The sequence below is a fragment of the Microcebus murinus genome, chromosome 11, assembly GCF_040939455.1.
Source record: "Microcebus murinus isolate Inina chromosome 11, M.murinus_Inina_mat1.0, whole genome shotgun sequence".
Taxonomy (NCBI): domain Eukaryota; kingdom Metazoa; phylum Chordata; class Mammalia; order Primates; family Cheirogaleidae; genus Microcebus; species Microcebus murinus.
Window position 1 is genome coordinate 84,101,153 of NC_134114.1, and position 72,089 is coordinate 84,173,241.

The following is a 72,089-nucleotide window of genomic DNA, read 5'->3' on the forward strand; positions in this document are numbered from 1 at the left end:
ACCTTTTTCAGAGAAGCTGATTATTACAAGGCAGATTTGGATAAGTGGTACACATGACATGCAGGGTGTCTCTGGAACACATAGGTATGGACAGAATTCAGCCCTGGAAGGCCAGTGAAAGTACCCTGGTTGGTTGGTGGACATGGTATCTCACTTGAAGAAAAATATTCATAGGAAGAATCCAAGAAAAGTGAGGAAAGAGGGAACAGGAGAATCACTGCCTCAGAGGTACCAGGAAAAACATCGCATTCAAGTCAACTGAAGAAATTGAGTGAAGGAGGAATATAGGGTGTAATTGGTTGTGTGAAGCCAGGGAGTAAAGAGAGGTGAGTCTTAAAAGGTAGCCAGGGTTCTAAGCATGACAGCTTAACTATAGTTAGAGTGTAGGACTTTATCTTGAAAGCACTGAGGAGCCAATGAAAGCTTTAAGCAGAAGAGTAACACTTTAGAAACTTACTTCTAATTGCAGTACGAACAACGAATTGGAAGACAGAAAGACTGAAGGCAGGAGGAAGAGTTAAACAGGCTTTGTAGTAACCAACAGCTTGTCAAATTCAAGGGTCTTTTCTGAATCATTACTATCCTTTTCATCTGCAGTAAAGGCTTCTAGTGGCCCCCTCATATCCATGCTTGCCTTATACTGTACAAAGTTGAAACTCATTTGGGCACATGGTTGCCCAGCTGAAATATACATTTCCCAGCTTCCTTTGCAGCTAGGTGTGACCATGGGATCTAAAGGGAAGGGATGTGCACAATTTCTGAGTCAGGCCCTCTCCCTTTCCCTTTTCTTCCTTCCTGCAGTCCTGAATAAACATGTATGCAGGAAGGAGGAGTTAACTCAGACCATGAGAAAGAAGCCCAGTGCTTGAGAAAGCCCAGACCATGAGAAAGAAGCCCAGACCATGAGAAAGAAGCCCAGGCAGAGCAATAGGCAGAAGGGGCCTGGAACTCTGATGAATGTGGAATAACCACACTAGCCCTGAACCACCTAACATTGCCATTTTGATTTCTCAGTTATAGAAGTTAAGCCAGTTATCCTAACTAACACACTTTCCTTACGTCATTTGACAGCTAGTCACTTTTTCCACAAACTGTCTACTATCTCTTGTTCATGACAAGTTCTCTATCTATCCACAGCTTGTCATCTACCATCTCTCTCTATCTCTGTTGCTATCTCTCCCTTTATCTATCTATCTCCCTATTGACCTCCCTGTCTTTCTCTCATCCTATTGACCTCCCTATCTTTCTCTCATCTATCTATCTTTGTCCTCTGTTGATTTGCTAGCTTTCTTGGATTCTCTTTGTCTTCCTCCCATTGCGGGTATGATTCAAGGCTCTGTTCTACACTTCCTCCTTTGGAGGACTCATGACTTTATTCAGTACAAAAGGCTTCCAATTTTATATTTTAGCCTGCTCTTTATCTGGACTCATATTTGCACATGCCTGCAGCATATTTCCATTTATGTCTCTAGCTATCATTTCCAAACCAACATGTCCCAAACTGAGCTTGTTGTTTTCTTCCCCTCACCCACATGATTCCATTTCCCAGGCCTGTCTCTTCTTTCCAACGCACTATCATTTTTTTTCCTTCTCTGTTAGTTCTGAAGCCTTATGGTTAACCTTACTTGCTCCCCCATCCTCTTCATCACTTATGTCCAACCAGTTCCTAAGTCTTGCTGCTTTGGTTTGTTTCAAATAACATTTATATTTGATCTTCCCAGTATTGATGCCACTATTCAGTTCAGCCTTTGTAGCTGGGCCCTCTACTTTCATTCTGTTCTTTTACTACCCTGTCTTAAATATGTTAACACTGTGAACAATTCTCTACATCATTACATTTCCTTTTTCTCTCTTGTATAACTGATAGAGGGTGTCTGGGCTTTATCACATCAGTTCTGTAAGAAATATTGTGATGCAGCAGAAAGAATGATGTTTTCAGAGTTTGACAGAACAGGGTTTGAATTACTAATCTATTCATCACTGTGTGTGTGACCTCGAACAAATTTCCTTACCACGTGAAGCTTAAATAGTCACATGTAAGAAATAGAGATGGGAAGGAGTCTTATCTGAAGGTTATTGTGAGGCTCCAGTGAGATAATTGGCCCTATTTGTGATCTTGGACACATGGAAGTTGTCAGTAAATGTCATTTCCCTTCTGAGTCACTACAGTCTACAGTGCTACTACACCTGCCATGTCCAAGTTCTAGTTTCTTCTGCATCACACTGACTGTGCTCAGTTCCACCTCTGCATCTCTGCCCACAGTGTTCTACCCATGAGATATGTATTTTCTTTCTTTTTTTTCTTAAACAAATATTTATTGAGAGCCTTCTATGTACCAGGGACTGTTCCAGCCACTTACTTAAATCCGGCTCATCTTTATGATGTAGTCAAGCTGCATGAAGCTTTCTGCAGATATTCTAGTATATCCAACAGAATTTTCTTCTCTTTGAACTGCCCTTGCCCTAACCCTAGAGTAGGGGTCCTCAAACTACAGCCCGCTGGCCGCATGTGGCCTGCCTAGGACATTTATCCGGCCTGCTGGGTATTTTTGCCGCCGCTGCCTGTCCTCCTTAGCAGCCCACTCGTCCAGGGCCCACAGTGCGCATGTGTGGAATGTGCGCCCCACTCTCCAATGGCCCTCCAACGGTCTGAGGGACAGTGAATTGGCCCCCTGTTTAAAAAGTTTAAGGACCCCTGCCCTAGAGCATCTGGTTGTTCACTAGCTGTTTGCTGGCTATTTTCTCATTTATATGCTAGTTGAAAGTTGCAGAATTTGTTAATTATACTCCTTCCTCTTTCCACGTTGATGTTCCTTTCCTGACAGTAGCCAATCCACAAACACTGTTACTTAATAAATTAATTTCAATTCCAATACCTATCACTTAAAAAGGAAACCTTTTTGATTATTTCAGCTCTGGTTTAGGAAAAGTTTAATTTGAAAGAAACAAAAGTCCCATCCATACTAATATGTTTTACAACAAGCCGTCATTATCTGCTTACATAAATATTGTCAGAGACTTTAGAACTTTTAGCCTTCCTTCCCTCACTAAATATTTATGATTAAAACTTAATGAGATCAACCTCTTTAGATTCCACATATAAGTGAGATCATGTGGTATTTGCCTGTCTGTCTGTGCCTGGCTTATATCACATAATGTCCTTCTAGGCTCATCTATATTGTCACAAATGACAGGATTTCATTCCTTTTTAAAGTTGAATACTATTCTGTGTGTGTGTGTGTGTGTGTGTGTGTGTGTGTGTGTGTGTTATACACACCACATATTCTTTATCCATTTGTCTGTTGACAGACACGTAGGTTGATTCTAGAGCTTGGCTGTTGTGTATAGGCTGCAGTGAACGTGAAAGTGTAGAGAGTAGAGTGGTGGTTGCCAGGGGTTTGGGAGGAGGTTGGAGATGTTGGTCAAAGGATGCAAAATTTCAGTTAGATAGGAAGAATAAGTTAAAGAGCTCTATTGTGCAACATGGTGACTATAGTTAATAACAATATATTGTATTCTTGAAAAATGCTAAGAGAGAAAATTTTTAGCGTTCTCACCAAAAAAAAATGATAATTAGGTGAAGTAATGTATATGTTAATTAGCTCAATTTAGCCGTTCCGCAATGGATATATATTTCAAAACATCATGTGTACAGGATAAATATATATACTTTTGTCAATGTAAAATAAAATAAAATGTTAAAGGAATAAATGACATCCTACAAGATATGAATATTGTCGTAGTTTGAAGGTGTGCCCCCTCCAAACTTCGTGGTGAAACTTAATCCCCGTTGTGGTGGTACTAAGAGGTTGGGCCTTTGGGGAAGAGATTAAGTCCTGAGTGCTCCACTCTCTTGAGTAGATTAGTGACTTATGAAAGGGCTAGCAGACACTAGCTTTGGCCCTTTTTGCTCTTCCACTTTCTGACATGGGAGGACAAAGCAAGAAGGCCCCCACCAGACACTGAACCTACAGCTGCCTTGATTTTGGACTTCCCAGCCTCTAGAACTATGAGAAATAAATTTCTGTTCTATATCAATTACCTAGTCTCAAGTGTTTTGTTATAGATGCACAAATGGACTAAGACAAATACCCTTCCTAAGAATTTCTTCTTCCATGGGGGACAGGCAATCTGCTAATGAGCTTTCCATCAGAAAAATGGGAGTTCTAGAGAAGGGAGGGAATCCCTTAGGGGATTTAGTATCAACCGTAACAATTTTTTTCCAAATGGTGGTAGAAGGTGAGGAAGAGCGAGAATAAAAGAGTGTTGTGTGATTATTCTACCTTCTCATGTTTCTTCTGCTTTTTTGTATCTCTTGCTACCTAGTCAAAGTCCCAAAGAGAGCCTTGGAGTTTATCACAATGTTATGTTACTGCCCCACATCTTCTAAGGTGTGTTGGGCTTTCTTCACATCCTGGCCAGGGGAGCAGTCTCCAAGGCTGGCATGGCCTCAAAGCCTGGAGATATGCAGCATCTTAGATCTGCTAGGATTTACAGTCACCCTGTTTGTCGTTGTTTCCTTTGAGAATTTAAATATACTTCATATGAACAGATATTTATGAAGTGCCTGCTAGGAGCAAAGCATGCTATTGAAGTTGTATTTTAAGTTGGGAGTCCTGGATTTTAGTTCCAGCCCATCAATGACTTTGGGACCTTTGGAAAGCTATTTCTGATTTTGGAGGCCATATGTATTTTACTAGAAAATTAGGAGGCAAGTCTTCTTTAGAGTACTGTGTTCTATGACTCAACGCTCTGTCATTATTTTTGGAGAGTACAAACGGGACATTAAGATGTTGCAAGCAGACATTAAGAACATGGGCTCTAGAATCAGATCACCAAAGTTCAAATCTTGGCACCACCATTTTAGTCACTGTGTGATCTTGAGCAAATCATTAAACCTCTCTGTGCCTAGATTCTTTGTTGTAAAGTAGATAGGAAGAGTGCCTTCCTCAGAGCTTTGCTGTAATGATTGAAAGTGTACATGAAGAACTTAACAGGAAAGGGCATGAGGGCATGGCTTGAGTGGTGGTGGTATTCCATATCTTGGTTGTGGTGGTCATGGTGGTAGTGGTGGTTATACTACTATATACACTTGTTAAAAGTCATAGAACTATATGCCTAAAGAGGGTTAAATACCTTAATAAACCTGATGTTAAAAATAAAAGTCCACTGCATGATTCCAACTATATGGCATTCTGGGACAGACAGACTATAGAGATAGTAGAAAGATCAGTGGTTGCCATGGGCTAGCAGGTGGGGAGGCAGGGATGAACATATGGAACACGGGGATTTTAGGGCAGTGAAACTACTTACAATACTTGTCATGTCATGACAACATTTGTCAAAACCCACAGAATAAACAACACAAAGAGTGAACACTAATGTAAACTATGGACTTACTTAATGATAATGTATCAGTATTGGCTCATGAGTTGTAACAAATGTATCACACCAATGCAAGACATGAATAATAGGGAAAATTTGGGAGACAGAAAGGCTTGTATATGAGAACTCTCTATGCTTTTCACTCAGTTTTTCTGTAAAACTAAAGCTGCCCTAAAAAATAAAGTCACTTACAAAAAATGACAATCCCCCCACCCCCCCCCGAAAAAAGTGTTAAACAGAAACTAGCACTAGGATGATTATACTATTCCTTCCTATAAAAACAAACAAAGCTTTTCTTAAAAACATGCCAAGATACCTGGGCTTGGATTGGATCCCAGCGGGAGATGAGTGTAAGAAAAAGCAAGGGGGTGCCTCGGCCCCATATAGACTTCTTAAATACTGATTTCTGTTTAAGGTTAATATAAGTCGCAACTGCATGTGGAAGCTGCTCTTTTCTCCTGAGCTGCTCTTGCTCACCATGATTCAGCCACAGATGCTCTTTCTCATTTCAGGATTGTGTCTGCTGTTTTACCAAGGAACTGAAGACATGGAAGAGCCAATTAAATAGCACATTTTCAGTGCCCTTGGGAAAGCCATACAGGAAACAGACTGTGTTTATATCTCACACCTCTGGGGAGGCTGCACAAGCTGAAAGCAATGTAGGATTTTTCCTTCTCTTTCTTCTCAAAGAAGAATTAAAAACAAAAATCCAAGCCACACAGCCACCCAAAACAAACAAGAAAAATGTAGTTTCAAATATAAAAACACTCTCCGTCATAATGAATATGCATGTGGGAGAATTGTGATATCTGTGAGAAATCTGGCCAAAGGCTGGCTGATTTGAGGGAAGAGTCAGCAACTCTTGGTGCTGAGGGTAAATATAGCTCGGGGACCAAGTGCCCCCAGCACGGGCCAACTTGCCCTTGGTCCTGTCAGGCAGCACCTTGCCTGTGGGACACTAACTGACAAGCTCATGGTGAGGGGTGTGAGCCTCTCGGGGAGTCAGAAGCCTTGTGGCCCAGGCTCCCTGGGATGAGGACTCTCCATGAGCCCGTGCACATGCTACATAACCTCCCTGAGCTGAGGTTTCTCCATTAGCGAAACATGCAAGTTAGATTAGAAAATCTCTGAGCTTCCTTCTAGCCCAACCATCCTGTGATTCCCAATTCCTACAGGGGTTTTTTTCAGAGCTGAAATCCTACATGAAAAATATTTTTAATCAGTTAGTTAATTGATACATCTATCTCTCAATTTCTATTTATTTTATTTGCATAAGTAAAGCATGAAAATGAATAATAAAATGTGAAAAATAATGAACACTTTACAGACAAGGCCAGACTCCCTCTGATTATTATCTCTTTTACCTCTTACCTACTCTTCTGTCCCTTCCCAGAAATAACCACTGCTATTCTGTATATATTCTTCCAGATCTGTTCACACCCATATAGATCCAGTGAAAATAAGCAGTATTGTATTGTTTTTGTTTTTTACGTAAATGGCATCATACCATTTGTTTCATTCTTTTTCAATTGCTATGTAATATTCCACAGTGTGAATAAACAGTTGTTTATTCATCTATATCCTTACCAATAGCTATTTAGGTGACTGCATTTTTCACTAATAAAAACAGCCGATAATTCACAGTGAATGAGTAGGTGCATTTCTCAAAGGTAGACACAAATAAGTGGAATTGCTGAGGGGGTCAATAAGTTTATTTTAATAGGCATTAGTAAACTGTTCCCAAATGTGTCTATGCCAAATTGCAAACCTATAGGGAGTACATTTTCACAGGGTCACGTGGAATAATGGTTAAAAACATAGGATCTGGAGACAGAGTACATACCAGCACATTAGTTCTAAAACTTGGTCAAGATATTTTCTCTGTGCCTCAGTTTCCACACATGCAAAATAGAAATAAAATGTTTCTACATGATAAGTTGTTCTAGGGTTTACTAGGACAGATGCTGGCACATAGTAACTAATCAATATTAGCTCTAATCATTATCTTTACCAGCTTTGGTTTGGGGAACTTCAAGGTTTTGAACCAAATGGGTCTCCCGTCCCACCTCCCAAATTACTCCTTGAGTCAGGATTTTTCCAGACCCAGAGGTTAAATGCCTGCTGGGCTTATTTAACTCACACTTCTTTGTCTTTCTGTGAAGTGGAGCCAGCAGGGCCCTGACTGACAGGCCGCCAGCGCCTGTTTGTACAACAATCTTTGCTAATGTAAACAGCTAAATGCAAACTGAAGCATCTAAGAACCTTCAGGGGATTTGAGGACATTCTTGGAAGAGGCTGATTTCATTAATATTTAAGAAGCAAAACACCTCGGACACAGGCCTCTCAGATCCCACGCGCGAGGCCGTCCCTAGGGGTTGCAGGACCAGGACAGACCACACAGGGCCAACCTTCTCAGTAATGCTTTCATGCAGGTGAAATCAGGTTAAAGTGAACACCAAGGACGGCTTGGAGGGAAAAAGAAAGATGAAAGAAAACTATTTGCAGCTGTAGGGGTGTTTGTAAAGACACAAAAGTCCTGTTTCATTCGCATTTCTCTGGTGTTATTGGAGAGGACCTGAGTGTGACCAGACCCTGTGGGCACGGCTTTGGTTAACTAGCTGAGCACTGGCTGGAGGGGCCTCTCCATCTTGTCCCTCCCTCCCTTGCTAGCTGCATCCTAGTACCCCTGCCACCGAGGTAGGAAGATGGAAGATCTAGGATGTTTCCACTTAGGATGCTGCCTGTCCACGTGGACAATCATCTCCAATGACTACCGAATCTAGCTGTTTTCAAGGGGATTATAATAATATGAAATTTTTTTTTTTAAGTAAATCTTTATAGAAAGGGATAGTGATGCCCAGAGAGGATAATGGTCATCCACATAGTGTCAGAGCAGAAAAGGATCCAAGTGTCTCATTTCACAGCCTAAAGCCTTTTCCACACATAACACTCACCCCTGAACATACATAATAAGCCAACAAAAGAAACCAACTCAGGTCCTTAGATTGAAGCTCCTAAGACATAAGTTCATTCTCAGACAGATGCTCTGGACTTCGGTCTTCTGTATAAAGGACAGTGCTTGAGGCAATGTGGTGGGGGACCAAGAGCAAAGGTTGGGAAGGTCACCAACCTCCGTGTGAATGCCAGAGCCCTCACTCTTAATGAGTTTGCACACTGCCTCTTCTAGAAGGAGTGCATTCACCCTTAGATCAACTCCCTCACCACCTGACAGTGCCTACTGGGACCTCAAATAATCACCACGTGGATTTGTGTCAGGGCATTCAAATTTGCCTATTTTACGACATTAAAACTTGACAAAGGGGGTTTGATGACTTGTTCCAGAGTCATCGAAAGAATGTTTAAACTAAAGTCTTTGTCCTCTTTTCAACCTCCCTTTGACAAAGAGAGAAGATAAGAAGTACCGATTGGATGACTAGCAGACTGATTATTCTACTTTCAACACGTAGAACTGTCTACTCCAGGCTAGATTGCTTTTGTAAGTTTGATACCAGCTTCAGCATGTCTTGATTGAAAGTTGCTTTTGTTTCTGTATGTTTCAATTTCATCTCTTTGTAATTTTACCTCGGATTTTTCTGTTTACAGAGGCCTGTTAGTTAAATCCTGCTGCACAATGACAAAACACAGCTGTAATAGGAAATTTCCGCAGAACGCAAAGCACATGTGCTCCATTTACAGATGGAAGCTGGCTTGCATGTTTCCCTGGAAAGCAGGGCTAGGACAGCCCAGAGGACGTGTGGGAGTCTTGGCCTAGGGTCTGTCACCCCTACGTTGTGGGCCAGAGAGTTCACTGCATCCAGAAGTTTATCTGAGCAGTAAGGATGCCAGGCACTGGGGCCACGTGGTGCTGTCTAGTATTGACTTTAGTGAGAGCCCGAGCTGTGCTCGTTACAGGCGAGAGAGCAGAATTCAAAAGCCAGATTGGTAGTTCTCCAGCCCACATGGTGCTTCTCCTGCCTCTGAACTACTGACCTTAAAATTAGTATCATATAACCTAGCACTTACTGAGAAATGGAACATTCTGCATAGATACTCCTGGAATCAGACTCTAGTAGCCGTAGGCCTCTTGAGTGTACGGATCATGTGTTATTCTTACCCTGGCCTCAGCTGTGTATCAGAGTGTTGGGTGTAGAGCAGGTAACCAAGTAAAACATATCTGAGTGATCACTAAATTGTCTTCCATAGGACAGCGGAATTGAGTTCTTTTCACTATGCTCTGGAATAGAAGCTCCACGAATAGACAGATTTTTCATTAGTCTTGTTCATCACTAGATTTTCAGCTTCTAGAAAAGTGATTATGACACAGGAAGAACTTAATAAATATTTTTTAAATGAAAAAATAAATGGATGCATATGCATATGCTATTTTCCATTGTCCTATGGATGGCAGCAGAGAAGAAACCAGCAGCTGTCCACCTTCCTATAAAAGCAATAGGAAGTGACAACTGCCACTGCCTGAAGTGTCAGTCCCTTCTTATACCAAGCCTGGAATCAGCTCTAAGGGAGATGAAAAATGGCCCATTCAATTTTCTACTGTTTGAGTCCACTTTCTAACTAAAATGCTCACCTTCAGGCTACAATACCTAAAAATGAGCAAATGACATAGAGCAACGGCTCTCAAAGTGAGGTCCCAGGAACCAGCATCACCGACATCACTGGGAACTCGATAGAAAAGCAAACTTCCACGCACTGTACTGGACCCACTGAATCTGAAACTCTGGAGGTAGGGTCAACAGTTTGTGTTTTAACAAGCCTCACAGGAGATGCAGATGCACCCTCAAGTCTGAGAACCACTGTGTTAGAGGTCTATGACCCTTGTTTCTAAACTCCCCTCCCTCTTCTGTAGTAAGTTTCCTTTTTACCTTTCTCTACCTGCAGGGTCTTGTTTTTCCACAGCCCAGGTCTCTCCTACCAAGTCCAGAGCAGCCAGATTGGTCTCCTCTCATCCTATATGTCCTGGGAGTATCTGTGCCCAACTGGGGCGAGTAGGGTAACTCTTGTGAAGGGACTTTAGGATTTCGGAGCTAGTAGGGGCTTTGGTCATCACGAGATCTGACTCATTTATTTTACATATGAGGAATATGAGTCTTAGACTAAATATCTTACCCAAAATCAAAGACAGTTAAAAGGCTAGAACTTGATCTGGTCACTCCTAGACAAGCTTCCCCCACCATTACTGTAAAATGCCCCACATGACCTTACATTCCACATAAGATGTATATTTGCAAAGCATCAACCGCCGAGAGTACATGGAACATTTCTGTGCTACAGTGATCCTCACATAAACCTCCAAATTCATTCCCATTTCCCACCAAGAAAGCTGAAGCAAAATGAAAGCTTATATGTGAATAACCAGTCAAAAAACTAGTCATGAAATATAAATGACTGAGTCAGGAAAAGACTACAGTCCTTTTCCTTCTACTCCATAGCTCTAGATGGGGGTAGATCCTGCTGTCCACATGCCTCTGATATCATTTACCATGAGTTGATTTATATCATGTGAATTGTTTGGATTGAAAATGATTGTTAAAGAGGCCATTCCCAATATTTCAAATCATAGCTTAGACAGCATGCTCCTTGTCTCTCACCCACTGAAGAGACATCATCTAAGAAGGAGTCATTCTAAGCAAAGATTTTTTTTTGTCTTTGGCTGCCAGATACTCAGGAAGGGACTTCACAGCATAAGGTAGACACCAGTACTAGATAACCAAAAAAAAAAAAAAAAGAAAAAAAAATCCCAGGCACAATTCAAATGTTGCAGCAAAATATTCATCTATAGAAAGGGAAATGATAAAAAGTTGAGAAAGGAGAAATTGCTTTCAGAACAAAAAAATAATTTTTGCCAAGGAAAAAAGTCAATATTTGAGTCAGAGATGAGCTTATGCCGGGGCAGGAATCCTACAGTACCTCCTCTTGTTGTTCAGTGTAAATTAGGAAACCAAGGCTGGAAGCTTGTTAGAGGCTTGCTTCACGGGAGATGAGGGTTGGGATGAGAGTTGGGGGACAGGTCTTAAAAGGGCAATGCTAATGGGCTCACAAATCTGTTGGGGATTTGGAGCCAGGCACAGCCTTGCTCCCTGCCAGCTCATTCCTCTGCTACTTCCACCATACCTGTAGGTATTTATTCTTCCAAAGGCTGAAAGAGGAGGTCAAGCCCGGCCATGCTGAAAACAGAATGGTTCCAGGAATCTTGCTGAGAAGTCCAAAAATATCTACCATCCCACAGGCAACTTTATCTGCCCAGTCTTTTTTAATCAGGTCATCCTCCTACTAACAGTGCCATGGCAATGTTGTTTCTCAGGGCAGTGAACATAAACCTAAACTAATTCAGGATCAACACACAGGTCACGTTGTACATTTTATTAGCATTCTTACTTCTCATCAATTTGTCTTTATTGGCTCGCCCAAATTTCTTTCAGATGTCAGGTCTTTGGGCTAATTTTCAGGGCAAGCAAATACTCTGGAGCCTTACTCCTATTACATGCATGTTGCACAATCATGTTGTAAGTGAAAAATGATGTTGTAATGAAATCCTTCTAGGACTTCCAGGAATAAGCTTTCTTGGATGGGGTCCAAGATGAAATCACCTTATACTGAATTCAAGGTTTATGGCAATTGTTTCAAGGCACCAGTGTGAGTGTGTGTGCAGCTGGGGAGTAGGAGTCACTCCTTTTGAGTTCTCTGTCCCCACAGATGCTGCCACTGTCTCCCTCAGACTACACTGAAAACCTTGGCATACCCTTTGATTGCCTCTTTCTAACACTCGTGGACAATGTTTCACCAAGACCTGCCATGAGTTTCTTGGGGATATTTCTTTCACTTATACCTCTTCTTCATTCTATTTGTGTCTTAATCCTGAGTCTCATCAGTTAGTACTTAGATTACTGCAGCAATTGCCTAGCTGGCCTCCTGGAGTCCAGCCTGTCACTCTTTCAATCTGTCCTGAACTCACCTTCCAATCAGTATCCAACAGAAAAATCTCTTTGCCTGTTTTTCGGGGCAATCCCTAACTAGGTGCATATTCCATATTTCCAACTTTATTTTATATTCATCACCAAACCTATAACAGACAACGTTTAAGAAGAGTGAAGTGAAAACTCGTTGTGTTAGGAAGGAATGGATAATTCATAAGAAAATGCTTTATGTATTCAGAGGCATTATACCAATGTAAAGAATTAAAGAAATAAGGCTTCCAGAAACACTTTGGAAACATTTGTATCATATCTTATGTATCATTTTATGGTTCACTGCTCATAAAAACTTTCAACAATGAATGCTCTGGAGACAGGATCAAGATGGTGCTCTGTCATTCCAGAAATTAGAGAAAAAAATCTTAATATCCTGAAAACAAAAAAAAAATTATGAGAATTCCTTGGAAGAAACAGATGGGAAAAGAATAATGGAGGAAACGACAGCCTGGAATGCATTTAGAAGTGAACTGCTCTAAAAGTAGGAAGCACTAAAGGCACCTTGAACTCAGATGCTCCAAGTACAAAAATCAGGAAGTGTTTCCTAGAGCAACTGCTATGGGGTGGGTTTGAAACAGCCAGGTATGTGGTGTTCCCTCCCTAATTTCTGTGTGTACCAAGCAGTAGGTCTTTGCTCCCAGATTAGCGCATGGAATGCTTGAATCTGAAAGGCATGGTAGTGACACTGGTAGCCACTGATACAAAAGGGGAGAGGGTTGCTAAGTACAAAGGGAAACTGATGCCGTGCACCTAGAAGACTCAATGCAGGCATCACCTTCTCAGTGAAGTTTTCCTTGATTTCCCCAGGGCTAGTTAGGCTCCGTTTTTCCCTGTGATCATTGTATCTTCTGCAGATCTCCCTTATATCAATTATCACTTTGTATTACATTTAATAGCAAAAGAATTGTAACAAACATAACCGTGTCATTTTGTGATTAGATTTCAGAACTATGAGAACACAGCAGCTGCTATATTGCTGCAGACAACAACTTGAAATGGTTTTCATTAGTCTTAGACTCTAGTCTGAGAAGCATTTTACTTTAGATGGAGGATCATGTCCAATAACAGCTGCTTGCATGTAGTAGATATGAAATAAATATAAATAAATATTGATTAATGATAATCCTAATCATTTTCCCAGTAAAATTCTAAATATCCTACAAAAAGCTTTATTAACAATTGGAAGTCAACCCAGAAAGTTATTATAGTTCTGGCATATGTAATATATAGTGTAAATGACATTACATCATTCAAATATCAAGTGAAAAATTTGATGGCTACACATGGTGGTTCATGCCTGTAATCCCAGCACTTTGGGAAGCTAAGGTGGGAGGATTGCTTGAGGCCAGGACCAGCCTGGGCAACATAGCACGACTCCATCTCTACAAAAAATAAAAAAAAGAATTAGCTGGGTGTTGTGACACATGCCTTTGCTCTTTAGTTCAAGGAGGATTACTTGAATCCAGGAGCTCAAGGCTGCAGTGAATTATGATTACCCCACTGTACTCCAGCCTGGGTGACAGAGCAAGACACTGTATCTTAATAAAAAAAAAATCAAGCACAAAATTGAAATGAATGAAATGATGCATAAACACAGGATGATTTTCTTATTTACACTTTTAACATAATGACTGTATTTTATATTCTAAATAGCTGTGAAAACTACTTATTTTTAGGAAATTATGGATAAATTTTGAGAGCATACATATTTTATCAATAGAAATGCATTAAGTGTCACACTATACAAGCAAATAATCATGTGCAATTCTTTGTGTACACCCCCACTGGGAATTAATTCACTTGAAAATTATAATTGGTGAGATGTCTATATTTTGGACAAGAATCAAAACTCCCTGAAGACAGTCACAATGGACTTAGATTCCAGCAATTATCCATGCAAAAAAGCATGTAAATTTCTTCAATAGTAGGTAGGTGGATAGGTGATGGGGCATGGCTGGTGCAGAAAACATATTGTCATTGAAATATTTCCAAGGACATAGGTCAGATAGCAGGGAATCCAGTTAAGTATATGCACCTACTTCACTATGTAAGAAAGGAAACTGTAGCTTTCACCAAGGAACACCAGAGAATATAGCAAGGCTCACAGGGCAGCTGCAGTCCTACTCTGGGTCTCTCACTCCAGGCAGCAATATTGGGAGAATGCATGATATATGACTGTTGCAAAACACTTGGCCATGTTCTTAAAAAATTGTCTACCTGGGCCGTGCTATATCTTTTCACACATTTATAAATCTTTCATCAATCATAGGCCAGGAGAAGATTACCTATTCATCTATTCATCAACTTTTATTATGTAACTGCTGTACCAGGCTCTGTGCTACGTTCTGGGAACAGAACATGACAGACAGGGCTTCCAATATAGACCTTGCAATCTACTGAAGACAGATAGAAAACTACCAATGGCATAATTATTTGTTTATAACTCGGAAAAGTATAACCGGGAAGACAGTCAGGTGGGGGCATTTCATGTTTACAAAACCTAGAGATAGCCAGTGGAGTTCATCTTATCCACGAAAGAGGAGGATGACACAACAGGAAGTTTGCTAAGGTAAACAGGATGCCAGACCAGTTAGGGCATTAGAAGACATGATAAATATCTTGATATTGCTTCTGAGAGCATGGTCATTAAAAACTTTTAATCAAAGGATGATAAGATCTCGTTTGCAATTTCAAGAGATCACTCTGACTTCAAGGTGGAAATAGATTTGGGAGAGGCAAGAATGGGCCCTGGGAACAGTTAGAAGGCTATGGTAGTACCCAGGTGAATTGGTGGTGGTTAGGTACACAATAATGCTGGTAGAGATAGATAAAAGTAAAAAACATAAGAAGAAATAAGAGTTAAAATAAAGATGACTTGGTAATAGATTGGACATGGAGAGTGAATAAGAGAAAGAATGATTTTCAGGTTTCTCTTTGGGTAGTGGGCCATTCACTGAAGTAGATTACATTGGGAAAAAAAGAGATTTGAATTCTCTTTTGTATGTGCTGATGTGAGCTACCCATAAAATATCCTAGTATAATAGGTTGAGGTAGACACTGGTTACACAGATTTGGAAATCAGAAATAGGTGTGTGCTGAAAATGTACATTTGGGAACTGTCTCTTTATAGATGGTTGAAGATATGGCATAGGTAAGTTTGCATTGAGAGAATATGTAAGTAAGAAAAAAGGAAATTTTAGGACCAAGACTTAAGGAACTCTAAAATTTAAAGTTTGGTGGCAAGAGAATAAAACAGTGATGAGTTTAAGAAATGGTAGCCAAAGAAATAAGAGAAAAACTATGAGAATGTAGTGTCATGGGATCAATGGAAAGTGAGTATTTCAAGAAGCAATCATAATTAATGCCAAATAGTGATGAGCAGTTGAATAACATAAAGATGTTATTGCAGCATTGCTTTCCCAGATGGCTTATATACATGCCCAGTAAGCGAGTGTTGGGGCTGTCACCTCGGATCCTCAGTTCTTCTCTGGGTGCACCACTCCATGGGGACTATTTGGACTTCTTCACACCTTGGCCACTAGACCGAATAGCAAGTATTCTAAGACACAAAGTCTCTCAATTTCTGGGCCCAGAAACCAGTACAGAAACATTACTGCTATATCCTTTTGGTCAAGTATGAGTCACACAGCTCATGAAGATTCAAGGAAATGAGACAATACTTCTTGATGAAGGACTTCCAAAGAAATCATTGCATCTTTAATCTACCACAATCTCAATACTGGACGATCCTATTTATTACAATATGTTTTATAAGCACAAAAGATTGGAATTAACCTAAACATCCATCACTGGGGTCCTGGATAGGTAAATTAATTTAAATCTAGAAAATGAAATACTATGTATCCATAAAAAGATGAGAATACTTTTAATGTAATGTTACAGAAATATTACAATGAGTTAAAAAAGCAGGCTGGGCGTGGTGGCTCACACCTGTAATCCTAGCACTCTGGGATGTGGATCATTTGAGCTTAGGAGTCGCAACTAGCCTGAGCAAGTATGAAACCCTGTCTCTACTAAAAATAGAAAGAAATTATATGGATAAATAAAAATATATATAGAAAAAAATAGCCGGGCATGGTGTTGCATGCTTGTAGTCCCAGCTACTTGGGAGGCTGAGGCAGCAGGATCGCTTGAGCCCAAGAGTTTGAGGTTGCTGTGAGCTAGGCTGACACCATGGCACTCTAGCCTGGGCAACAGAGTGAGACTCTGTCAAAAAAAAAAAAAAAACAAAAAAACCAATGTACTGCTCTGTTTTTTGCTTTTTAACTCAATAATCTCTAATGATAATGTATGTATGTGACAACATGTATTCTCAATAGGGAGATATCACCTCCCAAGAGGACAAAAATTAATTCTTGCTTGGGTGGAGAAAGTGTTAATCTTTTTGTATATAAAGCACAGACAAAAACAGATATACAATGATGTAAAATTGGTGGTGGGGGAGCAATCAGAAAAAAGGTCTTAAAAGTCTCCTTAGGGGAATAATAACAACAAAAAAAGATTGAGAAACACTGCTCTGGAGAAAACAAAAAATGATTCCAAATGGTTGCCTGAGTGGAAATGGATTACAAGGAAAAGGAAAAGATGAGAATGAGAATGTTCAATGTGTACTCTTTTATGTTACACATTTTTTGGTAATAGGTACATGAAAATATAATATCTATCAAAATTGAACTTAAAAGTAAAATTTAAAAAGAAGATTATCCATTTTATTTCATGATATGGTATTATTGAATAGGAACTCCTTTAGCATATATTACAGTACATATAAATCTCACACTTTTAAAAGCCTAGTATAGGCAAGGAACTGATAATTCTGCTCAGTTATCTTGACTTTTATAAAGGGAAGCTGGGGAAGCTAGTAAAGTGACATTTTATGTGAAATTTTCAAAGTCAATTATTTTTATTATATATTCAAGGAAAGCAGTTTTAAAAGACAAGTCAGTGTGGGTACCAGCCTCACTCTGAAGGGATGGAGAGCCTATTTCTCTCCCAGGGGTGTGATGGGCCCCTGAAGCTCTCTCAATGCCTTAGTGTTCCCTTCTTCACAACCTAGGGTAGGAAAAATAAGTATAAGATCTAGAGAGGCAGATGCAGTGTGAATAATAAAAGTCCTTAGCAACATCTGGATTTGCAAAAATTTTTCTTACATGTATCAATGGCGTAACTTACACTACAGAAGAGCAGGGCCATCATAAACACTTGGCAATCTTCCCCTAGTTGGACAAACCCATATGGAAAACCAGCCGAATAAACATGTCCTTTCTTTAATCTCTGCTCCTTAATGTTGGGCGTCCTCAGAAGGGTTGTAGCTCTTCGGCTGCTGAGGTCATCAGGGGGTGACCTGTGAATGTAACACTGAGCATGTAACACTGATAACTGGACTATATCCTAGTGAGAGAAGCGTCCTTGCCCAGTGCTGCAAGCAGTGGCCACATGGCACCATGCTGGCACCATGAATGATAGAAAACACCCTGAAAAGATAAGGAAGAGGCTTGGAAGCAATGAGGAGTTATGGCTTAGGCTAATACTGGCCTTGCAAAATGGTGGTTATTTTTTCATCAGTGTTCTTATCTTTCTCCAATGATCTCAATCCATATAGACAAAGCTGAATTTTAATTGCTTACAAATTCCGCGGATAGCACTATGAGGTAACAGATGGATAAAAAGCACTGAAAATAATTTTGAAAGTCCACTTAGACCATCCATCCTTTCCCAGACTTACTCACATCATGTGGAGCTCTGATCAAAACTGCATTTTGGAAAGGATGCAACTACATGTGACACGGAGTCCAAACCATAAGTTCCATTCAACAGTGCATAAAAACCGATGCTACGAAACACCATGGGAACACATAGCCACTCCCTGACAACTTTGGATGTCCTCCATTGCCTTGAAACACAGAACTCTCCTGTGGCTTTCTCTACGGACACTCAGGTAGGAGTTGTTAGAAAGAATGACTAATACTCAACTAACCTATTGTCTTAGCTTGGGCTGCCATAACAAAATACCATAGACTGGGTGGCTTAAATAACAGAAATCTATTTTCTCACAGATCTGGAGGCTGGAAATCTGAGATTAGGGTCCCAGCATCATTGGGTTCTAGTAAAGGTGCTCTTCTTGGCTCTGCAGACTTGTTCATCTCATTGTGTGCTCACATGGCCTTTTCTTGGTGCATGCAAGTGGAAAGCTTTCTCTCTCCCTCCATCCTCCTGTAAGACCACCAATCCTATTGGATTAAGACCGCACCATTATGCCCTCATTTAACCTGACTTACTCCTAAAAGCTCTGTCTCCAAATGCTGTGACATTGGGGGTTAGAGTTTCAATATATGAATTGGTGGAGGGGGCACAATTAGGTTTATAGCACCTAGAAACACAGCCCCTCTGAAGGTAAATATTCCTCTTGGCCCTATGGCAATGGTCTTTTTTGAAAACTTGAGGTAAAATTCACATTACATAAAATTCACTGTTTTAATCATTACAAAACGTATAATTCAGACTTTCAGTACTTTCAAAATGGTGTGCAATAATTACCACTAATTATGCATTTTTATCAATCCAGAAAGAATCCCTGTACCTGTTAAGCAGTCACTCCCCATTTCCCCTACCCCTAGTCCCAGTTGTTAGTCTTTTAAATTTCATGAAAGACAGTTAAGAAGGTGCTTTCATTCTTATTTTCACTGAAAAAAAATGGTGGTATTTTTAAAGCTACTGGAAACACCAACTCAAAGAGAATTTAACATTGAGTCTTTACCTCATTTCATCGTGGAAGGAACATCTTCTCGGGAACATAGAGTCAGATCACCCAGAGGATGTCAGTTTCCATTGTCTCCCCAAATGTATTCCTCTAAACTAAAAAAAAATAGCTCTCATGTCCTCATACACCTTTCTCAACAAGGAAACACACAAATCTTATGTTGAAATAAGTTTAGGCAATCCACAGTTAAAACGCCCTTAACAGATTTCTTTGTGAAGCAAAGAAAATGAATAGAACACCAGTAGGGAGGTTTTTGTTCTTTGTTTTAATTATCACTGCAGAATACTAGTTGCAAACTGGAGGTTTTTCATAACAAATGGACCAAAATCGCAGATGGATTTCATTTTTCAAAGAAATTATGCTGTAAATTTAATACTTGTAAATTTCACACAAAATGTATAGATTTCTAGCTTCACTTAAAATTACTGGGTTAAGTGGCAACTTATAGCTATTGGCAACACTTGGGTGGAAATGAGAGACGATTGCTGTTTTTAGAAAGGTCATGCATGTCCAAGTTCACTAGAGCGCTCAGCTGGTCCATTTCCCTCATGTGTCAGCTGCCTGATGGCACTTGAATTTGCTTCTTGTATTGTAAAACTGCCTCTGCAGAGAGATTTCAGAGGCGCATCATTTTAACCATATTTCAAGTACAAAGCCATCTAAGTGGCAGAGAAACTTGAAGCATCATCCAGTTTTTTACCACAATCGTGAATTTTTCATACTCAGAATAAATGATGGGTGCTAATGCTAAGGTTATAGCAACATGAGTGGAAAGTATAAGGTTTCTGAGTGCTGGATCAATGACTGAATCTGATTATCTTGAAAGGTACCCAGAGATTTCTACTTATGTGGCAGATGACTGTTGTATTTTGATACTCATCATAGTGACACACAAGCTCACTTAGAATGTCCAAAATACTTGGGACCAGAAGTTTGGATTTAGGATTTTTTTGAATGTTTAAATATTTGAGCTCTATTGTGGATAGAAGTCTAAACATAAGTCTAAACACAAAATGTATTTATGTCTTATATATACTTTATGCGACATGATCTGAAGGTCATTCTATATATTATCTTTAATAATTTTGTGCATGAAAGAAAGTTTGTATTGAATATTTGTGCGTTTTGGATTTCACATAATTTCAGATTTTGCATTTTCAGATTATGGATGCTTAATCTCTATCAACAGTTCCAAATTACCTCTTTTTTTACATTTAATTACATTTCAGAAATTGATTCAGTGTCCCTGTATTTGTAAATGGTATTAATATTCTGTGAAGTTATTGATAGTCTATGATATCATAATCTATGATATCATATCATTAGTATTAAAACTGGCTATTTAGATTTTTACTATTATTACTGTTTTATTGTCATCAAATATTTTTATTGTATTAGCACCTATGTACATACTAGAGTGAAGTAAGAAAATAAAAAATATATATGAGGTACAAATTTTCATATACATTTTGAATTGCATTCCTACTTGAAAACATTACAGTTCCTATTTCTTTGTTGTTTATGTTAACTTATGTTAAAAGTCAAATCTGATTCTTTTTTCTTTCAGCATATTATGGGTGTACAAATGTTTAGATTACATACATTGCATTTGCCCCACTCGAGGCAGGAACATTATATAGTAAAAAAAAAAATGATGCCAGATAGAAACTAAAATCTTTATAGAAAAAGAAATAATGTTGTTAAAGATAAGAACATAAATAAACATAAAATATATTTTCTTTTTGAAAAATAAAACTTTCTTCTTAACAAAAAAAAAAAGAAAAGAAATATGTAGGAGCCACAAGGTGGGAATCATTTGAGCAACAGCAATAGTTGACAAATGGGAGTCTATTTGCATGTGCATGTTCTCATGCAGATACAGATATAGTTATAGAGTCTCCATACTCATACTAGTTAAGGAGGAGAGACCATTTACTAACATCAGAGGAAGCCAGTGAAGCATTGAGGCTCACCCGGAATTGTCTGTCTGTTCAGTGGAAGGACAATACTCAGAATATCCTTAAATTCCATTTGTTGACAGCCTGCTTGAAACCATTCTACAGTTATTTCTAATATTCATATTTCTGACTAATCCATTTAAATAAAAAAGCAAGGACTTTTTGAAAATTATTTTTTTTACATTTAATGTCCCCTATAAAATCCAGTAATGTAGTTGCTCTTGAATAAATAGCTGGTAATGAAGTCTTACCTAAATATTCCTAGTCTTAGCAGTAGTTACATGATGTGCTGTACTTGATTTACACTTGTGCTGTTCTTGGTGTTAAATAGTGTAATACAGGTGATCCAGTACAATGTTGTGCTAAAAACTCAGGCTCTAAAGTCAGACAGACTTGGGTTAAAATGCTCACGCGCAGAGGAAGACCAAAAGGACTTGTTTGGAAGGGATATATTTTGAAAAGTGTTAGGCAGTAAAGAGTGACACCCTAAGAGCATGCTCAAAAACAACAGAAGCAGGCAGCAAGGAGAGGAGTTTGGTTTTTTCCTAATAAAAATGTAGGTAAAAAGAGAAGGAGCCAGCCTAAAGTTGATCAAGTGAAAGAAATGCTTTTCATGAGTGAATTTGTTAATGGAGAAATATGTATCTGCAACTGAGTCAAAGTAGAGCAAAAGACACAGTACCCATGTTACAGTGTCTGCAATTGACCTTGATGGACTTTGGCATAGACAGTGCGATATTGTGTATGCCCCTTTCAGTTTAAACTTCAACTCTAGAGGTAGGCTATTGACCTAATCATGCCCCCTGCAGGGGTGGTCAGCCAGCTTGTTATCTACAGCTGCTCTGTATCCCATGAACATCTGAGGCTTTTGAGCATAACAGTGACAATTAGCACATCAAATAGGCCTTCTTTGGTGAAAGCAATGATTAATTAGCATGTTAAATTTTGAAAAATTGATTTCATTGGTGAAATTAAAAGGTCCTCAACATATCTTGATTGGCTGAAATATTACATAAGTAAATATCAGAGACTGAATCATATCCCCCCCACCCCCAAAATATATCAAAGTCCTGACCCCCAGTAACTTATTTGGAATAGATGTAATTAGTTAGTCAAGGTAAGGTGGGCCATTTTCAAGAAGAGAAGAGAGAGACACAAAGAAAGAATGCCACTTGAAGATGGAGGCAGAGATTGGAGTTACGCAGCTGCAAAGCAAGGACTGCCCAGGATCGAAGGCTGCCACCACAGGCTAGGAAGAGGCATGGAAGGGATCTACCCAGAGTTTCACAGGAAGCACGGCCCTGCTGACACCTTGATCTCAGACTTCTAGTCTCTAGCACTATGACAGAATAAATTTTTGTCATTTTAAGACATCCAGTTTGAGGTGCTTTGTGACTTTGAAACTAATACAACAAGGTATAGAATTCTGGAAAGGATTATTGCCTGAACTCTTAGGGATGACATCTGTATTATTAGTAAGGGTTCTCCAGAGAACCAGAATGAATAGGATGTGTATGTGTGTGATTTTGTCCTTGTTCAAATATTATAGAGTGTACTTACACGGACCTGTGTGGTACAGCCTACTGCACACCTAGGCTATATGGTATGGCCTATTGCTCCTAGGCTACTCACCTGTGCAGCGTGTTACTATACTGAATACTGTGGGCAACTGTAACACAATGGTAAGTATTTGTGTATCTAAGCACATCTAAACATAGAAAAGGTACTGTAAAACTACAGTATAAAAGATAAAAAATGGTACACCTGTACAGGGCACTCACCGTGAATGGATCTTACAGAACTAGAAGTTGCTTTGGGTGAGTCAGTGAGTGAGTGGTGAGCCAATGTGAAGGCCTGAGACATTACTGTGCACGACTGTAGACTTTATAAACACTGTACACTTACGCTAAACTAATTTTTTTTTAAAAAATAATTTTCTTTCTTCAATAATAAACTGTAGCTCATTGTGACTTTTTTACTTTATAAACTTTTACTTTTTTTTAACTTTTTGCCTCTTGTAAACTTAAAACACAAATACTCTGTAAAGCTGTACAAAAATATCCTTTCTTTGTATCTTTATTCTATAAGCATTTTTCTATTAAGAGAATTCTCTTTTGCTTTTTAAACTTTTTGTTAAAAACTAAGGCAGAAACACACATCAGCCTAGGTCTACACAGGGTCAGCATCAAGACATCACTAGGCGATATGAATTTTTCATCTCATAATCTTATGGCATCACTGTCATATATTCAGTCTATCATTGATCAAAATGCTGTTATACAGTGCGGACTATATATATGTGCGTGTGTATATATAAATATATGAAAATCTCTTTATATATAGCATAACACTGCATAACGACATTCAGTCAGCAACCAAATATATATATGTGTGTGTGTGTGTGTGTGTGTGTTTGTGTGTATATGCACCCACACGCACACACACATTTGGTTCTGTTTCACAAATAAAATCTCTCTCTCTATATATATATCCTATTGGTTCTATTTCTCATATATAATTTTTTTCATATATAGCATATATTATATTCTATATTATAATGCTATATATATATATATATATATATATATCTGAGAGAGAGAGAAAGATTTATTATAAGGAATTGGCTCACAAGACAAGTGGCAAGTCTCAAGATCTGCAGGGTAAGTGGGCAGGCTGGAGACCCAGGAGAGCGGAAGGTGCAGTTCCAGTCCAAAGGCTAGCAGGGCAGGCCCAAGATCCAGGAAGGGAAAAATGTTTCAGTTCTAGTCCAAATGCAGGAAAAAAACAATGTCTCTGTTCAAATGCCATCAGGTAGGAAGAAGTCTCTCTTACTTGAAGGAGCGTCAATCTTTTGGTTCTATTCAGGCCTTCAATTGATTGGGCGAAGACCACCCACAATATGGAGGGCAATTTGCTTTACTCAGTCTACCAATTTAAATGTTAATCTCAGCCCAAAACACCCTCATGATAACACCCAGAATAACGTTTGACCAAATATCTTGATATATGTGGTCCAGTCCAGTTGACAGATAAAATTCACCATCACTCCATCCAAGCTTGAACTTTAAGAAGTCCTGTGTTTGGCCATTAGTTTAGGAGGATTGATGGCTGTCTGTGCCACCTCTAAGTCATGTCTGTGCCACTCATTAGTCATGTCTACTTAAGTGAACCTTTTGTACAAGGTATGGTTGGAGCACCTCACGGGATAAAATACTAGAACTTTCTAATTTATAGGATTATGAACTGTGTTGGTCCTCCATGCTAACAAATGCTTGTTTATTAAATGTTTGTATTTGTGGTATAATTTTAGGTGAGACTTGCTTTTAGTTATATCTTGATAGAAAGTTTTGATAGGAAGGAGTTAACCCTCACCCTTCTCAAACTTCTTCTGTGCTGTATTAGCTGCCAAAAGAGCATAAGTGTTGTACATGACAAAATTCCTGGAAAGGGCTTTGGATTTTCACAGGCTGGGAAACTGTCAGCATTCCAGCTATTTTTACTTGGGTCTCAGGGGTAAGGCATTCACAGTTGATATCTAGGTCATATCACTTATTTAATTATAATGTAACATCAAGCTATCAAGCCTTAGTTTGGACAAGTGTAAACTGGGGAAAATATAAGTACCTACCTGAATGGCTGTTGTGAAAATTAAATATAATAATGCAGGTAACAGATCTATTAATTAACAGATCTTGTACATTTTAAATGTTTATTAAAAGCTGCTATTATTTTCAATCGTAAATAACATTTGATAGGCCAGAGGAATAACTGAGGAGAGGTAAATGGGAGTAATCATCAGAAAAGAGAGAAGAGGGCTGCATTAGCTTTACATCACTGCGGTAACAGATTACCACAAACTCAGTGCCTAAAAACAACGCAAACTTATTATCTTACAGTTATGTAGTCCAGAAGTCCAGTGTGGGTCTCAGTGAGCTAAAATCAAGAAGTCCACAAGCTGTGTTCTTTTGTAAGGGATAATCCATTTTCTCCTCCTTCAAGTTGTTGGAATAACTTCACTTCAGGTGCAGGACTAAGGTTCCCAATTTCTATACTGAGGGATGTTTCCAGCTTCCAGAGGCCACCTGCATTCCTGGGGTCATGGCCCCTTCTTCCATTCTCAAAGCCAGCGATGACTGGTCAGATCCTGCTCACATCTCATCTCTCTCACCCACTCTTCTTGCTTCGTCTTGCATTTGTAATGAGTAATGTGACCAGAGTGGGCCTACCCAGATCATCCAAGATAATCTCCCCAACTCAGGGGAGATTGCACAACTAAGGTTGTACATCTGCACATCCATTTTTTCATGTAAAGTAACATGTTCACAGATTCCAGGGTTTATTATACAGACGTCTTTGTGGGGGGCATTATTTTGCCTACCACAATGGATGAGGTAGCGTGTGCAGATGGAATCCTACCAACTCCATCAGAACTTGCATCTTTTACTGGTCTAGATCTTCTCCCTACTCCCATCCCACTCACTCTGCCTTTTCCCTACAAACCCAAATAGTTAATGAGTGCCAGGTGGAGACAGAGACAAAACATCAGCTTAAAGATGGGACCATACAGTTTGGGTGGGCGATTGTTGTTCTGAGTGTTCTCAGAGACAGGGGGAAAAGATGTTGATGAGGAGAGTTGGATGCATAAGGAGAATCACCCACTTGCACCAGAGACAGTTCTCTGCAGGGTGTCTGAGGTGCCAGGAGGTCCCATAAGACATGTTCATTTCTACATATGTGGTAAAATACTCAGGTTATTAAACATGAAGTGTCCTATTTCCTTAAGTAGTAAGTTTGACAATTGATATCTTTGACATTTCGTTTTGACACTTCTTGTTTTATGTTCATTGTGAAGGTACATCCCCAGTCTTTCAAACACATATTTTGGTGTGTGATTATCTTTCAAAATTTTTTACAGTATATTTTTGTGAAACCATGGATAAGTAAAAAATTCATGTTATTTTTGAATATGAGGTCTGTCGTGGAATGAATGAAGTGTAGACAGCTCAAAATATCAACAAAGTGTTTGGGAAGGATGTGACTAATGAATGCACACCACCTCGATGGTTTGAGAGGTTCCATTCTGATGATTTTGATTTTAACAATGAGCCACATGGGTGACCTGAGATCACAGTGGATAATAATGAGCTGAAAGCCATAGCAGAAGTGAATCCAACTCAACCTATGCATGAATTACAGCGAGGTTTGAAGTTACTATTCCAACAATATTGGACCATTTGAAACCAATGGGCAAGGTAAAGAAGCTGGATAGATGAGTACTACATGAATTAAACGAGTGTAAGAAAAGAAATCCTCTCAAAGCTTGCTTTTCTTTGCTGTCATGAAATAAAGGGGAATCATATCTACACTTTATTGTTACATGTGATGAAAAACGGATCCTTTTTGATAAATTGCAAGCATTCAACACAATGGTTGGATAAAGATGAAGTGCCGAAACACAGTCCGAAACCGAATATTCATCAAAAAAACCCCCAAAAAACCCTAATGGTGTCTATTTGGTGGTCCAGTGCTGGTATTATCCACTACAGCTTCATGAAACCTGATCAGTTAATTACAGCAGATATGTACTACAAGCAACTAGATGAAATGATGAGGATGCTTGTGATTAAGCAGCTGAGATTGGCCAATAGAGACAGGCCAATCCTCTTGCAATACAATCCTTGACCACATGTCACAACAACGACGCTGCTCAAACTACAGCAGCTGGACTTGGAAACTCTCTGTCACCCACTGCATTCACCAGACCTTGCACCAACTGACTATCACATCTTCCAAGCTTTGGACCATTTCTTGCAAGGAGAATATTCAATTCTCAACAAGCTGTGGAAAACACTTTTTGTGATTTTATGGCCACTCGTTCTCCAGGCTTCTTCACTGCCGGCATAAATAAGCTATCCTTAAGATGGCAAAACTGTGTCAATAGTTTAGGCACATACTTTTTGATTAATTGTACTGCATCTTGTATGAGATATAATAAACTACACTTTTGATTCAAAATCGGACATTTCATATTTAACCCTTTGCACTTGCTTGCTTTTTTCTCAATTCCTTTATTCTACTCGGGATTTAATTTTTTGAATACCCCAGAATTTACAAAGCGTGGCAGTAGAATAAAAACCTGGAGTTTCTTTTTATATGAACTTATTTATTTGGATTTTTTTATATTTCAAATTATTGATACATTCAAAGAGTCATTTTAATCGCTATAATTTTTGCTAACCATGTCAAGTCACACTCGACATCCGAGTGCAAAGGGTTAATGACTTATATAAGCCATATATTTTAAAACTCTCCATATATTGTTCTCCTTATCAGTTCAGATACCAGAATAAATCTCTTGTATCAACACTACATATGTGCTCTATAGCAAGATTTAGAACTAAATCTTGAGGAAACTAAAAATCATCATTTCACAAGTCTAAGATGAAAAAGTACAAAATGTTTAATTTATTGAGATTGATATGCTTTGATTCCTAAATGATTTTTCCTCTACCCAATAATTTGACCATAAGAAGAGGGCTTTGCATTAGAGTTTGTTCTTCCTTTGTAGATTTCATAATAGGCCCAAGTGAGGGTGGACTTATTTAGGAAGACGTTTTGAGAGTTTAACAGGTTTTTTTCTAGGTTGGCTTATTTGGGGCTGGTATTAGAAGAATTAGGGTGAGGGGCCTAATTCTTTGATTGATAGGAATGACTTTTGGAAGAAACCTTTCAAGGATTGCTTGGGGCTGGGGCCTAGGTAAGAGAGACACTTCTCTCTAAGACCCCAGTGGCTTGTGAAGCAAGGACACCTGGTCCCTTCTAACCATTTTTAGGCCTGTCTCAGTGTTACCTTGCTTCTTGTCACACAGTGGGTTCCTCAAAGACTGCTCTCTTCCACACTCCCCACTAGTAAACAGGATAATTTGGAGGGACTTGAAACAGGAGAGGTAAAACAATAATGTCCTTCTACTCTTGAGTTGACGAGAATGTGTGAAATCACATTATCAAAGAGCAGTACTTTGGTCTCCAAACTCCGTTAAAATGCAAATATCACAGGTAAAAGGAAATAATTAACCTGTCCAAGTCACCCATCTCTTGAGCAAGAGAATTATTTCATTGGAACATTTCCAAATAGTAGATTTTTTATAAGAATAATCATGGAGAATGAGCAAAAGCTGGGGGTGGTCACTAAAATCAGAATAGAAAAGACAAGGTGCACCTACTTTAAAATTTTGCCAAGGAATAATTTTTTCCTTTGTTTTTTAACTTCGTTTGCTATAAAACTCCTTAGAATTTTATCTTCCTAAACTTTTCTTTACTCCATTTTAAAATAATACTTTTTCTAAAAACATCTTTTAATATTAGGCCTATGAGACAAATAGAAAAAGAAAAAGATAAATAGAAAACACTTTCCACCAGATCTAGAGCTGCCATTAAAAAAAAAAAAATACTCCTGATTGCATTTTTGCTGAGAGAATCACTTTTCAGAAATGTATCAGGAAAAAGATAAAATTTGGATAACACAAACAGATTACCGTGGGTTTCACCACTCAGAATATCACACAATTTATATAATGGCTTTAGGGCACAGAGCTCTGCCAGCTGAAATTTCTTAGACCACCAGAAATTTACTCCCAGTCTGTTTCCCACTATATCTCATTACATTACAGATAAAACAATATTATAATTTATAAACAGTATTCAGAAGCAATCAAGCTCATTCCTTCTGGAACATTAAGCTTTAACTCTCATTTCACTTTTTCTTTTATTTCAAAATAGTACAGGGGTACAAATGTTTTTGGTTACATATATCGATTTTGTTATGCTGGAGTCAGGGCTATAAGTGCGCCCATCACCCAGATAGTGTTGGTTGTACCTACCCGTTAGGTAGGTTTTCACCAATCCCCTCCTCCCCCCTGCTTAATTTCCATTGAGTTTTATTTCCCTTTGTGTATATGTGTGCTCATTGGTTAGTGCCAATTTAATAGCAAGTACATGTAGTGTTTGTTTTTCCATTCTTTAGATACTTCACTTAGGATAATGGTTTCCATTTCCATCCATGTTGTTGCAAAAGGCATAAATTCATCCTTATTCATGGCTGAGTAGTATTACATAGTATACATATACCACATTTTGTTAATCCACTCTTGAATTGATGAGTATTTGGATTGATTCCACATCTTTGAAATTGTGAATTGTGCTACAATAAACATTTGAGTGCATGTGTCTTTTTGATAAAAATGACTTCTTTTTCCTTTGGGTAAATACCCAATAGTGGGATTGCTGGATTGAATAGTAGGTTGACTCTTAGTTCTTTGAATAATCTCCATACTGTTTTTCATAGTGGTTGTACTCATTTGCAGTCCCAACAACAGTGTATAAGTGTTCCTTTCTTTCTGTATCCATGCTGACATCCATTGTTATTGGACTTTTTAATAAAAGTTATTCTAACTGCGGTAAGATGATATCTCACCGTGGTTTTAACTTGCATTTCCCTGATGATTAGCGATGTTGAGCATTTTTTCATATGTTTATTGACTATTTGTCTCTCTTTTTTTGAAAAGCTTCTGTTCTTGTCTTTTGTCCACATTTTAAGGGGATTGTTTGTTTTTTTCTTGCTGATTTGCTTGAGTTCTTTGTAGATTCTGGTTATTAGCCCTTTATCAAGTGTATAGCTTGCAAATATTTTCTCTCATTCTGTATGTTGTTGATTATTTCCTTAGCTGTGCAGAAGCTTTTTAATTTAATCAAGTCCCATTTATTTATTTTTGTTGTTGCTGTGATTGCTTTTGAGGTCTTCTTAATAAATTCTTTGCCTTGGCCAATATCTAGAAGCTTTTCCTACATTTTTTTCTAGAATTCTTATGGTTTCATGCCTTACATTTCAGTCTTTTATCCATTTTTAATTAATTTTTGTTAGTGCTGAGAGATATGGATCCTGTTTCATTCTTCTTCATGTGGCTACTCCCCTCACCCCTTGAGTCAGAGCTTCAAGCGTGTCCATTCCCCAAACGGTGTGCATCACACTCACTATGTATGTATATACCCATCCCCATCTCCCCCTCCCTTAGCACCAGTTATTGAATATGGCTATTAATAGGGTTATAAATAAGTGTATATTGTCTGCTTTGTCAAAGATCAGTTGGCTGCACAAAGATGGTTTTATATAATATCTGGGTTATCTGTCCTATTCTATTGGTCTTTGTCTCTATTTTTAAGCCAATACTATGCTGTTTTGGTTACTATAGTCTCATAGTATAGTTTGAAATCCAGTAATATGATGCCTCCATATTTGTTCTTTTTGCTTAAGATTGCTTTAGTTATTTGGGCTCTTTTCTGGTTCCAGACGAAGCATAGAATTAATTTTTCTAGATCTGTGAAATAGGAGGTTGATATTTTGATGGAGATTGCATTGAATCTGTAAATCACTTTGGGTAGTATGGACATTTTAACAATGTTGATTCCACTAATCCATAAGCATGATATGTTTTTCCATTTGTTTGTGTCATCTGTGATTTCTTTCCTTGGTGTTTCATAGTTCTCTTTGGACAGATTTTTCATCTCCTTGGTTAAGTATATTCCTAGGTATTTTATTTTCTTTTTAGCTATTGTGAATGGTATTGAGTCTTTGATTTCACTCTTAGCTTGACTGTTCTTGGTGTATAGGAATGTTTCTGATTTGTGCACATTGATTTTGTAACCTCAGACTTTGTTGAATTTATTAATCAATTCTAGGAGTCTCTTGGTGAAGTCTTTGGAGTTTTCCAGATATAAGAAAAAGCAAACAGCAACAGTTTGACCTCCTCTTTCCTGATTTGGATACCTTTTATTTCTTTCTCTTGCCTGGTTGCTCTGGATAGGACTTCCAGTACTATGTTGAAGAGAATGGTGACAGTGGGCCCCCTTGTCTTGTTCCAGTTCTTTGGGGAATGCTTTCAACATTCCACATTTAGTTTGATGTTGGCTGTGGGTTTGCCATACATGATTTTTATAAACTCAAGATATGTTCCTTCTATTCCTAATTTGTTGATGGTTTTATCATGAAAGGGTGCTGAATTTTGCTGAATGCTTTTTCTGCACTTTTTGAGATGGTTACTTGGTCTTTGTTTTTGTTTCTGTGTGGTGAATCACATTTATTGATTTATTTATGTTGAATCATCCTTGCATCCCTGGGATGAAGCCCAATTGGACATGGTGGATGTTTTATGCGCTATTTAATAATATTTGCTAGTATTTTGTGGAGGACTTTTGCAACTATATTCATAAGGGATATTGGTCTGTAATTTTCTTTTTTATTGTGTTTTACCCTGGGTTTGGTATCAACGTGATACTGGCTTCATAGAATGAGTTATGGAGTATTCCCTCTTTCTCAATGTTATGGAATAATTTCTGCAGTATGGGTACCAGCTCTTCTTTGTAAGTCTGATAAAATCTGACTGTGAATGTAGCAGGTCTGGGTCTATTTTTTTGGTTGGGAGATTTTTTTTTATTACTGCTTCAATCTCATTGCTTGTTACTGGTCTGTTCAGGAGTTCTAGTTCTTCATGATTGAGTCTTGGGAGATTGTGTGTTTCCAGGAATTTGTCCATTTCTTCCATGTTTTTGAATTTATGTGCATAGAGATTTTCATAATATTCACAGATGATATTTATATTTCTGTGGTATTAGTTGTAATATGTCCTTTTTCATTTCTGATTGAGCTTATTTAGGTCCTTTCTCTTTTATTCCTGGTTAATGTAGTAAGAGGTCTATCAATTTTGTTTATTTTTCCAAAGAATCAACTTTTTGTTTCATTGATCCTTTGTAAATATTTTTGCTTCTTTGTTTTCCATTTCATTTATTTCTTCTCTGACCTTAGTGCTTTCTTTTATTCTGCTGGCTTTGGGTTTAGTTTGCTCTTTCTTCTCTAGTTCCTTGAGATATGTCATTAGATTGTTAATTTGTGATCTTTCTGTCATTTGATGTAGGCATATAAGGTTATTAATTTACCCTTGGGACTGCTTTTGCTGAATCCTGTGGATTTTAGTAGCTTGTGTCCCCTTCGTTGTTCTGTGTGAGGAATCTTTTGATTTCCTTCTTAATTTCATTATATACCTAATAATCATTCAGCCAAAGGTTGTTTAATTTTCATGACTTTGTGTAGAACTGAGTGTTTCTCTTGCAGTTGATATCTAATTTTATTCCCCCAGTGGTCTGAGAAAATACATGGTATGATTTCTATTTTTTTAAATTTATGGAGACATGTTTTGTAGCCTAAGATATGATTAATCTTGGAGAATGTTTTATGTGATGAGAAGAATGTATATTCAATAGTTTTGGGGTGAATGGTTCTGTAAATGTCTATTAGTCCCACTTGTTCTAGATTCCTATTTAAGTCCAGTATTTCTTTACTTACTTTCTGCTTAGACGACCTGCCTTATTCTGTCAGTGAGGTATTGAAATCCCCAGCAATTGCAATGCTGCTGTTTATCTCCTTACTTAGCTTTAGTAGGGTTTACTTTATGAATCTGGGTGCTCCTGTGTTTGGTGCATACATAATTAGGATTGCTATGTTTTCTTGTTGAATTTCTCTGTCATTATATAATGACCATCATTGTCTTTTTTTAATACAGTTTAGATTAAGTCAATTTTATCTGGTGTGAGAATGGGCTACACCTGTTTTTGGTTTCCATTTGCATAAAATATTTTTTTCCATCTCTTCACCCTGAGTCTGTGTGAGTCCTTGTGGATTAGATGTGTTTCCTGGAGACAACAGATATTTAAGTCATAGTTTTTCATCCCTTCAGCCAGCCTGTGTCTCTTGAGTGTGCCATTCAGACCATTCACGTTGATTGATAGAATTGATATGTGGGTTGCTGTTCTGTTTATCCTGTTGAGAATACCTTATTGCTTTATTTTACCACTTATGCCATTGTTTTATACTAGGTCTGAGCTTCAGCTTTTGGGTGGTTTTACACTGGGGGTGTCTATTGTATTGATCCACATATAATGCAGTTCTGAGTATTTCCTACAAGGCAGGTCTTGTCTTGACAAGTTCCCTCAGTGTTTACTTGTCTGGAAAAGTCTTTATTTCTCCTTCATATATGAAAATTAGTTTTTCAGGATACAAAATTCTAGGCTGGCAGTTGTTCTGCTTAACAAGACTGAAGATGGGGCCCCGATCCCTTCTGGCTTGTAATCTCCATTGAGAAGTCTGTGGTTAGACTGATGTCTTTTCCTTCCTTAGTGTGTTTATTTTCTCATTTGCTGGTTGTTGCAGGCTGTAGCAGTGGTGAGTTATGTGTGTGAACAGATTCCCTGTCTCTCTTTGATGAGGGAGGATAGAAGTCTTTGAGATTTTTTTCTCTTTCTCCAGCCCTGTGGTCTTCTTAATGGTGTGTGAATTGTATTGATATGCCAAGTTTAATCTCTGAGGTAGAAGGTAGTACTTGTGGGTAAGAAACAACCACACCCTGTATGATTGAGTCAGTAAATTCAGTAAAGGGCTGTGCAAATTGACCTCTTTGTTAGTATGTGGTGCTTGCCAGAAGGAACAAGTTGCAGTGCTGCTTTTGGTACCTATGACCAGCTCCAGTCCCTCAGGAGAAGCACTTGAATGCCCCAGGTGGTGTGTGGGGCCCTGGAACTTCCAGGTGAGCCCTTATTCTCCACCTCACAGAGGCAGATAAGGAAGTGAAGCTGGGCATGGCTGGATTGGGTGAGCCTGCCCTCAGGCTCTACAAAAGCTGGTAAAGTAGCTGATTTGGTGAAGTTCACAGTTCTTCACCCAGGCTTCTGAGGAAAGCCACCAGGGAGGAGCTAACATAGCCCCATACAGCCAGAAAATCTGCTTCTAGAGACAGGGGCCATCTGAGACCCACAGTCTGGCTGTCAGGAGCCAGTTTTGCTCTCCTGCTGCCTCCATTGCTCCTCAGTCTCCCTCTGGCATCTGCAAACAGGCAGGAGCTCAAACTAGCTGAGCTCCCCAGCAGCAGTGCTGTGGGCTGGGTGCTTCCCTTTCCAGGATCCTGCCTGGGCTGAGAGCAGGGCTTTCATGCGGCAGGAGGGGTGCTCTAAGAGTGTGCTGTGGCTGGGACCCACAATATGCTCTCTTTTTAGTTCTTCCCACACAGGCTCACTGGCCTCCTGAGATTAGTTCTCAAATCCATCTATGCTCCCGAGCCACACGAACAAACCCCAAGGGTAGAAGATCTCACCTGTGGGCTTATCCCTGGATCCCTGAATATCAATTCCTGCCCATTCTAGGGAGAAGCTTGCTGGTCCAGAGTTGCCTATGAGGTGTTCAAGCCAGTCTGATGTCCCTCCTCTTTGGGGTGTGCCCTGCTCTGATGGAGCAGCTGGGCAAGCAGAACAGGTGATGGCCAGTGAGCAGGGAGCTCACAGTCCAAGCACCCCTTAGACCTCTGCAGGTCTTCGAAAGGAAAGGTTTGACCCCACTCTCTGTGGAAACCCCAACAGAGGGGAAGCAGCAACTCCTGAGAACCTCTGCTCAAGCATCTCTCTCAGCAGCCATGGATGGGAGAGGGGAATGAGAGAAAAAGAGTCTGAATAGAGGAAAACTAGAACTCCGGTCATCTCTGTCTCTCTCTCTCTGGAAGGCAGGCCACTCAGAATGTCCAGGCGCTGGGGTCACAGAGATCCCCTGGGACTCATCAACCCCCTGTGGCTTGCACAGTCTGGGTCAGAGTTGGGAACTGTTTGTATAGGAATGAGCAAGATGAAAACTGAGGAGCTGAAGTTCCCTGGGGAGGACAAAGGCTCACTGTGGATGGAGAAGGAATACGGTCCCTGCCATCTTGGCTCCAGTTTGTGGTAACAGAGGGGGATTTAAACATTCAGTTCATAACAGTGATCAAAATTAATATTCAATCTCTTAAGTAGAGGAACCTGAGTAAATTGGATCCACAATTTGTAGCATGGAATCTTCAGCTAGCCTGCCTGAGCTTGACTCTCGTCTCTAACATTTATTGCCTGTGAGATGCTAGGCAGGTTTTTTTAAACCTCTTTCTGTTTCTGTCTCCTCATCTGTAAAATGGGCAGCTACCTCATTCAGTTATGAAGATTAAATGTGTTAATACTTGGATCTGCCACAACAGTCCATATGAAATTTTTTTAAATAAAAAAGAATGTAAGTGGGTAGAACAGATGTCTGAGTTATCTAGAGCTCTTGTAACAAACACCACATACTGGGTGATTTCAACAACAGAAATGTATTTTCTTATGATTCTGAAGGCTAGAAGTCTAAGATGAAACTTTTTTGGTTTCTTGGACAAGCAGGTTTGATGTCTTCTGAGGCCTCTCCTTGGTTTGCAAATGGCCATCTTCTTGCTGTGTCCTCATAGCGTCAACCCTCTGTCTGTGCATGTTTCTGGTTTCTCTTCTTGTGTGTCCAAATCTCCTCTCCTTATCAGGATACCAGTCATATTGGATTAGGACCCACCCAAAAGACCTCCTCTTAACTCTTTAAAAACATTCTCTCCAATTATGGTCACTTTCTGAAGTACTGAGAGTTAGGACATCAATATGTGAATAGGAAGGGGGGAAGTAGACAAGTAGACACAATTTAGCCCATAACACCAGGAACTTAAGCCTTTTAAACACTCAGGTACATTATTTTATTTGGTCTCAATAGCAACTTCTGATGTGGCAGAATGGTGTGTTATTATTATCCCCAGTACACGGATAAGACTGAGGTTAACAGTATGCAGAATTGTGATTCCAAATCGTGTACTCTGTCCCCAAGATCACGATACCTCTAGAAGCTGTCACTTCCATGACTCCCAGTGAGATACATTTATGAGCTGCTGAAGCCCACAAGTAGGCCTGCGTGGGACAGCCACCCTGCACAATTCAATTTAATGGACATAAAGACTGGAAAACAGCAAGTTAAGCACCTTGAAATAAAGCTGAATGCCCTGGCATTTTGGATTTGCTTGGCTATTTTCCACCGAGACTGTTCAAATCTCAAGTGACTGAAGACATCCCTGACAGATTTTACCCAGAAAACTCTGATTTTAAAAAGTGCTGATATGACCATGGGCATTGCTGTTGAGATGTAGGCAGACCTGATAGCAACACCTTCACCTTTTTATAAAGTTCTGCTTTAGCTTTACCCAAGTACCAACCAAATTTAGCCCTCTCACAGCCACCTCATTGACTGGCCCAGAAAATGCAATTCTAATTACTACATAGCAGAATTCCCAGAGGTGTCCTGTTAGAGCAATCACAAAATCATCTGAAATTGAAGGAAAAGTCCTGTCAAAAGAATTACTAAGATGGTTGTACTTTACAAGACTTACATGGCACAGTTTGTTGTGGTATTGACGAAAAACAGTAATATTGGAATGGGATCCCAATGGCTATAGGATTTGGTGAGAGTAAGCTAAAGCAACAGGCCTTTGGGTCTAGAAATGCTGTCATGCTTTGGGGTTTGGAGTCAGTCTGTTGCCCTCCAAATTACGAAGCAATGATGACTACCAACACCTATCTCTAGTTAGATGTAACGTTTTATGTTAGTGTATATCCCACTTATTAGGTAATGGGTTTCAATGAAAAGTATATCACCAGTAGCACATGGTGCACCATCAGTAGCAATGTTTTTTCTACTCCCTCTCTCTCCTACTGCTTCCCCGTATGCCATGCTCCAAGTTGACTATAATGCACTGAAAAGGAGATGGTTTGGGTTCTAGTCCAAATGTTGGATTGAGCACACATATTTGCCTTCGGTCTTTCTAAAGACCCCATTGAAATAAAAATATAGGAGTATAAAATGAATAAATATATATAACAGCAAAGAGAACAAGAGTTGGGTAGTGATCATCAGTGGATTGGTAGATTTCAGCAAATATATAAAAGAAAATGGAACAATGTCATAGGCCATATGCAATCACACTCGCGGGATGCATGTCAGGGAAATTCTCACTTGGGTCTGCAGAGGCATGTACATAGATGGTCATTATAACAGTGAAGAGCTAGAAGAAACTCAGCAGAATGGATGCTTGGAGGAGTGAATTCAGTCTCTGAGACACTAGGCAGCAATAAATAGAAAAGTAAGAAACAGAATAAGCAAAAATGTAGTGAGAAAAGTAAAAATGGAATGAGAAAGCACTATCATTCATGTAAATTAAAGACTAGCACACAATAGTGTACATTATAAAAGACTACATATATATGTTGAGGACATATCAATATATTGCTGTGAGTATCTATCGGGGAGAGGTGGATGGAAAGGAATAAGACTGGAATTAGGCAAGAAGGGAAACAAATAAAAGCATGTTTAAATTACAGCAAAATTTAAATTGCTGATAACAATGTGCTCTGCTCATGGTATCAGGGCTTCTATAGAAAAAAACATCAAATAGAAGAGGGTTGAATAAAACAGGGAAGGGGAAGCCACATTTCAGAATGCACTAGAAGGGAGCCAATCTGTGTACAATCCCACACTTGCATACGAGGATGCTACTTGAAGATACTCTAACTTTTCATTATAAGTAAGTCTGAACAATTTTATTTTTTCACAATGTTCATATATTACTTAGATTAAAAAAATAAAATTAAAAATAAAGAGGGGTTGTGACACATTGTAAACATCCAACTTGCTCTATTTTTTGCAAGAAACAGGCAAATAGGGAGAGAATGCCTGAAGGAAGTGTGGGTAAAAACTTTGGCATAGAGCATGCCTACAATCTAATGTAATTAAAAATGTGACTTTCTCCTCCATGTGTACTAGCAAAACCACTCAGAAAACACAAGCAGAAGCTCTGGAGACTGACTGCCACAGGGCAGCCATTCAAGACACTGGTTTGCGCTTCCATAAACCCTATGAAAACTTGGATTTCTTAGGATCTGAGGGTTAGTGGATCTTTTATTAACAAAAGCCAAGCCCACCAGCAATATGAACCTTCTACTATGTGAAAGGAAAATACTGATTAACTGAACCAAACATTAAATTAGAGAAAATCTAAAACTTCAGTGGAAAAACAACTTTATATTGATTCACCATGTTTGCCATTGACATGCCAATAGCAGCTCTCATGATATTACACAGGAAGTCCAGTTCAGACAGAAAAGTTGCTTTGTTGCATGACAGCTGCAGCCAGATCTTCCTGTCTAGATGAAGATATCATCCAAATCCCAGAAAAACAAAACAAAGGGTAAAAATCCCAGCAGCTGCAAATAATTTTTGTCCAGTCATCAGGATAGCTTTTTGCCTTTCACTGCAATTAACATATAAAAGTTTAGAACTAAATAGGGAAATAACACAGAAACATTAATTTAGGCAATATACAAACAATTGACAGATTCTACGTACTCTGTAGGTTGAGTGAAGAAAATAATTGAGGGCTTTGGAGAGAAGAAAAAGTGCAGTTGCTTCATCTATCAAAGATAAAATGGGTAAACCTTTAAAACTCTTTTCCTTTCTTCTCTAGATTATCACTGTGCACTATATCATGGTGACATTCAAATATCACTTGAAAAGGTTTCCAGTGAAACTTTATTTCATATTTCCAAAGCAGCTACTTATACTAGGAGAACAATATAATCAGCTTAGAACATAAAAATAGAAAATTAAGGCCAAATACAAAAGCATAAGAAAATACATCTATCTTAAGGCTTAAATATAAGTTGCTGTGAATATAAGTTGCTTCCATTTATTGAGGGGGAGCTGAGCATTCATGATTCACTTTATCATCTTAAAACTGTCACGAGGCATACAAGGATGGGAGCAGAATTTTTATAGGGAGGTCTAAAAGATACAATGACATTAACAGAAGAATTGCTTCAGTTTTTGTAAGTAATAATAATAAATTTTCTAAATAAAAACTCTTTGTTTATCTTAGTTCAAGTGTAGGGTGTTGAAGAGAATCAATTAAAATGGCTATATTGATAATAAGCAGTTTTATTGTTTTAAGGGAAAAAATTATCTTATTTTAATGGACATTTCTGTGGTTAAGGCTAAGAATGAATTCATCCTAATCAGGTTTCCTGTCAGCATAACCTTGAAGGACACATTTTTTTTTTTTTTAAGTTAGAGGTCCTACTGGAAGAAAATTAAATATGGTAAGATTTGGGGACTTGCGTGATTTTCTCTAAATTTGATCTTTTAGAGTCAAACCAAATGGAAAAACAACAGCTTTCCCAGACCACAGCCACTTCTGTGTTGAAACATGATTCTCCAATTCCGAAGACAAATGAACCTACTGATTCAAAGCAACTCAGACCTTGGCCTAGCTCTTTACTGCACCTATGATCCAGGCTGCCTGAACGATTTTTATTTTCGGGCAATGAGACCATGCTTGTTGATGCACACCAGCGGACGGCCCTATGGATGTGGTGGACCTTATGATTGTCACCAGAGTTGGGTAATATCAAGATCAAGAAGTGAAGAGTCATCACAATATTTTGCATGGCGATGATGATAAATTGCAATCAGATCTTCTACAGCAATGACAATTATAAAACATTAATCACAAGAAAAGTCAAAACTCAAGTTAAGCAGAGGATGCCTAGGCAAATAGGTATTCTAAGAACTGGGCAAGCAGTTCTTAGAATACCATCTGCGTGGAAGGTTCCAGGGAATAGGTTTGGCTACCATGCCCTTGGAAGCTGCTTTGTGGGACTGATGCTGGGAATGTTGAGGAAACAGTCATTTCACCTTAGAGACAATTTGATGGAGAGACTAATAAACAAATCAATACACTTTCAATTGTTTTTATTACTGAGTGATGTGTGAAAAAGATATTGTCAACTTATCCATTAGCCATGCTACATGCTTTAGAGATTCGGGATAGAGTGGGACTCAGTAACTGAAGGTAGTGAGAAATAAGTGGGGATTTTCGAGGAGATGGGGGGCAGGGAGGGGACAAACACTCGGCAAGTATTAAGGCACTGCACTCCATGCAGGGGCAGAGAAGCATTCCCTTCTCTCATGCAGCTGACATTCCAGGTGGGAGTGGCAGAGAAGAACCAGCAAATAACTAAACAAGATAATTTCAGATAGTTTCAGTGCTGTGAAAAAATAAAAGTGATATGATAGAGAACCCCTGGGATGGTAGTGAATTTGCCAGGCACAGCAAGAAGGTCAGTGGAAGATAATGAGTAAGGGACAGAGTAGCATGGAGGAGGCAGGCAAGGATAAGAGGGCATCTAAGTGTGTCCAAATCTGTCCATTATTGACATTCGGGATTAGATAATTCCATGTTGCAGAGGGCTGTTCTGTGTCCTGCAGAACACTCCCCAGTTGGTGACAAATAAAAATATCTCCAGACATCACCAAATGTCCTCTAGTCTAGGACATTTGAGAATCTCCAGTTGAGAACCACCAGCTCATGTTCAACCTTAGAAGCAGGCGTGATGGGCAAAATACTTAACAACTGTGGCGTAGGCACCAACCAACTGGAAGGGATGTGGTCTGTAACCGACTGTTCCTGTATATCCTGGATGAATATCAGCTCTGCTGTAGCTCACGGTAAAGAGTTAGGATTTTATTATTATTGTGATGGAAAGTTGTAGTAGTGTTTTAAGAAAGAGAGTGGCATGATTTCCTTTAATGTTTTCAAAAAGATTGCCTTAGCCGTTAAGCAAAGAATAGCTTTGAGGCAGGCAGCATGAGAGGAAGCAAAGAGATTGGTAGGAGGCTATTGAAGAAATCTATGTGCATGAGGAGGATGACTTGGACTAGAGTCGCAGCAGTAGAGATGAATCAAAGTAATGAGAATAGATCCTGGAGGTGGAAGCCAAATGAAGAATCAAAGATTATAACTAAGTTTTGGTTTAACAACTGAGTGCATGGTGGTCATTTAAATATGTGGAAGCCTAGGGGAAGAACAGATTTTAGAGGAAAAATTCAAGAATTCTGTTTTAGGCATATTAAATTTCAATGCCTGTGAACCATCTAAATGAAGTTATTCAGCAGGCATGTGGGTACCTAAGTCTAGAGGTCTGTGGAGTGGTCAGAGCTTGACATATAAATTTTATCATCACCAGCATATGCAATATAAAAACAACTAATATCCAGAGATCTATGTTTACAATGGTAATCAACACAAGAGAGGCCACCAACATTTAAACCAGAGTAACTGCTCATTTTCTGGGCAGTAACCTAAATATTTTATTTCTTCTTTACATTTGACAAAGATCAGCCTCGTTTAATCTCAATTAACAAATAGACTTACTTGTTTAACAATGGGCCTTTTTTGTCTATTGGAAAATTTTGAGTAAATACCCTTGTGTTCTTTCAAAGGTTTCCTGATAATGCGAAATTGAATGCAAATCTATTGGGCATTGGGGTACAGGAACAGAAAGAGAAATTTATAGAAGATATTTGGGTCACAATATGATTCCTCATTCTTAGTCCCAGACAGCTCAGGAAACCTCAATTAAATATCATCTATTCTTTCAAGATTCAAAACACTTTATCATCACATGTTTCATTGAATATTATTAAATTCTTGATTATACTATTGGTTTTGGAGGACAGGTGTCACTCCATTATATGTGCACCTGGTTCTAACAGATGTTATCATAGACTACGGTTAATAATGTATAAATTCTTTATTTAAATAACACTTCAAAGCACTTCCCATACTGATAACATTTTTATTTTCACAACACTATTTTGTGACATGGGGAAGGCAGATATTTGAATACCTATTTTAAAATAAGAAAACTATTGCTCAATCAGACTAAATGATTTGCCCAAGGCCCTACAGCTGGTAGATGTTTAAAAAGTAACCGGAACACAAGTGTTTTGACAACTAATCCAGCAGAAAGAGTAGAAAGTACTTTGTCAGTGCATTCTACAGCATAACTCACCCTATATGACACTAAACATGAACTGTTTAGCTTTTTCTAGAAAATAATCTGAGCTGGTTCTTAGCCCAGGCATATTTTCCAATGTTCCTTCTCTGTAATCTACTTTTTCCACACCTAATAAAATTCATGTGGCTGCCTTCTGAGTTAAATGTGCTATATAGTTCTTTCTGCTATCTTGGCAGAAAACATAAAAGAGAATTCAACATCCCACTTTCAGCAGTGGATCATCCAGACAATATCAATAAGGCAACATCAGACTTAAACTGTACTCTAGAGCAAATGAACCTAACAGACTTATACAGAATATTCCACCCAACAGTTACAGAATACACATTCTTCTCAACTGCACATGGAACATTGTTGAGGATAGATCATATGTTAGACCACATAGCAAGTATTAACAAATTTAAAAAAGATTAAAATCATATCAAGTATCGTTTCTGACCACAATGGTATAAAAATAGAAATCACTAACAGAATAACTTTGGAAAATTCATAAATACATGGAAATTAAACAACATGCTCCTAAACAAGCAACAGGCCAATGAAGAAGCTAAAAGGGAAATTTAAAAATTTCTTGAGACAAATTAAAATAGAAATACAACATACAAAAACCTATGGAATACAGCAAAAGCAGTTCTAAGACAGAAGTTTATAGTAATAAATGCCCACCCCCCCAAAAGAAGAAAGATCTTAAATAAACAACCTAACATGGCACCTCAAGAAATTAGAAAAACAAGAACAAACCATGCCCACAATCAGTAGAAGGAAGGAAATAATACAGATCAGAGCAGAAATAAATGAAATAGAGACTAGAAAAACAGTCAGAAAAAATCAGTGAAAATAAAAGTTGCTTTTTGAAAATATTTTAAAAATTGAAAAACCTTTATTTAGACTGAGAAAAAAGAGAATAGACTCAAATATATAAAATCAGAAATGAAAAAAGAAGACATCATAACTGAAACAGAAATACAAGAGATAATAAGAGATTATTATAAATAATTATATGCCAAAAAATTGGATAATCAAGAAGATATGGGTAGTTTTTGATGCATACAACCTACAAAGACTGAATTATGATGAAATACAAAATCTTAATAGATCAAGAACAAGTAAGGCAATTAATCAGTAATAAAAAGAAAAGCCAGAGACTTGATGGTTCTACTACTGAATTGTATTAAACATTTAAAGAGGAACTTACACCAAGTCTTCTCAAATTCTCCCAAAAAATTGAAGAAAAGGGAATACTTCTCAAATACTTTTGAGAGCCCTGCATCACCCTAACACCAAAACCGTACAAGGCCACTACCAAAAAAGAAATCAAAAGGCCAATATTTCTGATGAACATAGATGCAAAAATCCTCAACAAAATACTAGCAAACCAAATTCAACAGCATATTAAAAAGATCATTCACTATGCTTTAGTGAAATTCAAGGACACAAGAGATGCAAGGACAGCTTACATTAACAGAATAAAAAACAAAAACCATATGATCATTTCAATAGATGCAGAAAAATCATTTGACAGAATTCAACATTTTTTCATCATAAACACTCTCAACAAATTAGGTATAGAAGGAATGTAACTCAATACCATAAAGGCCATATGACATAAACCCACAGCTAACATCATAATCAATGGAGAAAAGATAAAAGCTTTTCCTCTAAGAACTCAACATGACAAGCATGTTCACTATCACTATTTCTACTTAACAACGTGCTGGAGGTCCTAGCCAGAATAATCAGGTAAGAGAGAGAAATAGAAGGCATTCATATTGTTAAGGAAGAAGTCAAACTGTCTCTGTTTGGAGTTAACATAATCTTACATATAGAGAACCCTAAAGACTCCAACAAAAAATTCTTAGAACTAGAATTGTAGCATATAAAATCAATATGCAGAAATTAGTAGCATTTCTACACACTAGCAGTGAACTATTTGAAAAAGAAATCAAGAAAACAATCCCATTTATAACATAATTTAAATTATTTTATAATAATTTAATTATTAAATAATTTGAATTATAATTTAAAAATTAAAATACTTAGGAATAAACTTAACCAAAATGGTGAAAGATTGCTACACTGAAAATGATAAAACACTGATATAAGAAATTAACGAGACAGATAAATGGAAAGATATTTTGCATTCATGGGTTGAAAGAATTAATATGCTAAAATGTCCATACTACCCAAAGTGAGCTACAGATTCAATGCAATCCCTATCTAAACACCAATAACATTCTTCACAGAAATAGAAAAAACTATTATAAAATTCCTATGAAACCACAAAAGACCCTGGATAGTCAAAGCAATCTTGAGCAAAAAAAGTAAAGATGGAAACATCACACTACTTGACTCCAAAATACACTACATAGCTATAGTAAACAAAACAGCATGGTATTGGCTTCAAAAACAGACACACACACAAATAAAATATAGAACCCAGAAATTAATCTATGTATTTACAGCCAATTGATTTTTGACAAAGGCACCAAGAATACACAATGGGGAAAGGTGTGTTAAATAAATGGTGTTGAGAAAACTAGATATCCACATGAAAAAGAATTGAGTCCTTATCTCATGCTATATACAAAAATCAACTCAAAATGAATTAAACACTTAAATGTAAGACCCAACATTATGAAACTACTAGAAGAAAACATAGGGGAAAAGCTTCATGACATTGGTCTGGGCAATAATTTTTTTGGATATGACCTCAAGGCACAGGTGACAAAAGCAAAAATATTTCTAAACATTACCAAAAAATTGTCAGCGTTTTTGCATGTTATAATGTAGTGTGGATCCTTTTATCATTTTAAGTAAATGGTCACCTTTTTCTAAAAATGAAAGAAACCAAAAATAGACAAATGGAATTACATCAAACTAAAAAGCTTGTGCATAGCAAAGGAAATAATCAACAGAATGAAGAGATAACATACAAAATGGGAGAAAACATTTGGAAACTATACATCTGTTAAGGGGTTAATATATAAGAAACACAAACAACTCAATAGCAATAAAATAAATAATTCAATTTAAAATTGGGCAAAGGACCTGAATAGACATTTCTCAAAAGAAGACATACAAATGGCCAATAGGCATATGAAAAAATGCTCAAATTCACTGATCATCAGAGAAATTCAAATTAAAACCAGAATGACATATCATCTCACACCTGTTAGAATGGCTACTATCAAAGACAAAAGATTATAAGTGTTGGCAAGAATGTGGAGAAAAGGGAACCCTCATACACTATTGGTGGGAATATAAATAAGTACAGCCATTATGGAAAACAGTATTTGGTTCCTCAAACAATTAAAAATAGAACTGCCATACGATCCAGTAAGCCCACTACTTGATATATATCCAAAAGACATGAAATGTATGTCAAAGAGATATCCACACTCCCATGTTTATTGCAGCATTATTCACAATAGCCAAGATATGAATCAATTCATTCATTAATGAATGAATAGGTAAGGAAAATGTGGTATATATACACAACGAAATACTATTCAGCCTTTAAAAAGAAGAAATCTTTGCCATTTGAGACACCACGGAGGAGCCTGGAGGACATTAAGTGAAATGAACTAGACGTAGAAAGACAAATGCTGGATGATCTCACTCATTCATAAAATTTAAGGAAGTTGATCTCACAGAACTAGAAAGCAGAATGTTTCTTACTAGGGGCTGGGGCAGTTAAGGGAAGGAGGTGGGGTGATGTTGATAAAATGACACAAAATTTCAGATAGAAGGGATACGTTCAAGAGATCTATTGTACAACATAGTGACTATATAGTTAATAACAGTGTATTACACTTTTGAAAATCACTGAGAGTAGATTTTAAGTGTTATCACCACAGAAATAACTATGTGAGGTAATGTATATGTTAATTAACTAGATTTAGCCATTCCACAATGTATATATACTTCAAAACATCATCTTCTACGGGGTAAATATATACAATTTTGTCTGTCAATTTAAAAAAGAGAAATTTTGAAAAAAGAAAGATGGTGACCATCAGCCTACAAATGGCGTTTGCAGCCATGAGGCTGGGTGAGTGAAAGCGTGTGGACAAGAGAGATGGGAGAAGAGAGGAAACAGCAGGACACAGAGTGACCAATAAAGAAGAGGAAAATCAGGAGAACCTAATATCCTAAAAACAAGAGGGATTTTTAAAAGTGTGTAAAGGATGAAGGAGAAATGAGTGGTATCAAAAAGCTAGTATATTATTGGAAGACAATATTAGTCACTGAGTATAATACATATATGATGAGATTAAAAGAGGGAATCATTTAAACTATTGGCAGTTATAAAGTTTAATTTGAATGGAAGAGTCTTATGCTCAAATTAGAGCTATGCTTGCTAATATCTGATTTAGGTAATTATATTTTTTATGCCTAAATGATTTTCATAGTTTCAGCTAAGTATGATAACCTGCTTTGTGAATATTAAATCAGCAATTTCCATCATTTATCTCATAAGTGGTTGGATATTAGGGTATGGTAATGGCCCCAGAGACTCAAAGATTTTTAGGTATTTCTTATGGGGAAAAAACAAGGGGCAACTTTTTAAAAACATGCTTACCTCTTATTAAATGAGTAACACACAGAGAGAAAAAACAAACATTCCTGATAAATGGAGAGATTTCTCCTCTAGCTTTTCCAGCCAAAATATTTTCATGAAGCTAAGCTTATTCTATTCACAAGATACAAGTTATTAAAATCTCTAGACCTACAATTTTATCACAGGTGGAAATTTAACAATTCCTGATGGTTCTATTTCTTTAGTGCCAAGAGTTTCAGTTACCTCAATTTGTCTGTACGTTTTAACACAGAACATTATTATTAGAAGTGATATCTTAATAATATTTTTATAATTAACAGACTATTTTGGAGCAATTTTAGGCTTATAGAAAGTTGAGCAGTGGTAGAGATAATTCCCACATACTCTCTCTCTCCTACAACTCACAGTTCCCCCTGTTGTTAACATCTTGCATTGGTGTGGTATATTTGCTACTATTGATGAACTGATACTAATAAGTTATTTCTAACTAAAGTCTATACATTAGGGTTCATACTTGATGTTGTACATTTTGTAGGTTTGGACAAATAGATAATGACATGTATCCACCGTTATAGTATCATACAGAGTGGTTTCACAGCCCTAAAATTCCCTAGTGCTTCACCTATTCATCTCTGCTCCCTTCCCCCCGCACCCCTGACAACTGATCTTTTTACTATCTCTATAGTTTTGCCTTTTCAAGATTGTCACATTGTTGGAATTATATAGTATGTAGATCTTTAAGACTGTCCTCTTTAGCTAAGAAATATGTATTTAAGGTTTCTCTGGGTCCTTTGTAGCTTGATAGCTCATTTCTCTTTTTATCACTGAATCATGTTCCATTGTCTGGATGTACCAGTTTGTTCATTCATTCACCTATTGAAGGACATCTTGGTTGTTTTCAGTTTTTGGAGATTATGAATGAAGAGTCTGTAAACATTCATGTGCAAGTTTTGTGTGGACATAAGGTTTCTACTCATTTGGGTAAATACTTCTGGGTGAAAATGCTGGGTTCTTTGGTAAGACTATGTTTAGTTTTGTAAGAAACTGTCAAAGTGTCTTCCAAAGTGCTATTTTGCATTCCCAACAGCAACCAATGAGAATTTCTGCTGCTCCACATCCTTACTGACATTTGGTATCATCAGCATTTTGAATTTTAGCCATTCTAGTAGATGTGTAGTGATCTTATTACTGTTTTAACTTACAGGCCCCTAATGACATATGATGCTGAGCATCTTTTCATGTGCTTATTTGCCTCTGTATATCTTCTTTGGTGAAACATCTACATCTTTTGCCCATTTTAAAAATTGGGTTGTTTGTTTGCTAATTGTTAAATTTTAAGAGTTCTTTGTATATTTTAAATATAAGTCATTTATCATATAGATGTTTTACAAATATTTTCTCATAGACTGTGATTTGTCTTTTTATTAACAGTGGCTTTTGCCACGCAGTTTTTTCTTTAATTGAAGTCCAACTTATCAATTTTGTCTTTCATGGATCATGCATTTGGTGTTGTATTTAAAAACTCTTCCCCAAACCCAAAGTCATCTCCATTTTCTCCTGTTATCTTCTGGTAGTTTTATAGTTTTGCATGTTACATTTGGGTCTGTGATCTATTTTGAGTTAATATTTGTGAAAGGTGTAAGAACAGTACCTCGATTCATATTTTTGCATTGGATGTCCAGTTGTTCCAGCACTACTTTTTTTAAAAACCGCCCTTTGCCCATTGAATTGCCTTAGCTTCTTTGCCAAAGATCAGTTGACTATGTTAATTTGGCTCTATCTCTGGACTCTTTTCTTTTCCATTGATCTACTTGTGTATTCCTTTGCCAATACCATACTGTCTTGATTATCATGACTTTACAGTAAGTCTCCAATAATAATTCTTAAATGGTCTTAATAATAACACACATAATCACTATTGCACTAAATTTTACTTCCATTTCTTAGCACATGCCAATTTTATTGTAAAATGTTGTTGTTCCTAAGTAATTCTCCAGACTTTTTATTCTCTCACTCTGTCTACCTAAAACTCCTACTCAATAAGGCATCTCCTTCAAGAAGTCTTCCAAGACTGTCTGAGGGAAAGTGAGGTATTCCTTCCAAGGGCTTCCATAGAATTCTTTGCTTCCATAGGATATAAATTATCACCATATTGTATTTTTTTAATATCCCCAGCACCAAGATCAAAGTTGGCCCATATGGGCATTCAACTGTTGGTTGAGAGAAAAATAATGAGTGTTTTATAAATGTAAATACATCACAGCTAAAAACCAGGTAAAGACAATGGTAAGCTAGGAAGTGGATTTTGGGAAATGAGTGATGACAAGGAAGCTGGTAAGATTTAGTAAATGCCTGTTATTCTTCCATGGAAAACTTCCATCATCTGTTTGAACTAATATCATCTTCATTGGTCATTAGTGTTATTCATTCATTTATTTAATATTGTTTCTTTATAATGCTGGATTCTGTACTAAATGCTAACAGAATGAACAAAAAATAAGTAAAATATCTGTTCTAAGCCCACCACAAATAATTAAATTGCAAAGTGCCAGGTTAAGAATGGGAACAATGCATGGAAGTCTATAAGACAAAGAAGTCTGAAATGGTACAAGAAGATGAATAGAGCTTAGTATCTTCCTGTACCCACTGATCTAAGACATGGAAAACAAAAATAAAGTGATTATTTGCACATGTGGGGTTGGTTGGATTACAAATACTTTAAACAACATCTACTTTTATATTAATGATTGTTTAATCAAAATATTTATTATATATTAAAAAGCTCTTTTGTGCATTTCGACAATGAAATACAACCAGCTTCTCTTTCAGTTAGTATATTTAGCAGCTCGATATATCACTGGGAAATGAGCTGGACTGATGAATTTGCTTTCCCCACATGAAGCAGCCCAAGTGGCTTCTAAGTCTTTATGGTCTGAAACCACCAGAGAGAGACCAGAGGTAGTGGAACTGAGGTCAGAACAAGAAAGCACATTTGTATGGCTTTCTATTTATCCTTTTGTAATGGCTTGTATATCAAATGCTTCCCATCTACATGTCAAAAGTTTTCTTTTTCTAACATGAATTCCTTCCAGAGCCTCATTGCCAAGCTGTGTTGTCTCAGCCTTTCCTATCAACACCGGATAACAGATCTAACCGTACGATTCACCTGACAGTTTTGTGATGAGCATGTGAGGCAAAATTGGACTCACACTGCTCCACCATTACTGCACTATCATCCCTGCAATCATAAAATCCTCCTTTCGTGGGTTAAGCAGGCGGTTATGATTAAATGCCTCAGCCATAGCTATATTTGTGATTTCTTCTTCCTTTCCACTTAAAAGATCGACTTCATTAGTAAATTTTAGCAGGAACAATATAATTCACTGTTATCATATAATGCACATTTATAAGAGAATATAAATTACTGGGTTTGTTGTAGACATTACTCTAGTAATATTATATTTTCCATTTCCTTAAATTCAATTATACCCAGTGAGCCAAATTTATCCTGATTATACCCTGGTTAAAACATTTGCACTTCTGATTGCCCATATACCTCACTGAATTTTCACTCTGGCTAACAAAGAAGGATAATATTCATTTTAGTCCCTGACATGGAAGCATTTTAAATTTTTGTAAATATAGATTGAATAAAGAACTTGACATTTACCTCCATATAAGGGCAAGTTAAATCATCTCTTTTTTTCTATAGTAAGAGTTCTCCCAGGGAACATCCCAGAGGGTCAATGCGTGGAGGTGAATCGACTGTTACCTTCATTGTGGAGGAAGGGTGTTTTCATAACCAAAAAGACCCTAAGAACTGAACAACTCAGAGAGACCCACACACTTATTGGTTTTCTCCATAAGAAGACACTACTGGAAAATTATAAATTGTATCTAAGGATAAGGTTTGAAAGAAATATGAAAGATGCTAAGGATAAAAATGCTTGCTGAGTATAGGTTTAGGCATGAAGTTATTTAACACTATCAAGGCACCAAGCCTGTGGAGCTGAGAAACTTCTGCAATGGGAACAGACTCAAAGCTCCCCCAGGAGATAAACTCTCACGTGTCATAAAAGTTACCCCACAAAGGAAAGCCCTGTAAGGAAAGGACTTTGCCCATCTTGTTCATTGTCAGAATGCGTCAGTATGCTCAACTTGTTAATACAAAAGTTTCAAAATATTAAGTTATTTCCAACTAGTTCATGCACAGCTGCTATTGTGACTCCCCCAAATGGTTTCCTACTGACCCTACCCCTTCTTGGTCCTGGATGCTCCTGAGGGACACCACCTGACAGAAAGGTCACACCTGGCAGAGAAAAGCACCTCCAGGATGCCACTCTACCACCACCAGCGTCAGTTCTGACAAGTACTCTAGTAGTAACATTGGTTGCGACATATTCTGGATATCACCCCGCACCCACTGTTCTGAGCATCACTCCTGCACCCAGTGTTCTAGATATCGTCTCTGCACCCAGTGTCCTGGATACTACCCTGCACTCAGTTTTCTGCATATCATCCTGCACCCAGTGCTCTGAATATCACACCTGCCCACAATGTTCTGGATTTCATCCTTTCACCAAGTGTTCTGGACCTCTGCAACCACTCTTCTGAATATCACATCTGCACCTAGTGTTTTGGACACTACCTTGCATCCAGTATGATGTATTTCCTCTCTATACCCAGTGTCCCGGATCTCAGCCTGCACCCAGTATTACAGATATCATCCCATATCCAGTGTTTTGGATGTCTCTCCTTCACCAAAGGTTCTGGATATCATCTCTGGACCCAGTTTTCTGGATATCATCTCTGGACCCAATTTTCTGGATATCATCTCTGGACCCAGTTTTCTGGATATCATCAGTGCACAGAACAGTGTCTACCACAGAGTAGCTGCTCAGTAAGTTTTTTTGGAATAAATTAATGAATAGACAACCTATTTACGTTATATGTTTTTACTTACAAATTTTGCAGAAGCATTACGTATATGCTAGTTCAGCCCTACAAAATTGTGTTCAATAACAAAATGATATCTGGCCCATTAATTCTGCACTGGCATTATCCATGTTTCCATGTTTCCATATAACCATTTATCAAGACAACACTGACTAAGCACCTACTATGTAGAGGAAACCATTCTGGACTCTGGAGAGACCTTCCAGGAGCCTGAGTGAGCTGGAGATGTGTTTGGACTTCTTCCCCAGAGAGCAATCTTTAAATAATTCAACACTGGAAGAGAAAAGGAAATACCAAAGATATTAAATGACTCATAAGTGTGCTACTATTCTTCAGGCTCAATCTGACCTCTTTTTGGCTTTGGTCATAGGGGCTGAAAGCTATTTTTATGACCAAGTAAAGATATAAAAATAGACACAATCATATGACAAGTTGCATAAGCTTGAGGAGACCTCTAGACAGACATGTGGAATCCAAACCCCGAATAACTTACGCTTCTTGCCTACTTACCACGTGTGAGAAATGTGCTGAGGGGCATGTACACAGTGTTCCAGGTAGTGCCTGGCACTGCCCCATGAGCAAGTATTAGTCTTCACCCCATTTTACAGATGGGGTGACTAAGTTGTGGGGAGGTTTATGATTTATCAAAAGGTACACAGTTGATATGTGTTGAGGACAAAATGTAAATTTTTGTCTATCTGCCTCCACAGTTCAGATTGTAAACTAAACACTGCACCATCTACCTCACAAACATGTAAATCTAGTATAGGCAGCTCCTCTTGGATTACAAATTTTATTCTGGAATATCCAATATTTAAAATGGAGCAGTCCTTGCACTTTTTTTGGCCACTGCAATTTTTCTTCTAGCTTATGCACACACTGGTATGGCAACACACTTCAGTGTTTTCCTTTCACTCTTTGATCATCATGCTCTTCCCTCCAACTCCTTCATCCTGGCAAGGTGGGCAAGGGTCTGCCCTGCCCCATTGCGGATAAACTTGAATTTGCTTCTTGACCCTCCTCACTTCACTCATTCAGCACCTTGCCTCCTTGTCCTCTGTTGCCCTTGACTACTGGTCTGCTGCCTGTCCATAGTATCTAGATGGACCTCACCATTGCAACTTCTCATAACCTGTTCTCGCTATATCTCTGAAATGATCTTCACCTCAACTTTCCTGAAGGATCTAGAATTTTCTCTCTCCTTTGGCTTTGATTATTTATGATCAAACTTTAGATTAATAACCCTCCCAGACCAGCCTGCTCCTACCCTTCTAATGTATTACTCCCACAAGCAGTTTCTATGCTGATTAGGCCACAGTTTCCATTCTGTGAAGACAGGGTCAAACTATTCCGTTTTTCCTGCCTATCCAAAATACCTAAAGATTTTATTTGTCACATTCAACAGTAAGTCAACATGGGATTATGTAGCATATACCTTTGTTTTCTTCACAGTACTCAGCCCAGCCTTTTGTATATAATCGGTGCATGAATAAGATAATTAATACATGACTGAATGGCTGGTGGATGAATAGCTGGAGAATAGCTAGTGTAGTGCATAGGTGAAGTAAAATATGGTTTAAGAGGTACCACTAGTACCTCTTTCCTCCTGAACAGAGTGTCTATGAAATATTTGTTCATTAAGATTACCCACGTAGACTGATTTTGAGTCACTTACATGGTTTACAATATTGTAAACCTATTAGCTACAAAATGTAAGACACCTACTGTATATCAGCCACTATTCTGAGTATTTTTATAATTTTTTAGTTAAATAGCACAACAAAAATGGAAGGTAAATGTTAGTTCCCCTTTTTTATAATAAAGGCAGGCCAGGAAGTTTAGAGAGGCTAAGTAACTTATGGAAGATCTCTTAGGAAGGAGTCATGGGTTTGATCCTATGTCTCTCTAATTCCAAACTCTGAACTCTTTCACTCTTTCTCCTATATCATAACACCTCATTTTTAAGACAGTCTTACAAAATATCCCTCTTAAATTTTGCAGGTGTTTTCGAGAAATAGAAAACTAGTGTATTATCTTTCGTCAATCCATTACCACAGACTAGGTTACAAGATCATCTAGCTATTTTCTAGTAGAGAAAAAAATGACCATAAATAAATAGAGCTTAGGGTCCGTACATTTTGATGCACGAAAAGAAGTTGAAAAATATTCAAATCATAGACATCTTCCCAGATTAACAAGAGAGTGAGTTCATAATTCAGGGCCCTAAGTGACCAAAGAGTAAGATGAGGACACTAAATGGCCAGAGCAGACACAGCATCAGAAGGAACTAATAGGACAATTGGGCAAGGGCACAATTAAGATCTGTAGGGAGAAGAGGCAATTCCCAGTTCTACCTTTTTCCTATCTCTGGCTCTAATTACAGGGATGTGGCTATTACTATAAACACACACACACAACAACAACAACAACAAAAACGAACAAACTAGGAGAGGACGAGAGAAATAGAGATTTCACCCTGAAATAACATCAGCTTTTAAAAGATACCTAATGATGGATGAAGGTATCTTGAATTCGAGTCAAACCACAGACATACTTTAAAAACTAAAAGCATGCCAAGCTTGAATTAGGAAATAAAAAGACCTCAAAAAGCAAAATTACCTAGTGGTCACTGATAGATACTTTTAGATTTGAGTCCATATGATAGATAAAAATTTGCAATAGAAATGGCAGTCAGGTGCAAAAGTTGGCACTAGGCTAGGGGATAAATTCTCACTTCAGGTCCATAGATCACCATAGAAAGCCATCTAAGCACGCCTGGTAGGTCTTTAGCTGAACTACCACAAAAGGGTGCTCTTGGCTTCTCTCCCTCTGCTTACAGAATACATTTTTAAGGTTGAACATTTCCATTTAGGTGGTTAGAGAGCCTTGAGAAGCTTAAACACGCAACTTTCGCTGATAAACTTAGGATGTGTCCCAAAGTTCCAAAGTTACTTTCAGGAAGTGAACTTTCCATTTTTGTAACAATCTTGCTCTTCCCTTTTATTGGTTAGTCTCTTGAACTATGTCTATGCATTAATAAAGGTGCTTTTGGCCAGTCGCGGTGGCTCACACCTGTAACCCTAGCACTCTGGGAGGCCTAGTTAGGTGGATCATTTGAGCTCAGGAGTTCGAGACCAGCCTGAGCAAGAGCGAGACCCTGTCTCTACTAAAAAAACAAAACAAAACAAAACAAAACAAAAAAACAAATAGGAAGAAATTAGCTGGACAACTAAAAATATATAGAAAAAGTTAGTCAGGTATAGTGGCCTATAGTTCCAGCTACTCAGGAGGCTGAGGCAGAAGGATTGCTTGAGCCCAAGAGTTTGAGGTTGCTGTGAGCTAGGCTGACACCACGGCACTCTAGCCTGGGCAACAGAGTGAGACTCTGTCTCAAAAAAAATTAAATAAATTAAAGTTCTTTTACTTGAAGGCACAGATAGCCACTCAAACCAGCTACAACAGATGCTATAATACCAGCTCAGTGGCCTCTGAACCACCTTGACTGCTCCCATATGCCTTTGTGACAGTTTCCCTGTGCTGTTGCTTCCTGTGGCCTTATCAGGGACTTTTCTTTTGAAGACTTCCCTCAGGCTACTGACCTGTGCACACAAGGAACTGAAAGCGCCTGGGAGTTTGCATTCCCCTGGGGTGGCTCTAAACCAATGATTGATGGTGCAGGGCAATGGATGTTCAGCTTCTTGGCCTCAGATCAGGAAAACACTAAGGTTGAAGCTATTGTCCGTGGACTTTGCCTGAAATCACACCTCACTTTTCTCCCCATTTGCTGTCTCTATTTCCTGCCTGCTTCTCCTGGGAGTAGTTCCTTAATGAATTACTTGCACACCATTCCTCATTGCAAAGTCAACCTCTAGGGAACCTGTCCTAAAACACCAGCTCACATAAAAAATGGCTAAAGTCATTTTGGTAAGGCCGTAAGAGACAATGACCGAGAAACAGCACAGCACCCTCTTGGGAACTGGAGTCCAAAAGCATTTGTATCCTAGGGCTTCCAACCACACCCAATCCTTCCCTCTGCTTTTCTGCTAAGAACTGTGACACACTGACCTCTAGTAACATCTACCATTCTGGCATGGTTTTCAAACATTTTTGGGCCATAGTAATACCACAAGCCAATATACCCGCCCACACACGCATATACACAAAACACGCAAACATAATCAAAGCAAACATTTTGCGAAATAATGCTTGCTTTTCCTACCTGTGATGAGGAGCTCTATTTTCATTGTTTTCTGTTATAATAGAGTCCATTTCATTTTTTTAAAAATGCTAGCAGCAACCAACTAAATTGATTTTGAGGCCCATTAATGAGTTATAACCAGTGCTTTGGGACGTTAATGATTTGCATCTAAATGCTAATATGACTAGAAGAGTCACCCTTATAAGTCATTATCATCCACTAACACCTCATTGCACAGCAGCTCATTATTCATGCAACAAATGCATTTTGAGCCTCTGCTCTATACCGCGCACTTTGCTAGGAGGCGGGAAGGATACAAACACAAGGAAGCACCAACCCTCACCTTTAAAAGCTCACCATCGGGGTCTTTACTTGCAAGCTGCAAGAGCCCATTCTGCTTGGCATAATATACAGGAGATACATATTGTATGTAGTACGTAGTGGTAAATATAGCTGTGTATAATTTTACAATGACATAGACATAGTAGATTATGATGATAGATAATAAATGGAGAGACTCACTTTCTCAGGATACCAAGAGAGAGAATGAGCCAGGTAGAGATGCATAGCTAGACACACAGTCATAGTCACACCCCAAAAGCGGTTGTTTGCTGGCCCTGCTGAGCCCTCCAAGGTATAGCATTATGGCCAACACTGCTGCCTGGAAAAGTCCATGTGGCAGCTACAGTGGCCCTCCCCAGGCCTAGATGGAGTCTCCTATCACCACTTCCCTGAAGCACCAGCTCTTCACAATGAATTTGGAATGATTACATTCGATATCCGACTGTTTGAACTTGGGCCATGCGCCTTTGCATACTGACTAAGAAGCTTAGACTCTGGGCCCAGATTCCTTGGGTTCAAATCTTGGCTCTCCAATGACTTGTTGTGTGACCATGAAAAAGTTACTTTCCCTCTCTGTGCTTCAATTCCTTCAACTGTATCAGTTTGACAGTAGTAGGACTTACTTCCCAGAGTTGCCTGAGGATTTAACGGGTCACTGCTCGTCAAGTTCTTAGAAGTGATGGCTATTGCTCTGAGGAATTGAAAACGGGATTATCTCCAGCTTTCAGATGACCATGGGAGATGGGCTCAGCATCCTCTCGAGACTCAAAAGATGAGAAAACTTCCGAACAATGTGATGGGCAGTCAACAAAAGAATAACCAATGTCCATTATATAAGCGAGTAGATTAGTTTAAAAGATGAGTCAAATGATTAGATTCAACTCTCAGAGGTAAGGGTTCTGCAGGAATGAAATGCAAAATGGAACAGAGAACAGGGCTTTGCAGGGCTTGGACTGAAGAAGGCTGGCAGTCGGAAATGCATGTGGGGAAAACTCCAGGAGGAAGGTAGTACGGAGAGAGGAGGAAGGATGGATGTCAAAGGCTTCCCACTCAACAGCTGTGGCACGGACCACTCCTGCTCCTCACCACCGTTATCCAAGCTAATGTGGCATTCTAGAGCAGTAGCCTTCAAATATTTTTGTGCATATACTCCCTAAAAGAATTTTGCAAACGATTACATCCCACAGATTTTTAACTTAACGTCTACAATTTTTATCATAAACTTAAATAGTTGAAAAAGTAGTGATTTCTGGCACATAATAGATTGCTTTAAACATATTTTCCTCAAAATCTTGAAGCTTCTGGTTTAGTTTTATTTTTTTTATGATTATTATTACTATCATTTTTAGAAATTGTCTTTCCTTACAAGGAAAATGGCAAATAAAGTTTGTCGGTTTCAAATTGGGCAAAGAAGTCTTAATTTATGTCAGAAAAAAATATCTGACTATATTTGAATTGAAATGTAATGTGTGAATCTGCGTTCCTGTGTTAACCATCTGACTTCTGAATTCCAATTTTAGAAGAGAGAGAGAGAAGGCGTGGAGCCCTGCCATGAGTTTGGGGCCTGATGACATAAAGTATTGTCCCCTTTAATATTTGTCTCCTGGAAGCTTTCTTTGTTTTCCTCTCACACAATACTCCCTCATGAGCTATGGGGTCTCAAATTGTGCCCTGGGCAGCTTAGTGGCTAAGTCCTGGGCATAGTCAAATTTAGGGTAAGTGGAGTGGGAAGAAGTTAGCTGCAAAGGGGGAGATGGGAAGGAAGAAGCCATATATCACATGCACAGGTGGCCAATTTAGGAAAGAACACATTTAGAAGTTAAAGAATGGAAGTTTATTCCTTAAAAAGATCACAGCTAAAATACCCATTGGAAAAGCATTATGTACCCCTGGAGTGTATATGTCCTAGTTTAAAACAAACAAAAAAGCCTCTACTAGAGCAATATCTTACTCAATGTTCTTTAAATTATTATATGCAGATTTCTCTGTTGAGATATATATAAAACAAATATGGATGTTTTGTACCTACCCTTTGAGCCAATCAGTAGGTAGTGGAGTAGTGGAGTAGATGACACTCTTCTCCCCCCAGTTTCTCTATAACAAAAGGAAAAGAATCATTTAGTAAATGGTGCTAGTATTTTAGATTATACTTTTAATTCTACTGTCTTTTGCTAGTAGTTTAACTTCTGAAGGGGCCCTAGAATGCCCTTACTTCCAAATTAATCTTGGCAAAATATTGCATTTAATTGTGACATGATATGAATATTTTATAAGGTGCTCTGCTACTTAAAGCAAATATATAATCCAAGAAGAAGCAAAATTTAAGATACTAAGGAATTTTGCCAAAGCGTTTTAAAGAGGGGAGCCATTGGGCTGGGGAGTCACTGAGCTATCAGCCCCCCACCTACCTCCGTGGTAAACCTCAGGGCCTCTGGGACCACCACCAGCAAACCACCCTGCAGAGGTCTGGCCTCAGGGCAAGGACCTTTCTGTACCGCATGCTCTGAGAAGCTGGTGCTGGCCACAAATATTTAGACACTTTTAAGCTAGGTTTCCCAATTATTGTCAAATTGATTTTAAATAGAAATCTTCCTTTCTTTCTCGAACACATGCATGACTGATACAGCATTCTATAAGAAAGGAGAAAGCCACACAGTGACCTTTACATGTTTTCAAGGCTGGCAAATCCTTAGGGAACTTCTGTGTTACTCAATTTGCCAGGGCAATTGCTGTGTGGCAAACCATGTTTTCCACTTCCAATCCTTTACTTGCTCCCTGAGTGATGGGAAACCAATGCTGTCAGATAGACCCAGAGTTCAAAGAGGAAGTAAATGAATAAACGAATGAATGAAAATCCATTAAATGCAAAGCACCTAAAAATTCCTTTTGGACTAAGTGAGTGTAGTTAGTCTTCCTCCCAAGAGGTGTAGATTATTCCTTTACTTCCCTTTCCCTTCTATTTCTCTGAATTTGTCTTAGGCAATTGTCCAGCAATTATTAAAAAAACAAACAAACAAAAAACCCTCCTTGAAATGACTAAATTAAAGCTGAGACATGACAGGCTGTGGGGGGGGGGCCTAGGCTTGGGGTGCACAGTGCTGAAATCACCATGAGTAGCTCTGAAGGTCTCAGGAGCACAGAGAGGCAAGTGCAGCTAAGCCCATGGCCCTCAGTCGCCTGCCCTGTGCAAGGCTCTGATTCAGCAGGAACAGCGGGTTGGGGGTAGAGGGTGAACAGAGGGAAGCTAAGATAAAAGATGACCAATTTAACTGACTACGCAGTTCAGGATTTCTCTTTAAATATTAAGTTCCCATGAGGACAAATTCCACTCTATCTGTTACTAACATCAAACGAGAAGCAATGTAGTCCTCTACCCCCAAATATATAATGGTTTCCTTGCCAGTGGTGAATTTTAGTTGTCTCTAACCTCTCTCTTCGTATCAACACTGCATGTTCTTAAAGATGTATTTTGTGATTACATTTTCTGAAATTTTTTTACATCTTTTAACTAGAATGAATTTTATATCAAGAGCTACTGAGGGGCTCCCTAGACTTTTCTGTCTCAAGTGTGGAAGCTTTTAAACTCTGCAAAAAAAGATGATGTTGTCAACTCTATACACACGACATAGTGACTGGAAGATCATCATAGAAAGAGGTCTAGGATTCACAGCTCACTACCTGCTAATTGCCAGCCCATAGCCATTTCCCTTGCAGAGGGAACTCTAATTTTTTTCAGTGTCATTTCAGCACAGGTCTCTTGACCAGGCTCAGGAATGCATCTTGGTCTGAGTAAGTCACTCATGGCAATCCCACTCCTATTGCTTGTGACTGGTTTTGTCATGAGCATGTGATACAGCTATGGTCGGGGAGCCAACATAGGAAGCCAGGGAAAGTCTTCAGGGAAAGATTTCTTTACTCAAAAATCATGTCACAAGGAAGACACAATCCATTTGTTCTGCTGAATGTTGTTGTGACTGTATGTGATAGCTGGTATTTGTGCAGTCATTTTGCTTCTACGTGGGGAACAAGCCTGAGCACACAGCCAAGACACTGAGCATGGCAGAGCAGAAAATAGAAAGAATTTGGATTCTTGACAATGACAATGAGATGCTGAATTAAATAAATCCAGGCACTGCCCTGGCTTGCCCTTTGTCTCATGTCCATATTATTAAAACATTCTATAATGGTTATAAGATATGTCCACAATTCTTTTATTCTTTTCTCCGTAAGAAGTGAAGCCTACTTGCCCTCCCTTGAGTAGGAGCTGGACTTAGTGGCTCACTTCTAACAAACAGAAGAAAGTGGAAGTGATGGTGCAGAGAGTAGGGCTTAAAAGGCACTGTGGCTTCCTCTTCACTCACTTTCTCTCGGATCACCCAGAGTGGGTGAAGCTAGCTGTCATGTCATGAGGACACCCATGTAGCTCAGGACAGGCCCACGTGGTGGGGAACTGAGTAGGTGGCCTGCCCACACACATGCAGGTGAGCTATATCAGCAGCAGACCTTCCTGCCTCAGTCAAGCCTTAAGATTATTTTAGTCTCTGCCTACATCCTGACTGCAACCTCATAGGACACTCTTAGAACAACCCAGCTAGGCCACTCCTGAATTCCTGACTCACAGAAACTGTGAGATAATATATATGGTTGCTTCAATCCTCTAAGTTTTGGGGAAATTTGTTATGCAGCAGTAGATAACTAAAATACTTTCTAAGATTGGATTCTCTGACATTTTCAGACAAAGACATATTAATTGCTAAAATGTTCTAAAATACTGCATCTTCAAACCAGAGATTTATGGGTTCCTCCACAGGTCTTCCAGTTCATTCTCACCTTTTTTGAAAGATATAATTCTATTTCAGACAAATAGATGTCTTTCTCATAAAGGCCTTCCGAAAAAGGAGATAACAGTTGTTCCAGGGCTTTACTTTCACAACCATCTGGTGAGAGGCTAAAATCACTCTGGTTATGATTAAACCAGTTGCATCTCATTGTATCCTTAGAATAATGTTTCCCAAACTTTCTTACAGGAAAAATATCCTGAGTTATATTAACTGATATTCTACCAAAAAAAAAAAGCAGGGAAGTGGTTGAGATTCAAAATACACACATAGCATTGTAAAGACTGCAGAGAAGTCTTTCTGCAAAGAAAGCTGTTTAATTTTTGTTTAACTCAGAATTTCTCAAATGCAGGGTGATTATAGACTGTCTCTCCATGCTTGCTCCCTCCAACAAACATACCTATGAGCATTTCTTGGGGCATAAATATTCTATCAAACACGTGAAAACATTGAGTGTTGAGGAGAAAGAGCTTATCACAATATACACTGAATGGAATGTATTAATATGAATGATCAAAATAATCCAAAACACTATACTCAAAATAACATAGCCATCCTACAGTTGTATAGTCACATTCATTATCTGAGTAATCCACAGTGTCTAAGTTTAGACTTAGATTTCAAGTCAGAAATAGTACAAGTCAATGTGCAATTAGTTGCAAAATAGGACCCATGCACATTTATTCAAAAAGATCAGGATTTCTCTCCAAAACTCCAGGCTTTCAGATTAGTTTCTTCTTTGCCATTAGAAAAAAAAAAACATTTCTGTATCCTCTTTTTAAAATTTTTATTTTAATATTTTAGGAAAATGTTTCCTCTGAAATATTTGGTATAAGGTAAGCTCTGTAAGAAGTTTTTACCTTATACCAAATATTTCAGAGGAAACGTGGATAGAATCCAGATATCAGTCTGCTATATAAGACTCCAAGTTAGCATGCCTATGCCAACTAAAAGGTCAAGTAATTCACCTATGATTCAGCCAGTACTGCCAAAATTGCAAAGCCCTCTTGACTGGTAGTGCCTTGGCAACAGAATCCCTAGATTCTATCCTGTTAACTCAAAAGCCAAGGGCATGAAGCCACACACTCCTAGTAGGGAGATCACTCACAGCAGTTGATTAGGACTTGTCCTAACCAGACAAGGTCCCATAAAGTAAACGGTTCTGCCCTGGGGCTGGGCCAAGTCTGACATGCCCAGAATAAAAAGATCCTTCAGTGAGAGAGCTTTGAGGAGGTAAGAATTGCCTCTAACTTCTTAGCATTGTTAACTTTGAAGGATTTTTTTTTTTTATTCTTAAAAATCAAACCACCCAAACCCTTTAAGACTTCATCAGAAATGTGATCTATGGAAACAAATATATGCAAGTGGATATATAAGGAACCTCAGTTTCTCCCTGCATGCCCATGGCTCTGTATCTTTGATTCCTGCTGCTGTCACCAGATCCAGCACCCAGGAAGGGAGGCTGCTTTCATAAATCTGGTTCAAGTGAGGACACAAATACTTTTCCTTAGTTAGTTCCCCTTGGTACAGATGAGACACGCTGTCATTTAGGTATTTGGAGTCTGAAAAGGATCTCCAAAAGAAAAGAAATGGAATAATTTTGAAATTATCTTTCAGTGGTCAAGGTTCCAAAGATGGGATTCTAATGCTACAACTACACCTTGGCCGTAATGGCTGAAAATTTGGTTGGACTCTTTCCTGGCTTCTTCCATCTTAACCCATTGCTCATAATCTGGGCCAAGGACAGAATGACTAGTTTCTTTCTCACCTACCCTCACCATTCTCCAACCTTCCAAGTTCCAGTTTTTCTCTGATATGAGAGATCCCTTGTCTATAGATTTCCCAGTCTTCCATATTCAATTGGTCAGCAAGTCCATAAAGGGCATCACTGAGTCCTAGAATTTCTAAGAGCTTAAGATTACATGAACCATTCTGTTTGCTTTGCATGATGGAAAGATGGGCATTTCATAAAGAAAGCCCACAGTTATTAACACTACTCCAAAATCTAGGGAGGCCCTAGATGAAACCAGAAAGGGTCAACTGAGTGGAAACACTTGAAAAAACCCAGGCTCTTGTAGCCTATTTTTACCCTTGAGTTAAATCTGAGCTGCTCTGAGATTTCTTGACTCTCAGGAGGAAGATGTGTCTGCAAGTCCATGTTGGAAACCAGCCCACATGACTTGCTGCCTTAAGCAATGAGTTGCTCAGTACCCACTATCTGAGGCCCAACACAGGTTTATCCCAGTGGGAGGCTCTGCCAGCACAGGTGGCTGAGCAACCTGGAGACAACAGGACTGTCCTGGAAGGATGGAGAACCTCCCAGGAGAACAAGCAGCAACCCTCAGCTGAGGGAGGCAGTGACTTCAGCCAGACTTACCCACACAACTTTGGGGAGCCCACACAGCAAATGCACGCACGGCCTGTGGGGCTATTGTTCTGGAGGAACACGTTCTGGATGGATATCTGAATCATGGTGGGGTGGAACGGTAAGAGGAACAAGGAAAGGCCACCTGGAAAAGAAAGAGTACCTTTGTAGGATTTTTAAAAATACTTTTAGTAATTATTTTCCTAGATGAGAAACATGGGTATATAGTATTTTTGAAAACTAACTGATAATTTCCCCCCAATATTTCCCCACCTTCCCCTTCTTTACATTGTACTCAGAGCAGCCAGGCTGTGCTCATGACAACATGGGAGGGAGGTGAAAGCAGAAAGCAGAGAAAAAATAGAACTATTTCAGCCAACTCCTGAGCACGGAGAGTAGTTGTTTACTGAGTGTAGACAAATAGGACCTTAGCCAACCGCCCAGAAATCACCAGACCACAGCATGGCTTGGACTGAGCAGGCAGCATTTATGGACCTGAAGGGCCCGGAGCACAGGAAGAAACAAATCTCAGCACTGACCAGCAGAAACCAGGGACTGAGGACCAGAGGGGAGGATGGACTTGTCAGCAGACCCCAGCAGAGAAAGGTGCCACCAGGACACCGGGACAAATGCAGCCCTACCCCTTCCATACTGTGGCATTTCCTACACACATGGCTTGAAACTTAGCTATAGGGGGAAGGGAGAGATGAAGGCAGTTTGATCAAAATTAAGTTGCTACTATCCCAATGGAATATAATAAAAATATAACTTGAATACAAGGAAAAAAATAAGGGCATACCTGGTTTGGGATAGCATTACTCCTGTAATAATAAAAATGTAGACTGAAATTGTAATGTCTACCTCTTTTTCAGAAATGTAAAATGTGCATCTAGGAATAAAGGAATAGCATCCCCTTTCTATCATTTTAATGCTATGTCCCAGGCTTTACTACCACACGTGGATAGGAGGCTGTGCTAGTTTCCCAAGGCTCACATAACAAAGTACCACAAGCTGAGCAGCTTGAAACAACAGAAATTTATTCTCCCACGTTTCCAGAGGCTAGAAGCCCAAGATCAAGACAATGGCAGGGCCATGCGCTCTCTCTTGCTTCTTCTTATCTTCTGGTGGTTGCCGGCCATCCTTTGTGCTCCGTGGCTTGCAAATGCACCACTCCCTTCTTTTCCTTAGTTTTCACATGGCCTCCCTTCCATCCCTTTCTCTTTGTCTTTGCCTTTGTGTGCCTCTTTTCCTCCTTAAAAGAACAACAGTCATATTGAATTAGGAGCCCACCCCCTTCTGGTATAACTTCATCTTAAGTACTTACATCTGTGACAGCCCTATTGAATAAGTTCGCATGGTGAAGTTCTGGAAAGGACATGAATTTTGGAGGGACACTATTCAACCCAGTACAGAGGCCATTGACACTCTGCCCTCGCAATTATGTCCCAATTGCGTGACTACAATTCCCTTAATTCTCTACAGAGAGAGCAGAGACCGAGTGGAAATTTTTGACTAGTTTTTTATTTTACAAAAGGTGCATAGAGAAGTAATTGTAACACAGCAAAAATAATAATAATAAGTTACAACCCAATTAGTCATGGCTACCTATCGAGTGGGCAGCTCTAGGCTCATCCAGGTATCTCCCTGACTAACCCCAAAGCTGCTTTCATGAGTGGGAACCGAATTATTCTCGCCCATGGGAATGCTTTTGACTCTGTGCTCTTTGGAAAGTAGGGTCTCCTGAGGCCCCCAGAGAAGTGTTTCTCCGTCTCTATGGTCAGAGTCTACCTCCGGGTCTTCATTGCCTGCCCTAGGACCAATTTCTTTACAAGGTAATTGACAATAGCAACGGCCACTCCCTCCAGAACAGCGTCTTTCACCTTCAGAGGAGAGTGCTCTTACTACGTAATCCACAGCATAATTAGAGCAGAGCTTACCAGTTAAATTCTGTACATTTTGAGGTTTTCAGTTTTAAATGACACCAAAAGCAAGAAGAGGACTTTACTGAGAAAAAAATGTAATAGATAAATATAACCTCCTAGAGTCCAGAGGTCATCTCCTGTCTTTCTCATTGGAGTAACTCTCTGGATTAGCAGAGAGTTCCACATGTAGTTAGTGTTCAACCACGATTCATTGAATGGGCAGCTCAAAGTTGAATTGTTCAAGCCTTTTGAATGCTTTTTATAATCTCTTCCCCAGCATGAGGTAAAGACCATTCCTGCTCTCCTTTTCAAATACTAATTTTGTATATATAGCTCTCAACACCTAGCTTTTTTTCTCCCCCTAAAATCATATATTACCTGGTAAAACAAGCATCCACTGAAGGTACAGCTATGTAACTGCATACAAAGGAAAGGCACATTAAACAAGCCTCCTCCCGATAAAGAAACAAACTTGAGAGACACAGTCCAGGTGAAAGCATAAACAGCCATGCAAATTCTAAAATAGAACTCTTAGGTAGCTAAAGGACCTGTCTATTTTTCCCAAACAAGGGCATAATCTGCCCCCGGGTCCCCAACTCCTTTAAACTCTGTTCAGAGGGCACTTTTCCTGGTTTCTCTACTGCCCATTCTTGAGCTAGGTCTTCCCCTCTTCCTGTCCTACCAGGTAGTTGGTCATTTGGGTGGGCAGTAGCCTCTCATATTCACCATCCCACAGAGTCACAGGGCTCTGTGGTCCATGGTTCTAATTGCCTGCTTTTGACTTCTTAGTCTTTGCTTTTGAAATTCTCCTTGAGTGGGCTTTTGCACCCACTCTGGCTACCTGCCTCTCTGCCTTTTGACTCTATTCTGGTCCGGCTTTTCCTCAGGGTTGTCCTGGCCCTGTGTCCATTCAGCCCTTCTCGTATTTCCAGTGACCCTGGATTTAGTCTCTGAGTTCTCCTAGGAACACACCCTCCCTGGCTGTCCTCACCTGGGGCCCTGGACGTCTACCTGCTGCTACACTCTCTGGGCTCTCCACGCCCTTGCCCATAGTCCTTTTCTGTTATACAAAGACCTTCATAACCTGATCCTTGCTTTGCTCTCCTAGTTCTCCCACTGCTCCACAATAAGGTTATCAGATGGGTCACCAGATGATGGGGCACTACTGGATAAACATTTCATAGGCCCAAACTACCTAAATCTACACTATGAGAAGTTATCGTCAATAACTTCATCCTATTTTTATTTTATTGCATAATAGATTATGTACCTTTTAGCTCAATTTAAAAAAAATTAATCTTTGCATCCAGACAAGTGAAATTTGAACTTAAATTCCAAGATTCATTTTCTCCTTGAGAAAAAAACAATCTGGTGCAATGGCTAAGAGTATGGACTCTGGCGAATGGCCTAGTTTGAGTCTTAAATCTGTCACTTACTGTATGTATGACCTCTAGAGCAAGTTACCTAACCTATGCCACATTTTGGAGATGATACTATTTCTGACCTCAAAGGCCTATTGTCAGGTTTAAATGCCTTCATACGTGTGAAGTGATTGGAACAGAACTTAGGGCACAAAAAGCCTTCAGTGAATACCAGCTACCATTATTATTGTTCTCAAATGAAGGCTTAGTCCACTGCAGTCATCAGTTTAGAGATCACCCATGAACTCTAACAATACTCTCAAAACCTTTAGGCAAAGCAATTAAGATAGATGATGACATCTCTATAACAAATAGAAAGGAATGTTTTTTTGTTTTTTTTTACTGGGACAAAAAGGGTGTAACCCTGCTGCTATGCCTTTTCTAGCATGAGCTAGAAAAGCAGCCTGAATCAGTCCATCATTAGAGAAGCTCCTTTCTTAGTACTTTACCTGTAATCTACCTGGGATAGACTCACAGACTTTTGTGTGTGTCAATAGTGCCTAGAAAAAACCCTCTCCTTTGTTCTTGGCCTTCCTCCCATTTCTCCCCTCTCCCAGCAACTACTTTTTTTCCTGGAACAGAGTCCATGGATCCTCACATCCTCCAGCATGGAACAGCCCCTAGCAAATGACCCAGATTCCTTTCCAAGACTCATCATTTCTCATGGCAAACATTTCATGCCCCAAGTAGGCTAAAGGGGCAAAGATTCTGGTCCTTTCCCCTTTGAAATGACAGGGTAGTAAAAACATAAGGAGCTATTATTTCTTACAGAGATATGATATCATAGCCAAAGCACCAATTTCCTTTTTGAAGATATTATAGGCCAATTAGCATTTTCCCCAGATGATACAGTCTAGGGAATCCTCATTATCTGTGGATTCCATATTTGTGAATTTGCCTACGCACTAAGATGTTGTGTAAGCCCCAAACCAACTCTTCCAGTGCTTTTGTGGTCATTAGTGGGAAAGTGTAGAGTGGCAAAAAAATTTGAGTTGCCTCACATGCAAGTTCCCAGCTGAGGTCAAACAAAGTCTCATACTGTAAACAAATGTTTCAGGTCTCATACTGTGAACAAGGGTCCTTTTCATGATCTATTTAATACCACGTTGTTCACATTTTTGTGCTTTTTTTGTTGGTGATTTTGCTGTTTAAAATGACCCCCAAGTGTACTGCTGAAGTGTGTATCTGAGCACAAGAAAGTTGTGACATCTCTTATGGATAAAATATACATGTTATATAAGTTTTATTCAGACATGAGTTACAGTGCTGTTGGCCATGAGTCCCAAATTAATGAATCAACACTACATATTAAATAAGGTATCTTTAAACAGAAACATACATAACACAAGGTTATGCATTGATCAGTTGACAAAATACTGTGACCAGAGGCTCGTAGGAATCTAACCCCAAATTTCCCCTAGGAGCAATAGCTCAGTGTTTGCTAATTCTGTGTTCATGGAAACTTTATAGAACTACAGTGAATAATAAGAATCAACTGTATATCCAAATCTGAATTACTGCAATGAACGAAAAACTCTCATTGCTTGCCACTCCCCAAGCACAATGCAGTGAGTTTTCAAAACAAAACTATTCCTCCAAGGTAAATTTACTCATTATATAAATTGAAACACTATGGCAGCCTTTTGTGATAAATAAAGAGGCCTAATATACCTTACCTGAAAGAGGACTGTAAAATACTAAAACCAAAATGTAGTTTAAGGACAGGGATAAAAAGATAAAGTAAAAACAAGTCTTAAAATACTGTTTTCTCCCTTTTCTAGCTACTAATTATCAAGGTGTGGATTCAATGTCAACCCCCTGCATCCCATCACTCACATCAAATAGTCGCCCTCTTCTCTCCGCTACCACAAGCTGTAGCACGCAGGAGGTGGTATTGACAAGGAGATCAAAGTGTCTGTCTCCCATGTTCCAAGTCCAAAGAAAAAGAATTCAGTAGATGTATCTTCCCTCCCTTACAGCTGGCAGACAACTGGAGGGGAGAGCTAAAGCAGACATGGCCTTCCCCTTTACCCACCACCCAGCCTCTCTGCCCCTGGGACAGGGTCAGAGTTACAGGGATTGGCCCTGACTCTGAACGCAGAGAGGGGAGGCAGGTGAGCTAGTGCAAAGATTGGGAGTAGCCACGTCCACCCTCACTGCTGAAACTTCACACAGGTTCAAGGGTGCCCAAAACCACCCTCACTTCCGGCACCAACTGCAAGTTTGAGCATCCTTGAGACCACCCTCAGGCTCCATAATTTACTAGAAGGACTCAGAGAACTCAGCAAAACTATTATAATTATGATTATTACAGTGAAAGGATAGAGATTAGAAATCAGCCAAGGAAAGATGCACACGGGACAGGATTCAAGAGATTTCCAGGCATGTGTATGTGATATACACCCTCTTCCCTGTCTCTCATGAAATCTTCAATAAAATCCACAACATATATTTATGTTTTATAAAATGGGCCTCCTGGCCGGGCGCTGTGGCTCACGCCTGTAATCCTAGCTCTTGGGAGGCCGAGGCGGGCGGATTGCTCAAGGTCAGGAGTTCGAAACCAGCCTGAGCAAGAGCAAGACCCCGTCTCTACTATAAATAGAAAGAAATTAATTGGCCAACTGATATATATATAAAAAATTAGCCGGGCATGGTGGCGCATGCCTGTAGTCCCAGCTACCCGGGAGGCTGAGGCAGAAGGATCACTCGAGCCCAGGAGTTTGAGGTTGCTGTGAGCTAGGCTGACGCCACGGCACTCACTCTAGCCTGGGCAACAAAGCGAGACTCTGTCTCAAAAAAAAATAAATAAATAAATAAAATGGGCCTCCTTTCTTGGGTATGAGACAAACTCTGATTCCTGCTTCAAAGTTGCTGCTGAGAGAAAGCACAGAATGACTATGGGATCCCAGAAACCTCTGAGTTACAAACGAATAAATGGACATGAAACTTTCTTTCCCAAAGCAATTGCAAATAGGTACTCAATCGTGAAGGAAGAAGTCAATGAAGATCATCTGGGAAATTATCGATCATATTTTCTGCTTACTTAATTATCTTGTTATAATCCAGAGTATAACACCTGAGTGGAAGCTCTACATCAGGGGTCCTCAAACTTTTTAAACAGGGGGCCAGTTCACTGTCCCTCAGACCATTGGAGAGTGCGCACTGTGGGCCCAGGATAAGTTGGCTGCTAAGCAGGACAGGCAGCGGCCGGCAAAAACACCCAAAGGGCTGGATAAATGTGCTATGCAGCCCGCATGTGGCCTGCAGGCCGTAGTTTGAGGACACCTGCTCTACATCATACCTCTTGGTATTAGTTTGCTAGAGCTGGCATATATAATAAAGTGCCACAGACTGGGTGGCTTAACAACGGAAATTTATTTCTCACAATTCTGGAGGCTAGAAGGTCAAGATCAAGGTGTCAGCTAGGTTGGTCTCTTCTGAGCCTCTCTCACTGGCTTGTAGATGGCCATCTTCTCCCTGTGTCCTCACATAGTCCTGTCCCTGTGCCTGCCTGTGTCCTAATTTCTTTTTTATAAAAACACCAGTCATGTTGGATTGGGGCCCACCCTAATGACCTCATTTTAACTTCCTTACCTCTGTAAAGACCCTCCCTCCAAACACAGTCTCACATTCTGAGGTAGGAGGGGTTAGGTCTTCAATATATGAATTTTGGGGGGACATGATTCAGTCCACAACACTTTTACAGTTAATGAATGCAAGACTGGCATGAGCTTTCGAGACAGGACATCTAGGAATGGGGCTGATAGCTCCAAGCTTTAGTGATTCTGGCCTAGAGCATGGCACACCTGTCTTGAAACTATCTTAAGAAGTTTGACCTAACAGAATCCAACCAAAGAATGTAAATGTTTAAATTCTGTTATCCTCTATGTAAATTCCATCCTATTTACAGCTATGTCTTCCTTCCTGAACATGTTTAACTTTTATGTCAATACAATAATAATATACTCACTACTGCTTAGTCAACATGGTGAACATCATGTATTTGATTGATTTGATTTTTGGTACATCCCAGTCCAACATTTTGTAGGGCAGCAAAACAAAATTTTGTTTTGTTTTGTTTTACCTTTGTGGTTGAAGTATCTTCATCAGATATCATTTCCATAAAACATCACTTAATTTTCATAATAATAGTTATCTTAGCCCCACAAAAGACATTTTCTCTATTCTCTTATGGTAACCATCTTAGGAAAAGTTGTCTGCCAGGATTTCATAGCTATTTGTTAATAAAATTTCAATCCTGATGCTTACCATAAAATCATTTCATATCATTGAATATTTTTATTGAGAATGACACCAAAAACACTAAAATAAAAATGATTCATAATTGCTGCAAGTGTGAGTATTATGAATTTTCTCACTTAAAAGTGTCTCATGAGATTTGCCTTTTCATCTGACAGATGAGAGTCATGGTCACAAGTGGTACAGTCATTGCTTCAGTTCCTTGGTGCAGCTTAAAAAGAGTCTCTAAAATGGGATCCATTGCCCTTCCTGGTATCTTGGCTACATCACACACATCTGCAACATTGCAGGTGTCTTGTATTCATTGCAAAGCCATTTGTGCTATCAAATAGCAGCAACTGTGAATCGAGATTGAAAATTAGGGACAGGGTACAACATAATCGCAAAGAAATCTAAAGTGATATAGAAATTAATATTCTTTTTTAAAGACTTCAAAAACACTAGTTTAAAAAAACACAGCATCAGATAAGAGTACTAAAGAAGCCTTGGAAATAGACATCTGCACTCCAGATTTGGTTAAAAAAAGAAATATTTCACCATCACAACCCATATAATTAAGAAGCTATACATAGCAAGGATTAAGCACATGAACTGAGGAGTCAGAATGCCTGAGGTCAAATCCCACGTCCACCTCTCAGGAGTAGTAAACAAACATTAGGCAAGTTGTTACTGGACCTATTTCTCAGTTTCCTCAACTGCATGTTGTGACTGAATCTAGTAATTACTTGGTAGGGCTGTTGTGAAACCAACTCAGTTAAAGCACCAAGAACAGCACCTGGCAGGAGGCAGCACTCAATCAACGGGGGCTAAAAGTACTATTACCCTCTCCCCCTCCTCTCCTTCGATTGCTTGCACCTACCTGGTTCCCATCTCATCGCCGTTGCCCCATGTTCTCCTCTTTCCTTTTATCCATGTTCAGCTTTTTAGGCAGCTTTTACAACTGGCTCCCCTTTTGCACCTCCACTCTGCCCCTGGTGAATTCAATATCGCATCCATAAAGCTCCCTGCCTTTACTCCTCAATGTTCATAATAGCTAAGATGTTTGAGCATTCACTGTGTTCCAGGTATGCTTCCTTGTGTGAGACACACCCAACTCCCTAAACACATCCTTCCCTTACCCACTTTGCCTTGCTCTTAAATGTGGGACTACCTGGTCATTGTCTTGTCTCCGCCCTGTCTCACTCTAAACACTTTCCCTTGGGTGATGAAGAGCCCATGTCCTCAATCACCAACTAAATGCTGCTTACTCTCAAACCCCTGTCTCTAGTTCTAACTTTTCTCCCCTGAGCTCCAGAA